Below are 70,103 nucleotides of genomic sequence, written 5' to 3' on the forward strand. Positions count from 1 at the left end.
GGTTTTAGAAATTTGATTTTTCGCTTTGTTAAGATGGTATTAACAGTAAAAAAAAAAACGGTTGACGTCACAGGTTATGACGTAACAAAACTAATTTTAACGCAATAACACTGGAGGGATAATTTTTTATTCCGATGTTCTTCTTTATTCTTGCTAGTCATCTGGCACATCACATGTGCAACATAGCTGCATTTGCTGGAACAAAATTTCGGCTCCAATTTGGGGATATTTCTCAAGGGGGGGACCCCATATTTTGCAGAGTTATTTTTCATGATTAAAAGTGCCATATTTCATTTAATGTTTGTGATATGGACAAAATATTTTAAGGTTTCAACTCCCCTTGATGTGCTCTTTCAAACACATTGTAAAAAATATGCATATTAAAAACCTCAAAAGTAGCAAAAAACATGACGTCATTACTGTGACGTCACAACTTTGACATTTACTGACATTTTTCACATAAATATAATTGGCAATAGATTTCCTGCTCATCTGCCAAGTTTGGTGCAGAAAGAGTCAATACTTTTTAAGTAATGCGAAATAATGTGAAATACCCAAGGACTGATGAAACATTTGGGGGGTGGTTTGGCCCCTACGTGTCACAGCCTGCAAGTCTTAATTTATCTTTATATGTGTACAAATTTTAATGACCGGAACAGGAGGCTACATTCGATTTTACAGGCGGTACGCCGTTCTAATAAGAACTCTGTGACTGATGTTAGTTGACATACCAGCAGCTAACCATCCCAAGTGTTTGGAAACTACAAAGTTACTTTTTAGAGTGCCCAAATAGCCGTCCACCAGATCTGTATGGGCATATGAAATTTGGTGACACCCCCCCCCCCCTCTTTGGGCTCTCAGTTATGACTGATCCCCCTTCTGTCATCCTAAAAATCCAATGATCCCCACCCAAAATCCTCCGCCCCCCAGCGATAAATAATGACCGGTCCCTAATGTACAATATGACAGAAAAATTTATGAACCTGGAGTCTGATCATTTATGAATCACTAGTGAGGTCCCAGTCGATAGTTAATGTAAAGGGAATAACATTTTGATTTCACTAGAACAACATTTTTTTTGTTAACTCGCGTGTAAGGAGACACCAAAAACGAACTCCACATTCGTAAGGGTAGAGATCATTCGCGCTGAAATTAACGCAACTACAGTACTGCGCAGACTCCTGTTTTATTTGAAAGAACACCAGAATTTATTTGGGCATTTAAAGAAGGCTACTGAATTTTCTCAATTAATAGCCTTTTAAACCCCGTTAGCTTTTCTCTCAAATTTGGCCTGGCTGGGCCAGGCATATTTTATTTGTTTATTCCTTATATTCTATGGTAATTTTTGTTGCCATTTCTTGAGGTCCTACTTACAAGTAACCGGCTTTTAGTCGAGCAAATACGGCAACTGTCGCTCTTTAAGGTTAAAGATACTAGCCAAAACAATCTTTCTTATTTCAATATTGCTTTTATAAAGGTAAAAAAAATCCCTGCAAGTTCTGCTTGACGGAATCGAATTCATCCTCGGTTGTTTATATTAAACAACCGAGGATGAATTCCGTCAAGCGACAGGGCGTTAAAAAAATAAATGAACGTGAACGACTAAACTTGTTTAGTGCTAACATTGTGGCAGTGAGTCTAGTGTTCTAAAAAGTTCAATAGTTTCAAATTATATGACGCCTATAAGGTCCATTCAAAAGTTCAAGGAGCAGTACTCATCACGGCAGGTTGCGTGACACGTGCATTGCGTATGAACGTTCATAAATTGACTTGTCTCGGTACAAAATATCTGAATCAACAAGGTTACATTTGCATGCTTTTCCCAGTAAAAGCGTAGCAACGCACTTGGTTAAGTGTTTTAAAGCCACATATCACATTGTATGTACTCGTTAAAATGCACACATAACAACAAAACCCGAAATGTACAGACATCAGATCTTAGGAGGGACCCTCAATTTGCACTTCGAGCACGATCAGTTTCGAATTTCAAAGCAGTGACGTTTCCAGAGCCCTCGCTTTGGTAGAGAAAGTAGCTCAGTGGGATATAATGATTTGAAGACAGTAAACTAGACTGGAAAAGTCTTACTCGAAATGGATCTGGTACTTCTACTCAAATTGTAAGTCCCCTAACGTCAACATACCTAACGTAACATCCTTTTTCCCAGCCGCGTTGCTTAGACACAAAATAGGGACCATTGCAAAGCTTATTTGCGAGTTCATCTCCGACGAAGTCCAAATGGGATTGCTCCTCAGAGATCTGACTGAAAAGCTGTACAAGTTTTGCTTGAGAAAGGGAATAATCGAGGTAAATTCTGGATCGTATTTTGCATTATCCACACGACCCGGAAATCGAAAACACGTATCGTATGACTCACGAGGCAGACAAGTGACATCATTCTTGCTCCCAGATCCTTCTCAGATCATCATTCTCGTCCATCTTAGCCCGCAAGCCCCAGTGCCTTGGCACGAGCAAAGAGGTCGCTCTGGAGACACATGATTTGATTGGGTCGTCTTGGACCAAGACTTCAACTATTTTGAATCCTTACCAAAAAACATCCTTAACTATAACTATTCGATTAAAGCAGCTACAGATCTGATCAAAACGGGATTAAAACAGAATTCACTGAAATTTCTTGCTGCAAGCTAAATTGATAATTAGCCTTCTAAGGTCTACAGGTGCAATGAGAGATTTGCTTTAGGCAGCGATCAAACGGGGACCAGATGGTGGCGGACGGCGGACGGCAGATGGCAGATGGAATGCGCATGACGAAATGTGGATAGAAAAATGCGGATAGAAAAACGCGAATAACTATATGCGCATGATGAAATCCTTATGAGGGGAAATTTACTTACGATGCTCTCTGACAGTACTAATTGGAAATAAACCAGACCATCTTATTTGGGCCGGGAGAAGTCCAATATTTTTTTTAATTCCATCACAAAACAGTGAAAACATTTTTACGCCGGCCGGATGGAAAAAAAAAACAAAAAAAAAACGGAAAAGCCTTGATGGAATGATGACAGACTAGTTCTGTACTTTTATCATCAGACGCCGTTCTTCTTTCACTACATCGAAGGACTTTCTCTGTCTACTCCTATCTGATGAAAATTTCCTCTGCAGAAAACAGGTCATATTAAATGGAACAACAGTACGGTAACGGATGGCGCCCCACTCTACCCCAGTTGGAAAATTTGCAGGGCACATGGAGCGTTTGCGCAACGCTCTGCACAAAACGTCTTCAAGGAAAAGCATGGACGTTTCAGACGGATAACTCAACTCAGACGGATAATTCGTGTCGAACGGATAATTCGTCTACAACGGATCGCGGGTAATTCGACTAAGACGGATAATTCTTCTAAGGACTTATAATTCGTCACAGACGGATAATTATATCTAGGTCAGTTTATGGTTTCGTTTAAGAACAATATTCTCCCTAGAAAATTGGAGTACATATTCACAATAAACAACCAAACACATGGTTACAATACATAGAAACTCCTTTCGTCTACCATTATGTACAACAAATATCCGGCAATTCTCCGTATTCTATCGAGGTCCTAAATTTTTAAATTCTCCTTCACCTGAAATTTCTGGCTATTCATCACTGGCATCTTTTAGGAAAACACTTAAAGCATATATTATCGATAACTATTAACTCTGTCATTAAATAAGGCTTGTCATTAATTACTTTATCTAAATTAGTCATCTGGTGTTTTTTTTGACAGGGAACCTAAGCTTACAAGCCCCGTGGTTTTTATTAGGTTCCCTCGCCATTTTGTTTTCTATCCCTTAATATATAAATTGTAGTTTTGTATCTTCATTGTAATCTTTTATATTAATTTTTGTTATTTATTAATCGTTGTACTCTAATTCTATTTTAAAAAAATAAAAATAAATAATTCGTTTCAGACGGATAAGTCGTCTTTTCGGATAAAAACGTCTCTGGTATAACTTCGATCAATTTATTCTGTTTGTTGGCTTTTTAGACTTTTTAGCGCAGCAAAAAGAGCATTAATCAATCTCACAAACATCTTCACCGCTAGCCATCAGAGGAAACAACCTACCTAAAATACTTAAAATAGACTAACGCCAAGAGAACTTTGTAGTTAATTTCCCCTCGTACGGATTTTGTCACCCTCAATTTTCCATCCGCATTTTTTGTCATCCTCATTTTTCCATCCGCCATCCGCCATCTGCCATTCGGTCCTCGTTTTAGAGAGACCCGGTTTTAACGGAAAGGAAACCAGCGTAGAATAAGTCAAAATCCGAGTCTAAGAATCCAGCCAATCAGAACATGTCTTCAGAGCCAACTTTCCTCATGCCAAGGCCCGCCAGCGAAGACAAAGAAAGAAGGGTCTGGGGACGATAATGATGTACTCGCAATTTCTACTCGGATATCTCGTTAGGAAGTTTGAACTACCCTTTAACTGAGGGCGCTTCGTTTATTTGGACAATGCTCCACTCGTGCGAACCAGACGTGCATGCAAATATAGTCCACTTACTCTAGGTAATACATGAGTACTCCTATGACCAAAGCAATTTCAAAACAGCCAATCAGTAGTCTATGACACCAGGATTCCTTCCTTGATCCAGTTAATCTTATTCGGCAGAAGTGTGAAAGTTAGGGCCATGTTCTTTGAGAGCTTCACACGATAGAATCATACGAGGGAAAAATGTGAAGGGTGTGAGAGTTAATGGGCCTGATCCCTCATGTAATGTCTCCTGCTAATGCTACAGATGGAATCCAGTTCTCCAGCAGGCGGGAAAACTCGTCTCTCGGGATTGGCTATTTCGAGACCCCCTGAAACCTCCGAAACCGGTGGTGATCTTTGAATAGCTTGACAAGGATCTCTTTACCAATAAGATTCTTACGAGGAATTACTTCTCTTGCCCATCATCCTTTCGAGGGAAAAAAATTATGAAGCCAGGCAAACTTCACGCCACAAGGTTGAATTACGCAACAGTGCCGTTTATATTGGTTAGTTGCTCAGACACGCCTCTTCCTCTTTCTACCGTGTTCAGTGCACGGTCACGGCAGAACAAGCGAGAAAACAATTTGTGGACGGTAACCAACATATTCACTGGGCTTCATATTTCTCCCTTATCAACTTTGATAGTCATAGCATGTAGCAAAATTGTGTCACCAGTAAGTTCATTTTTGTTGTACGAAGAATGTAATTTCCAAACTTTCAGAGAAACGAAGACAGTTTTTCTTATTTATTTCAAACACTTCCGAAATACAACTTACTAACCTTTGATAACTTTTAGTGCCGGGTAAAAAAAAAAACAAAAACAAAAACAAACAACCAAACTGCAGGGCGTGCATTGCGGGAGTATTGCTATATTCTACCTTCCCGACACCACCCTCCTGGACGGCATGATGTAGGCCGTAGTGCATGGCAGGTTACACTGATTGCAGCAATTTCACAAGGTTGTGTCAAGAATGTTCCATGGCCACCAAGCGTAGATTTAGTCATCATTGTTCAAAGAAACCTGAAAGTGTCTTACCCAAAGACGCCTGGGTCACCAATAATTTCAAGGCACGATCACCTATGTACATGTACAAGCTAGCATCATTTTTTTTTCCAAAACAGCCTCGCAACTAAGAAACTCTTTATCCTTGGAAACATTTGTTTGGTACTGATTTTAACCGATTATTTACTTTTTTTTCTCTTGATAATTTCTTTCTTATCACATAAACAGCAATTCTAATAAACGTATGTTGAGTTTGAACTTTTCAGTGACGGCATGGCTTCTTCCACGTTCGTCTCCAGTTTCCTAAAGCCGCGTCTTCTGCCATTGCCATCACTTCTGCCTTCGATAACGATTGCGATGATCTACGGGAGGAACCAAGATATAACTGTGAGAAAAACTACACATCTCTTATTCCCAGCATCCTATGCAGATATCTTCTTGGCTCGTCACGGACTTCTCCTCTTGACGAGCCAGAAGAATGGGTACGTAAGTGGCTATTTTATTCCAGATTGCGTAGAATGAAAAGCTCAGTTTAGCTGCGTTCAGCATCATAATTTGGTGCCAAAGAGAGCGGCTCTTGACAAGAGAAAACGTCCAACGCAACAACCAAGGGGAAAGGAAAGTCCCTAAACTAAAGGCTCTAAAAGGATAACAATAAGACCGTACATTAGACAGCTTTAATTTGTAACTAGCATCAATAGGTTTATATGTGAAAATGAGGAAGAAGAATAATGACACTGCGTTAGGTACCTTTTGTCTGTTGTGGTACACCACATAAGCAGCGAACACCATAACAATAGAAGTCAGGAAGAAAGCTGCAAAGTGGCTGGAGGTATGTTCGTACGGATAGGCGACACTAAAAAAAAAAAATTATTAGTGAAACAACAAACTCATTACATCATCAAAAGGTTCAGGATGATGAAATCCAACAGTGTACCAAGTTATTAGAAGTTCATGTGGCAAGGTTAATAGTTATGGACGTTATGCTGTACATGCATATATAATATATATATAATAATCAAATGAATGCGCGCGCTCTGATTGGTCAATCAGCTATGGTTTATTGTGCCCGCAAACTCATGGAAATTTCGCGTGTCTTCTGAATTATTATATAAAAGCAATAGGCCTCAAGCTTTTATGGTTTATAGGCTGATAAACCACTTGGGATGTTGGAAGAACACGAGAAGAATTCGTAAATCACTCGCCTGCGGCTCGTGATTTACGAATTCTTCTCGTGTTCTTCCAACATCCCGCCTGGTTTATCAGCCTATAAACCATAAAAACTTGTGGTCTATTGCTTAAGTAAACGGTAACAACTTCATTTTGACTCTGCAGTTGAGATCTTAGTTTGTTATCGTTCGAATGAAGGTTATCGATCAACATGGCCTGCGTGTTTATTGTGCCGGATTTAATCTTAGTCTGTACCTTTAAAATGAAATATATTTAGTAGTACTTCTAAATGATAGCATTTACTGTGTACAGGTAAGATGGTTCTAAAATAAAAGTTTGAAGATGAAACCTTGGTGTATGGCATGAAAGCAAGAGGTACCGGTACAAGTACAGTATCGAGTAGCCTATGCCTTCATGTGGTACTGTTGATGTTTGTTACACTATAATTACAACAACTTTAGAGCGCTCAAACGTTTATGGATAAAACCAAGTGTATGATGACCACTCATGTACACGTTATCGACAGCATTTCCATTTTTGGGATTAGAATGGTTTATTAAGCTGCACTTCCCCTTCAACTCTTAAGTCTTTGGCAGCGAGTGTTTGGTACTGTTTATTAAACAACAGGATTTTGACCGATTTTCCTACTTCTTTGAAAAGCTTAAGGTATGGTTAAAATATGTGGGTTGTTGAAGAAGGAGGAGGGGAAGGAATGGTCGAGATTGTACTACTAGTTCTCGGGTCCTTCTTCAAGAAAGATGAAGGCAATGACCTCGTCTCACTCGGAACACTGAAGTCACTTTCAATTCGGCCAAAAAGTCCGCTTTGAATTCCTGGAATGGAACAATGTTTCTAGAATTTCCAGAAAAGAGGAAAACCCCGCAAAGTATACCCCAATTTTCGAAAATTCTGTTCCCTTAGATTTTCCTCTCAGAATTTTCGGTTAATTAACTGAATGGTTCGTATATCGGAGGTTCAACAACTTTCTACTTTCTGGAAACTTTCGCTAGATTACGTCGATGGACGTAAGTGTAATATTGTTTTTAAACGGAGTTTTGCTCGTTGTTGCCACCTTTTTAGATAAGACTAAGAGTTTCTGTTTTATCGAGAAAAAAACTTCTTAATGAGTTTTTAAAACATGTAGCGCCGTCCCCAAACAAGCGCCGAGGCGCTTTTTGAAGTAAATACGAGGGTAACAATACCTGTCCTTTCTATAGTTCTGGAAAGGAGAACCATCCAGGATATCCTCATTGTCATCCTGCATTTGAATAAAAGATATCTTACAAACAAAATCATGTGACAAAAATTGTACCTGTACACTTCAACTGCCACTTTTAAGTGTAACAATCCAAAAACACAGACAGACTCTTAAAAATGTTCAACCAATAGTACAATGTCATATCAAAAATGTCTAACAAGATCTCTATAAAATTCCAAAACAAGCACATATTTATATAAGCTCCCTTACATTGGTTCCATCTTCAGGTTGAGATAGCAATCCACCCATGTTTTCATTGCTTCCACCTTCCGGTTGAGATGGTGATCCACCCGTTTTCCCACTTCTTCCACCTTCAGGTTGTGATGGTGATTTATCCCTTTTTTCATTGCTTCCACCTTCAGGTTGAGATGCTGATTTATCCGTTTTTTCATTGCTCCCACCTTCAGGTTGAGATGCTGATTTATTCGTTTTTTCATTGCTTCCACCTTCAGGTTGTGATGGTGATTTATCCGTTTTTTCATTGCTTCCACCTTCAGGTTGAGATGCTGATTTATCCGTTTTCTCATTGCTTCCACCTTCAGGTTGAGATGCTGATTTATCCGTTTTTTCATTGCTTTCACCTTCAGGTTGAGATGCTGATGTATCCGTTTTTTCAATGCTTCCACCTTCAGGTTGAGATGCTGATTTATCCGTTTTTTCATTGCTTCCACCTTCAGGTTGAGATGCTGATTTATCCGTTTCTCCACTGCTTCCACCTTCAGGTTGAGATGCTGATTTATCCGTTTTTTCATTGCTCCCACCTTCAGGTTGAGATGCTGATTTTTCCGTTTTTTCATTGCTTCCACCTTCAGGTTGAGATGCTGATTTATCCCTTTTTTCATTGCTTCCACCTTCAGGTTGAGATGCTGATTTATCCGTTTTTTCATTGCTTCCACCTTCAGGTTGTGATGGTGATTTATCCCTTTTTTCATTGCTTCCACCTTCCGGTTGAGATGCTGATTTATCCGTTGTTTCATTGCTTCCACCTTCAGGTTGAGATGCTGATTTATCCGTTTTTTCATTGCTTCCACCTTCAGGTTGAGATGCTGATTTATCCGTTTTTTCATTGCTTCCACCTTCCGGTTGAGATGCTGATTTATTCGTTTTTTCATTGCTTCCACCTTCAGGTTGAGATGCTGATTTATCCCTTTTTTCATTGCTTCCACCTTCAGGTTGAGATGCTGATTTATCCGTTGTTTCATTGCTTCCACCTTCAGGTTGAGATGCTGATTTATACGTTTTTTCATTGCTCCCACCTTCAGGTTGAGATGCTGATTTATTCGTTTTTTCATTGCTTCCACCTTCAGGTTGAGATGCTGATTTATCCGTTTTTTCACTGCTTCCACCTTCAGGTTGAGATGCTGATTTATCCGTTTTTTCATTGCTTCCACCTTCAGGTTGAGATGCTGATTTATCCGTTTTTTCATTGCTTCCACCTTCAGGTTGAGATGCTGATTTATCCGTTTTTTCATTGCTTCCACCTTCAGGTTGAGATGCTGATTTATCCGCTTTTCCACTACTCCCACCTTCAGGTTGAGATGCTGATGTATCCGTTTTTTTATTGCTTCCACCTTCAGGTTGAGATGGTGATTTATCCGTTTTTTCATTGCTTCCACCTTCAGGTTGAGAAGCTGCTTTATCCGTTTTTTCATTGCTTCCACCTTCAGGTTGAGAAGCTGATTTATCTCTTTTTTGATTGGTTCCACCTTCAGGTTGAGATGCTGATTTATCCGTTTTTTCATTGCTTCCACCTTCAGGTTGAGATGGTGATTTATCCCTTTTTTCTCTGCTTTCACCTTCAGGTTGAGATGGTGATTTATCCCGTTTTTCCCTGCTTTCACCTTCAGGTTGAGATGGTGAGTTATCCATTTTTCCACTGCTTACACTGGTTTTGTCTGCAACCTTTGCACTTTTTCCATGAAAAAGTTTGAGCAATTGAGAATTGCCTGCAAGTTTCAGTATAAAAGTAGCATTATATAGACTTGCACAGGCTACTCTGCTAGCATTACTGTTCAAGTTCCACCATGCATTATATCAATCATTTACTAATTGATCATTAATTTTACCAGCATGGTTTACATGAAAATTCCTAACTTCATATCACTGCTCTCTGCGCCAGTTGGTGCATAAGGAACTTCATATTTAGAAAGATACAAGGTTTAGGTATAATTGTTATACCTAAACACTGTAATGCCTTTTGCTTCACTAAGAGCCTAAAGGGTTAAGTCAGTAAGTTATTGTAAATCAACCAACCATATGGTCTAGAAACAGAGAAATGACAAAGGGACACCAACATGAATTGCATTACAAAAAAATCTTGATTTGCACCAGAATGTTCTGTTCACACAAAGATATACTGGTACAAGCACATGTAGTACAATACAAGGTCCGTACATTCATGTTAGAGATAGGAAAGGGAGAACTATTAAGAAATGTTACATGATTATTTCAACTCTATGACTAATGCGAAGAAAGTAACATACGTTATGAGGAATTTTCAGAAAATTACCCAAGCCCTCAGCAAACAATTCTTTACAAATTTCTTTCACTGCTTTGAGGATGTTTTTGTCTTATGTGTACAGGTAAATGTATATCTAGACTGCAATTTTCATCTTGAAGTGATAAATCTATTTTTCCATAGTTAGCAAAGTGGGTGCAGATGAAGGTTTGAGGATGCTCGGCTTAAAGACAGAGTAATCAACAAGGCATAGAAAGAGACTAGCAGAAGTTTAGTCTAGTTTTCTCACTTAGTGAGTTCGTATATTACGAACTCACCAAGTGACCAGCTCCTAGTAGCTCAGTTGGTAGAGCACTGCACCGGTATCGCAGAGGTCATATGTTTAAGTCCCATTCAGGCCTGAATTTTTTTCAGGCGTTAATTTCACTACTGCTTATGTTGTGTGTATAACTGCGATGATCAACCATGTCTTCATATCTTACCCCGCAGATCAAATAATTGTATGATCTTTCATATATTCACTTGCATTCTTCACCATCTATAGGTATATTACAAACTCACTAAGTGACCAGCTCCCAGTGGCTTGATAGCTCAGTTGGCAGAGCACTGCACCGGTATCGCAGAGGTCATGGGTTCGAATCCTGTTCAGGCCTGAATTTTTTTCAGGCTTTAATTTCACTACTGCTTATGTTGTGTGTATAACTGTGATGATCAATCATGTCTTCATATCTTTCTCTGCAGTTCAAATATATGATCTTTCAAATATTCACTTGTGTTCTTCACCATCTACAGGTATATTACAAACTCACTAAGCGACCAGGTCCCAGTGGTTTGATAGCTCAGTTGGTAGAGCACTGCACCGGTATCGCAGAGGTCATGGGTTCGAATCCTGTTCAGGCCTGAATTTTTTTTCAGGCTTTTATTTCACTACTGCCTAAGTTGTGCGTATAACTGCAATGATCAATCATGTCTTAATATCAAGGTTATCATGAAATGTTTAGATCTCAATCATTCATCAGTTATTGTTGAGGTGTCTGTCCATCCCCAGTTTGGAAAGTTCTATCAACTTTATTGGTCTCATAAATTAAATATATACATATAATGGTAAATCAATAGTAGAAATGAAAAGACCAAAAAGGACTGCGCAAAGAGGAAAAGTATCCCATGTGAGGCGTAACCCAAATCTAATAATAAAAATCTAATAAAATCTGATAAGAAATCTAAAACTTAATAAAATTACAATAAATCTTATTAATTACTAATAGTGCACAGTAAGGTGCAAATAAAATCAGTCAGATAAAATTAAGAGCGGTGGCAAGTGCAGTTACGGGAGAGGAGCCAGGTGCAGGGCATGTCAATATTATGAGTAGTGTCCAGTAAAGTAAAATATGTGGCATGCAGAACTACATAATTATTTGAACTACATATAGCTTGCAGTTTATACTTTATTATGTCACCAAGAAAATTCATTCATTGAGATTAGCTGAGAGCAGGCCAATTTATGGTTAATTCTTAATTTGCACTGCAGTGCAAATTAATGCATGCACATTTGCAATTTTCTCAGTCATATAATAAATGAGTAATCATATGATAGCTCGAGCAATTAACAATAATTAACACTACTCCTGATATTTGAAAATTCTTTCAAATTGCACTCGCCTAAAGGCTCGATGTGCAATTTTGAGAGAATTTTCAAATATCACTCATAATTATTGCACTTGCATTCATACGATTACCTATACCAATTTTTAGTGTGCTAACAGACCACAGATCTATGTTTAATCTCCAGTTTTAGATAATATACATGTATGATGGACAATTGTTTTTTTATCTTGAATATACAGAAAGGGTAACTGTAATCAAAATGCTACTACATTCAGGAACACGTGGATATATAACAATAATTAGATTTATTTACAAGATTTCTACCATATGATAGTGATGAGGGCACAGCCAGAGCCAACTATCACGCATAGAAATAGCTACAGTACCCACTATCTACAACAAAATAGATAATGAGCAGTGTAGCCAAGGAGAGAATGGAATTCCTGAAAGAAGGCTAGTTTATTTATACTAAAATGTGACAGAAACAATTCTCCAAAACAAAGGTTACCAAAAATCACCCATTCTTAGTGCCACAAAAAAATGGTCAGAATATCAACCAAAAAGTCAGGGTTTTCTTCTCATACATCCCTTTTACTTATAAAAAGTGTGTAGTACATGTACAAACCTTGTTTGCCAGTATTTGTGGTACAGTTTCCTTCACACTCATCCTTTGTATCAAAGTTATTCTCATTACCACCACATCCTCCATAAGTAAACAGTTCACATTGATCAGAATTGATGTTGTAATACCATTTGGGAAAGGCAGCACGACATGGACCAGTTTCTGGCAAAGAATGCAAAATAGAATGATGCTTTATTCCATGTTACTTTACGTCACCAAAGATGATAAAATTTTAAACAACAGGTTACTTATTGGGTAATTGTACATTGTCTGCCTAAGTCATAATTTTATTACAACTAACTTATTTACTACACATTTTAATTAAACATTACATGTACATGTAGTGAACATGTTTTGCCAGGATCATTGTAAATAAATAGTTGAAAGTTGGATTATTTAAAACTAAAGAACATCTGCAGTAAGTAGTTCAGTGGTGCATTAAATTTGGGAATGCTTTGTCAGAGCACAAAGCAAAGATAATAGACCATTCTATGTACATGGGCTATACAAAGTTTTAAGATAAACCATTAATTTGCTAGTGAAATAAAAGCCATGAAACTAATTTTCAGTATGTCACAAGTGTGGGGCATAAAAAAAAAATCCTATCCGCAGATGGAATTCTAACCCATGACCTCTCAGATTGAAACAAAATCTCCTAGTAAGACAAATTCTCAAATTATGCAGTCCATGTTAGAATATGAAAGTAAGATGTAAAAGAGGAAGACTTTTGGATGTTTGCCACATTTTTTTATCATTAAATTGGTTCTTTCATTAAATCAGCTGGTTTGGGTGGGCCAAGACAAGGAACTTTCATAAAATATTGGTAATCTGAATCTGCCTCTGTATGGGCAATTGAGCCATGAGTACGCAGCCCTGTATTTGAGAAAGATACAGTCGAGTCTCTCCACTATGGCCACCTTGGGCAACAAAGGAAAGTGGCCGTTGTAGAGGGGTGGCCGTTATGTAGGGGCTGAAATATGACAGCTGAATCTTTTCTGGGTACAACAGTTTTATTGCTAAAAAAGGCTTACTATAGCATAGAAATACATAACACAATCAAAACATAACAATAACACGGAAACAGGGACCAACGATGCATGGTCTTGATCAATTTTCGTCACTTCTTACAATAAAAATGGGGCTTTGTTAGCATCATTCTTGTCGAGAGCTTACTTCAGACGTCCATGTAGGTAGCCGTTAGACATAGTGGAGGTTCGACTGAAATTTTCAATTTTTCTATTACAAAAGAAACATCCAATTGCACATTCCCCCTCCTTCATGCACTTGGGTGTCTGGAAAACCCGAATAGCGAATAGCGAACAGTCGCAAATAACGAACAGCGAATAGTCCCGAATAGCGAATAGTGAATTGCTGGTTTTCAGTGTCACGCAATTCAAAATAGATCAAAATAAAAATCAAAACCGGTCAATAGATAAAGTCCAGAATCTGGGAAATGAAAGAAGGTAAATATGCAAAGACTCTCGCCAAAATTCTGGTCACAGCAATTTTTCTTATGCGAGATATGCGGAGAAATTTTTTACCCAAATTTATAGAGATTTGTATGGAGACGCCATGTTGGTCCCCGTCCATTTGGACACAAACATGGCGGCCAGAAACCAACAGAAACATCTGTCACTGAGTTTTGCTACAAAAGCGTGAATTTATCCCCCGAGGAACTCTAAAACATTAAAATAAGACTTTTTCTAAGACATGAACTGTTCAGATAGTCAAGTTCCCCGAAATAAGCCACTTTTTTAACCATCATGACAGCTCTCTAGGCCGTCATGTAAATTCCTTGTCACGCAAAAGCTTAGAAATTCAAGCGTAGTGTATCACGAAACTAAGAACCAATTCGGAGCAAAAATTTGTATGAATATTAGTTTTCAGCTGATCTTATACATCATTTAAGTAAAATCTCAGGAAAATCAATAGTTTTGTAGTTCGAATTTTGGTGACGTCATGTGAAAACCAGCTATAGGACGAATAGTCTCGAATACTGCGAATAGTGGCGCACAGTCTCGAATAGTGGTGAATAGTGGCAAATTAGTGGCAAATCGTAGCAAATAAGGTACCCAGTATCTCGCAGTGAGCCTCACAGCAATGTAGGATGGGATTTTCCCGTTAAAAAGCACAGACGCTTATCAGGACAAAAGGTGTTTCTAAATGTAATTTCTTCTGTTTTAACCACTCCAAAAGCGTAAATACGTCTTTATTAGGTTATCCTTGTGTTTTCTGTTTTCTTAATGTCAGCAATGGACAGCCAGAGCTTGAGTCTGGAGAAGAAAAGGTAATAAATTCACTGAAATTCTGTTGCTTATTTGGATAATTAATTAACACAAGGATATTAGACCTAACGCGGTGACTATTGACGACTATTTGTCACTATTCCCCACTTTTCGCGACTGTTCGCCACTATTCGCACTATTCGAGACTATTCGCACTATTCGGAACTATTCGCTATTCGCTGTTTGTGACTATTTGCTATTCGCTATTCTGGTTTTCCAGACACCCCATGTACTTCACTAAATGAAACTCGGAATTATGCCACAAAGACCCAAAGTAGTGTACATAAAAATTTAATACCACTTACCTCATAGTTACCATTCTTTATTCTAATAATACCGTAACTTATTCTGGTAAATAGACCATTTTACAGTTGTCTGCTCAGTGACTTGGCCTTTGTATGGCAGTGAGGCTAGCGTTGACCTTGTTTTGATACAGACCTCACTGCTTTTGTCATGTAAATGCACCTAGTTAGCATCAGAACAACTTGTTTTACACAACAAAAGCAGTGAGGTCTGTATCAAAACAAGGTCAACTCTAGCCTCGCTGCCATACAAAGGCCAGGTCACTGAGCAGACAACCGTAAAATGGTCTATTACAACGATCCAGGGTTTCCAGGCTCTTTCATACCATAGAATCGCAAGATGCAGAAGCCTAGCTAAGCATTTTTTTGTGGTACGACAAGATTAAGTTTAACTACTGCCTACTTCATGCACCACTAACGTACAGGGGAAATATGCAACATTATTGTTCATCGGAAATGAACTAAATAGGCAAACGAGGAGTCCATCATACCTTTAGGTAGCGAACAAAATGAAGGACGATTTCCACCTGTCAGCAGAACACGTCCAAAACAGAGAGATATCCAGACAAAAAGAAAAGCCAATTCGGTCACAATAGTTTTCATTTCCAGTTGAAATTAACCTCGCTTTGCAAATTCCAGTCCGTGAAACGGCTCTTCCAGCAGGCAAGGCTGCCTCCAAATAACACCAAGGTGCGTCCTTTGAATATTTAATGACGAAAATCAAGCGAAAAATAGTTTAACTTGACTACGCTAATGAAATCCTTGAATGTTGAAATTAGCGACATGTACGTTGCATGCGTTTCGTTCATTGAGATGACATCATCGACGCAAAGTCCTGGTCTCTAGTTGTACCGCTCATATGACTTTTTGTGTTGCTGCTGACCGATTGCCGACTCAAATATATAAACTGGACATGGCGACAATCATGGCTTCCGTGTTGAACGGAGAGAGTGATGCCTACGTTGATATTGAAGGCCATAAAGTACGAAATTACGACTTGAAACTTGCAAAGATTCCAAGACTCGACTACAGAGATCCACAAGTAGAGTCACTGATCGCAAATGAGGTGAGTTTGGCTCAGCAATGAATTGAACCAGGCTAAAACAAGACGGAGAAATAACACTTGAAGGAGTGTTAGGTTATATTCATGTAAAAGATTAATTAGGTGCTTTTTTTGTTATTTACTGTAATGCTTCTCAGATGGATAAATACCTCCAGTACTATTTGGGTATATGATGTTTTTTCAGCCTCATTGAAATCTGTATCATCCATTTTTTATGGCCGCTCCCCCCCCCCCCCCCTTCAGATTAAAGAAAGCCCTTAGATTTTAGCTAAAGGTGGGTGGGAACATTTTCCAGCACTTTCCAGCAGTTGCTCTATTACCAAGTGACGTTACAATATTGGTATCACACAAATACCCAGGTTGTGGCCATCTTCATGCCATAATAGGTTACCATAGCAACTATAAATATGTTAAATATGCTCTTGGTTTTAGTTTTAACTAATTATAACTAAAATCAGCACAATGGAACCCATTTCTTTGATTTGTGAATTGTGATAACATATTAAGATAGAACAGGTGGTTTAGAGCTAACTTAAATTTTAGAAAATTAAAAGTGGCTCTGAACCCCCCCCCCCCCTCACAGAATGTATGTTGTAATAAGTATGTTGTAAGAATAACAAGAATGGGTTCCACCAAGCTCTTTTTGAATTATAAAATTAAGGTTGACATGTATCTTTGTTCAGGCACACTGTAGCTTATTGTGCCACAAAGATGACCACAAGTTGTTTAGTAATGAGTAGGCATTTGTCTGATACCAATGTTAATTACTAATTTTGTATCATCAGTTGATAAGATGTGGCAGTATTGATTTGCCAACCTCTAACTGTTGGAAAGTGCTGAAAAAAATTTTTCTTTATACAGTACAATGTAATTTTATTACACATCATACATGTAATTTCAATATACAAGTGTGATTTGCTGAGAGATCTGGCTAGACTGCATTACATTTCAGATTTTTATTTCTGGCTGTCTGATGTAACCTTGCTGACTACACACAAGTTATTATACTACTGGCTGTACGATGATGTACATGTGAACTCTTGCCAAATTGCACCACAAATTACACCTGTGTCTTGGACAAACTTGTTGCAGAACTTTCCTTCTGAGTCACACAGAGTCTAAAAGTACTACTCAGTGTGTAAGTTTCAGACATCACTTCACATGTCCTAATTTCCCCTTCCCACCCCGTCCTTCATTGATTTTAGTGGACTGCAATGTGTCTGCACAAAGCCATCAGTGCAAAAACTGTGAAGCTTGTGGCAATGTCTTGACAGCAATATCTCAGATTGAAGCTTCAATTTATTAAATTATATTTATTATTTAATTTAAGATACTTTTTTTGCAGCAACCTGTACTACTAAAAAATTCTGACATAATTGGAACAGCCCTTAAATGGGACTTGAACTATCTCAAAGACAACCTTGGTCAAGGATCTTTTTCAGTCTACTCTTCCAGGACTCACAAGTTCATGTACTGTGATGACAAACGAGCCAAAGATTGGCCCAACTTTGTTCCACCAACGCAGAGGCTTGACATGAAATTTGAAGAGTTTTTTACAAGGATTACCAACTTTAAGCCCATGGATACACGATTATACTTGCAACAGATGCTGAATGACTCTGTAGGAAAAAATATAGTGAAAGACTTTCTTGGTTTTAAGTGGAGCTGGCTTACAAATATGCAGAAGAAAATGAACTGGGGCACGTTGACATCCAATCTCCTTCTTATTGGCTTACCTGGGAATATTACACCCGTTCATTATGATGAGCAACAGAACTTCTTCTGTCAAGTGACAGGGCACAAGAGAGTAATTCTGTTCCACCCTGACCAGTTTGAGTGTCTCTATCCATTTCCTTTGTATCATCCTTGTGATAGACAAAGTCAGGTAGGTCAAGATATTCTAGAAGAGAATTAATTAAAAGTGATTTACACCTGCATGTACCAACTGCAGTTTAAATTTGAAAGATGAAATGTTCAGCATGTCCTGAGCATGGGACAAGGAAATATCTCAGTCCTGACGGAATTAAATCCCAGGACCATACCCCCAGATACGTGTAACAGTCAGGCATACATCCAGTGAGCTACAGAAAGACTCACGGTGCGTTATCAGGGGCGTAGCTAGCCTTTAAGCCATTAAGCCCGGGCTTAACAAGAATTTCTGTAAATAATTTTTTTAGTAGCCAAAAGGCCATATTTTCTTTTTCTTACTATTCAATAGCAAATCACTACTATATCAACGTTTTATTTTAACAAACAAAGTAATGACTTTCAATCTTATACATGAAAAAAATGCTGAAAGGTTATTAACAAAGCAGAACTTTGAAATAGTTTTGCACACAAAAATTTAGTTGACTGTTGTTGTTGTTTTGGACATTGGCAAAATTTGATAAACAACTTATGCTGTACAATTTGGGCTTAAATGAAAAAAATGGCTGGCTACGCCCCTGGTTAGGCCCAGTGTGCACAGAAAATACTCTCAAGTAGCCTGGAGGCAGTGCATTTTCCTGTTGGACTAGTGAACTCTGTTTGGCATTGGCCTTTCTTGGGGGAAAATGTTTTGATGAACCCTTTTTTGGGCTAGGGAGAATGATTTTTGGGCTTACCTAGTGACATCATAGTTAAAGCATGCCCAAAGGACAAGCCCCAAAAAGGTGTTCTTTGCACCCTGCTTAATGCCATTTGCAAGGTTCACAATAATTTACATGACACACAACCAACATACAGCCAGGATTAACAACTGTCAAAATAGCCACCATGTGGAGAAATAAGGAAATTATAAACATTTACAAATACATGCATTTGGAACCAGTACCAGTATAGACAAATTTGATTATAAAATGCAAATGGATACTGATGAAATCATACACTTTGTAAAATAGGTTGACTTTGATAACCCAGATTATGTGAGATTTCCAAAGCTCAGGGAGGCAAAAGGTTTTGAAGTAATAGTGAGCCCTGGAGATGTTCTCTACATACCAATGTACTGGTAAGGCAACTATTTCATTTGGTGCAAGTTCTGTGAAACTCGGCCTTCACCTTATTCAGACTAGGTTTTCAAGTCTGTTTCTCTGTTCCATAATATTACAGTGTGATGTTGACCAGCTGATGATATCATACAGAAATGTTAAATTTAGTCATGCCTGACTAACTACAACCACAGAACTACAATTTACATGCATGCAAAATTTATGCACCATCATCAATGTCAATTTATTTTAGAAATTGAACTGAGCAGTCTGTCATTTTAATTTGTAAAGAAAAAAATCCTTGGGTTTGCTAAATTTCTGTGTAAGATTCTGTCACTTGACTGTATTTATTCTAGATTCTTCAGCTTCTACTCCTTAAGATTACAGAGCTCTGTCTGAGACTCAATACCCTGAGGATTACAAAGATTCACTTAATTCAAAATTTAAAGATGGCTTCTCACAAAAAAACAACAAAAACAACATAATTATTTCATTGCATACAATAGTCACAGTAAACTTGGGATATCACATTTTTAGTATATGGTATTTGTACTCTTTCACTGTTATTTTCAGTCAGTGAAGACAGATCACATGGTGCTGGGAGTATTTTTGATTAAAATTTTGCCAGAATATATAGGGTAATTAAAAATAGATTAAATATTAAATAATAATAATAATAACAATAATAAATGAAATAAATAACTGTAGTAGAATGGTTTTCTATTGAGTGTCAGAAAACCAGAACCAAAGTAATCACTCTAACCAATCACAAAGTACCCAGATAATCTACTACACCAATCAAAGCTCCAAGTAATTACACGTAGCTGACACAAAGCACAGGAAAATGCGTGTGAGTAAATCCCGATTGGTTTTGGTTTTACTCCTGATTGGATGAAAAAGTGGCGTGAGGTTTTTAAACCAATCCGGTGGCGTAGTAAGTGCAATACCAATTACCTTTTCTATACTCTAAGAAAAAAAAATGCTCTAAAACTAAAACCAAAACCGAAGTAATTGCATGATTACTTTTGACACTCAATGGCACACTGCTCTAGCTTATACATTAGTACAGATGCCATAATATTAATAACGACATGGATTGTTTCAGGTGGCATCATGTGGAATCAACAATGAATGGTGGAATCACAACGTCTGTCAACTTCTGGTACAAGGTGAGTATGTCATTTAGACCCAAGGGGTGGTGGGGGAAGGGGTGGGACTCCGATTTGAAAAGGTTGGGGATGCTTGTTGCCTCGCTCAGGGGTGTAATTCATGGGGAGGGGGTACTCCCACAAAGATTGGATGGGGGTGTGTGGCCTGCTTCCCAAAACCCTTACCTTATTTATGACCAAAGTCTTTGATTTTCCCTATCTTATTTATCACTTGACTAAAACTTCGATACTCTATTTACGACCTGACCCTAATATTATACCCTGTTTCAGACCTGCCTTTAATAATTATATTAGTTACCTTGTTTAGACCGATGTTAAAGGCACTATGAAGGGCTTTTGTTGATGGTCTTATTGATAATGATGAAAAACTAGCTACTTCTAAAAAAATACCCAATTCAAGACTAGAGTGCAAAAACCGTACCCTATTTATGACCATTCATGACCAACATGGCCAAAATTGATACCCCATTTATGGCCAAAACAGCTGAAGAACCATAGCATTTGGGGCTGCACATACCTCTACAATAGCCCCCATAAGAGATTACCTCCCCTTCCCCCCCCCCCCTCCCCCGAGTTTTGGTCTCACTTACATTGTAATGTGTTCAGGGTGAAACGCCACCATTTTTTAACCGTCAAGATATCTTTGAGTGTTGCTTTTGAAGAAATAATAAACAAAGCTGTCATATCCATTTTTTAAAGTGGTATCTTTTACGGGTCAAATAAAGCTCAAGTCATTGTGGTGAATGTGCTGTCCCCATTTCCAGGCTGGTCCAACACCAAGCCATATCAACTACCCGCTGACCGCTCAACAGAAAGTTGCAGTCATGAGGAACATTGAGAGGATGCTGGGAGAAGCATTAGGTGATCACCGCCAGGTAAATCTACTCTCCACCATGTGCGTGTGGTGTCACTCTCTAGCATTGTGGCCTGTTTCTAACTTGTCTGATGGTATTACATGAATCTTGTATCGTCACTCTGCTGAGAACAGGAGGGTTTTTTATGCACTGCCAGGATGCTATCAGAGGCTTTTAAAATTAGTTGAACCAAGATGTTCAAATGAACAATAAAGGTTAATCAGTGCATACAATGGATAATGAAGGCTCTATAACAAGCTATATTGAGCGCGCACTGTATCATAGTATGGGCTGCCAGATGCACGGGGCTGGGGTTTTGACCTTCTCTAGAGGAATAGTCTCAGTTTCATCTTTAAAGTCTGAGTTGCAGTATTGCTGCAGTGGTGTCACTTGATTCAATAGACATGCAGTGTAAAAGGGAAGAAAAGCCATTTCATTCAAGTATGGGAAACCAAATTTGACTGATAAATTAATTGACCGATGAAATACGGACATGTTACTGTCGGTCGGGGAAGTCAGTGTGTTGCCAAGTTGTCAACGGGCATTTTTCTGTCTTTCAAAATGGTTGTACGAACTTGAAAGTGAAATACACATCCCTCAACTGAGCATTCCATTGGACACTGTATTTAACAAACAAATATAACCTGGGTGAGTCTCAGGTTTAGCTGATCGTTGAGTTTTTCGTGATAGCAATTAAGCATTAGAGCACTTTTTCTCTGTTTACATACACTCATCTAAACACGACGGGGGTTCCGATAATTCAAGATAACTTTGTCTCGGTTTTGCATAACTTTCTAGAATTTCCCTGACCCCCCAAGTGTTTAGAAGAGGCCATGTGAACAAGGAAAAAGTCCTCTATTGCTTAATTTCTATACAACATTTCTCAAAAATACGCGCGAATCTAAACCGCCACACCCGTGTTTACATCTCTCATCTAAACACACTTATCGACCAATGGGAGCGCGTGTAGTATCTCAGTTATTTTATAATTCCAAATCGAGACGTGTTATAAATTAGCTCACCAGTGATCACGCACTTTCACTTTATATACCATAGCTTGCGCAGTTCACGGCTTTGTTGGTATCTAAGTTTGCGTTCTCTGCTGTTGCAGATTGGTCCACTTTTGAATTGCATCGTAAATGGACGATATACAGAAACAAATCAGGAATTAAAAGAAAGCTACGTGGAAGTCGATAAATGAGATATCCGTTAACAGTATTTTCCCAAGCCGTATTTGAATTTCCAGCGTAACAGTTACATTTAGATGTGCAGGTTCCAGCGAACTTGAGCGGTGGCTTCATGGACAGACCTGCAAATTCGTTAAAAAAAACTAGCAAACTTTGCCAGTTGTCTCTCCAATGTTAAAATGTGACTTGTTTGATTGGCCAGGCGATTTCATATGCTTCAATTCACGTGCCAACAGAATGTAAAAGTTCAAAGACAAATATTATGACAGTGAAAAACACAACAGATGGACTTTTGGATTAGGATGAAATTTTTACTCGAGTTCTCTTTAAGGTTGACACACACTAGGGAAACATGTTGCGGGAACAAGCCCCTTTCGTGTGTACGCTTAGGGACACTCACAGTATGCCAGCTGGTTTACGCCAAGCAGATTGAGGAATAAAAATGTGTTATAGCTGGAACAGTTTGCAGGAACAGTGAACATCGGATGCCACTTTCAAAATTGAGGTCAATTTTTCAAACCAGCCGGATTTTATGCACCTGTTGCTGTGACAAAATTTTTTTATCCCTGCACAGCGCCTTTTCGCAAAAACGGGCATGCCACACGAGGAAAACTGTCGCTGCAACATGTCTTCTGGAGTCCGCCGACCATATAGGTTGCTCTACCGTAAAAAAATAAAAGAAAGAAAGAAAAAAAGAAAACAAAAAAACGCTGAAAAGAAATTTTACGTGGTGCTATCTAGATAAAGGATTAGGTTGCATCCGAGAAACTGTATTGTGCCTATCATGTAGACGAGAAGATACAAGAAACTTTCTGCTTTTGTATTTCGGCATTATTCTATACCATTGATCTTGAGACTAAAATTAAGTACATGGAACACGGATTTTAAATGCTAACAGTGGAACGTTTCTTGTATCTTCTGGTTGTTGTCCATATCGTAGGCACAAAGCAATTACTCGTTAGAGCGGTTTTTAATTGAGTGTGGTAAAACCAAAATCAAAGTAATCACTCAAGCCAATCATAAAGGACGCAGACAATGCAGAGAACTTATCAAAACTGGAAGTAGTTACACGAAGCTGATAAGAAGCGCGGGAAAACGTGAGCGAACGAGTCACGTTTGATTTTGGTTTTTCTTCTGATTGGATGAAAAAGTGGCGCGATTTTTTTTTAAGCCAATCGTGTAGCGTAGTAAGTGCAAATCCAATAACGTTTCAAGTAAACACCGTTCTATGTACTGAAATAGGTTTAATACCAGTTAGAGGAACTTGTGCGTTGATCTTTTGTTATTTCTTAAAGGAGTTAGCTACATTCTGTAGTTACAGTAATGAACTGAAAACATTTGGCACAAGAATTCAAAAGTTCGGTAAGTAGTTCGGTAAGTCAGAGAATAGACAACATGCACAATTGAGTTTCATTACGTTATTCGCAGATCGAGTTACATGCCGAGAGCGATTTTCACGAAGAAAAAAGAGCGATCCCTGAAGATCCATTTTTAGGTTAGCCACGTGATTTGGATAAAAATATTTTCATAGAAATATCACATTAAGTGGCTGTCGATTATTTGAGGCTGGTTTTCTCTAGCGTGTAAGCAAAAGGACAAGCCGACATACGCAGACGCCGTAAGATGCTGATAATTTTAACAAATCGAATGTGGTTTAGCGTTGTCTGGACAGCGGCAAATTAGCCAATCAGATTGCGAGATTGGTAGCAATTGTGGTAAAAAGTGCCTTTTCCTAACAAAAGGTGTTAATTATCAGCATTTTACTGCGTCGGCGTATCAGCGGGTATGTCGACTTGTGCTTGTACTTATGCGCAAGTGAAAACCAGCCTTAAGAACTTTAACAATGGATTTTACCAGACGAAAATGTCAGCCAGTGATAAGAAAGCAAATTATTGAAAACAGAAATAGAGTTTAGTCCTGCGTTACGATTCTTAATTAAAAACAGAGTAACAAATTGTAGCACCATGAAATGGAATTTTAAAGAGAGAGCATTTTTACGTTGTAAATATTTTCATGTTCTCCAGATATTACCTCGTAACATAAGGAATAATGATACATGTAATATCTGCAATTTTACGCTAATAAATTTTTTATTTTGTGTTCACTAAGCAGTTTGTAACAAGTACATTTTTAATTTGACTGAGTGAAGAAAATCAGGGGCGACTCGTTGCCTTTTTCGAAGCATTCAAAAGCCTAAACCAATCTTGAGTTGGCTTACGCGCGTTCCAGTATCGCGCCACAGAAACCGGTTACACCTGTTTGCTTCGACTTGTGATTGGCCCAAGGTGTTGCCTGTGTACGTGCACGTGTATCTGTGACGGAACAAGCGTAATTTTGGTAGGGAACCTGTCCTTTGAGCCCTGTCTTTGTAGAAATTAAGAGCTATGACTTGTCAAAATGTATCCATTTAAACTACTATCACCTGTATATAACGTGTATGGAACAAACCATGGAGAAGAAGGCTGAAGTTTTGTTCATAAATCCCTCAGGCACTTTACTGTAGGTTTCTCTTCAGCTCACTCGGCAGTGAAGCCCAATCGAAAATTGCTTCATAATATGTTTTGTTTCTGCCTCATTCCGTTTTTGGCCTGATATCTTTGAGCATGTAACCATTTAGTATGTGTTCGTTCTGTTGCGGTTGCGTTTCGTAGTGTTGTCTGTCCTTTTCTTTGGTCAAAAATAGCTCTTTGTTTTGTGCTATAGCATCGGTGTCATAAATTAAATGCATCCGCAATCAATCAAATGTTGTCATTCATGGATAGTTACACAGTATCCACGAGTTTGATAATTCCCCGATTTGCAGGTAAATTGTAACTAGAGCGTTTATTTGCCATACCGCCTCTTTTCAACGATCACTGATTGCTTCGAGTTATAGACAAAACTTGATAACAATGCTGACAATGTAGAAAGCTCAAGTCAATTAGAGGTGAGGGTCAGTTTGGATAATAGTTTACACTCGTCTTGGCACTGATTTCCTGTCCAACTGTCAATCTTGACTTTGATTACGTGAATTTCTCATTTACATAACAACTGGTTGGAATTCATTGGAGCAGAAGAACGAAAAAGCTGTAAAATGTAGTCGGGAAGTAACCTCAAACGTGCCGACTTTTCGGCAGAGCATGCCTCGCGTACGTTCATCGAAACTAGAGGAGCTAGATTGATTTCACTGAGAATGGGGAGTGCGGCGAGCGTGAATAATGCTTATAGCAACGGAGAGCAGAATGGTAAATTACAGCGCAGTCCCACGGCCAGCACGACTCAACTCAAACGAGAACTGAAGGAGAAAGATGACTTTTTGCAGCGTAAGGACGCGGAGTTACAGCATCGCCAACGAATCATCGAAGAAAAAGATGCCGAGTTGGGTAAATTGCGAAAGGAAATTCACGAGCTCAAATGCGTCGTTCAACAAACAGCCTCGAAAACCAGCATTTTGTCTACCATTCACGAGGACGGCGACATGGCTGTGAACTCCAAACCACGAAAAGCTTTGAGATCAAGCCGAAAGGAGAAACGAATGGCAGTGAGCGGAGAGAGCAGTTCAAAGGCCGAAGAAGAGACGAAGAAGGAACTGCAGCGCCATCCTAAAGACTTCAGGTAAAGTACTCATTTCATTAATCATCCGGAGTATTTTATTTGATTTAAATGTTTGTTTTTCTCACATCCTTAGACCAGAATTGAATAGGAAATTCAGCGAGGTAGCAGTCAATGGTTAAAAGATGCAAATTATTGAAGAATGGGTGAAAATTAAACTTCAAGAACAGCAAACAGCAGACATGAAATTCTCAAGCTGTCTTGTCAAATTCGATTAACGTTATTGTGCTTTGGTTAAATCATCCCGTTTTGCTTGAATCAATAGTTTTCTGAACAGTCTATTTTACTTTAATATCCGCCGGGATATCCTGGCTTATATCGTATTTATTTATCTGTGTAGTTTTACCTCCCGTTTCGTTTTCCTTTTTTTTTTTCTTTTTCTTTTTGTAATTCAACTAAAGCGGTTACTGTAACTTAGGTCAATGTAAAATTGTGACGACTCTTATTGTGATTAGTACATGTATTGATTTGCCTTAGTGATCGAGCTATGCACCTAATGTTGTCAGGACCTTTCTGAAACATCTTTAGACGTATCTGAAAAACAAAGAAAATTGAAATTTCATTTAATGTTGGTATCGCATGTTAAGTCTAGGAGCATCGTATTTTGTTTCGCTGTTTTTCCGTCAATAGCCTGTACACAGATTATTTTAGCATTACTTGCCCAGTTCATGTCTCACTTTGTTTTGATTCGTTGTCAAGTGGCGACAAGTTGACTTAGATTTTGACATGTCTCTTCGAACAATGAAACGTTTGACCCCAAAGTGAATAATCAACGAATAGCACCGTAATTTAATAAACTTAATTTCCGACATTTCATTTCGGACCAGAACATTTTCAGACAAATTTCTTTTAATTTTCAAAATTGGTCAATATTTTCGGACCCAATGTCATGCAAAAAAAATAAATGAATGCGAAATAAATACAATGATGACAGAAGTACATCTCCAAAGTTAACATACGAATTGTGACAACAAAAGATGCCCACGGCAGATTTACGTTGTATGTGATGATCTTCAGACTCAATCTCCATATTTTTAGATCATTGCCCATTAAATTCCGGCCAGCGCACCCAGCCCTTTCCTATCAGCTGCCCGACTTGTGTTTGTTGTCAGAACGTTTCACATTGATAGTGCGAGTTATTTTTGTTTCAAGGTGCCATTTCTTTGTCTTGCCACGAATTCAAACAAACTATTCTCACAATGGGGCTCTATAGAATTTTCATTCCCTCAACTATTTCCTAACCTCTCAAAATTTAGGACGGCTTGTTGATTTTGAGAATGAGCATTGCTCCGAAAGAAAACGCGTCCGAAATTCTAGGGTTATTATATGTAGTAGGTGTTTGTCCGAAAAAGGAAAAAAAAAAGCTGTACAGCAAGTTCTTTGTTTCAGATTTGCTAGATGTGAACAGAGTACCTTAATTGCAAAAAATTTCGTATGTTTAATTTTCGGACCCTTTTTATCTCATTTTGGGCAAATGTCGGACAGCAATTTCAGACCCTCTTTTGAAACATGGCTAAAATACAAAACTCGAATTAGACTGAACAAAATTTGTGAAAATGATAGTTTTACTGCAGCCTCAAGGTTTAACGAATACTCTGACGAGAAAATGACACAAATTCTATCGAGCCTAGACTTTGCTCCATAAAGCTCGGCATAGACAAAAATAGGAGTTTTGGAGTTGATTCAAAGCTTTATACTGTACTGTAAATATTTCTGACTCTTGAAATTTCGGTCGCTGATAGATTTCGGATGGTTTTATTTTCGGACACTTTGCTAACATAGATGTCGTGGGGCTTATTGCTGTTGAGACAGAGCAGGTGAATGGTGAACGGTCTGCGACAATTAACTTGTCTTTTATGTCAACTCGTATTTGATAATAGACCATTACTCGCTGATGAAGCACAGCAATTTTATTATTGATATAGTGCCGGGTTTTTTTTATTTACATGCACCTGTTCCGTGTTGTCCTAAAGGAAACGCAATCTTTGTTTATACATGAGACGGCGCAACCCATATCTTTGGATTTCAGAAGATTCTTTCGTAACGAAATATTTCGCTAATCAGTTTTGTGGAGTTTTTATATTTGCGTACAGTCGAGATCTTAATTAAAGACTGAAGCAAAATCAACCAAGTTCATGGAGGCTTGAAACTACTGGAAAAATTTCGTAGAAATCAACGCTCCATGAAATTAAGTTATCGCATTAATTTCCTATAGTAAAGTAGTCAAATCATTTTCGTCACGTCTTGAATTCTGACATTTTTTAAACAGACACAAGCAAAAATTCATTAACTGGGCCCACATCATAGTTAAGGATCATAACTCCTAAAACCTCAACGAATGCCAATCTATTTACAGACGATGACACTATGCTTCTATTTCTGGTGATATTTTATGGTAAACAAAATAATTTTCACTCGATTTGCCATTTTGTTACCCGGGGTAGTTAGCCAAGGTTTTGCCTTTAATAGTACTAGTCATCGATAGACATCTCGAAGTTTGCAAAATACTTGTTTAGGGAAAGTTTTTCGAAAGTCCAAGAAGAACCGTGGTATCGCCCCCAAAAACTTATGAAATCGCAAACAATTATTCGCAAAGTGGAATCGTTGCAAACTGAATAACTATATTTCTTATAAGACTGATGACATTCATTGTGATTGGCTGAGAGCAGGCTAATTTATCCGCGCGCGCGTTCGCAGTTTTCTCAGTCATATAATAAATGAGTAATCGCATAAAAGCTCGAGCAATTAAGAATTTACACTACTCTTGACATTTGATAATTCTTTCAAATTGCATTCACCTAAAGACTCGTGTAATTTCGAGAGAATTTTCAAATATCACTCGTACTGTAAATTTCACTAGCATTCATAGGACTACCTCTACATATTTTTTCGAATCATATTCATTGGTTTTATTTTTGTCGTGTTTCCAGATCGAAACAGCTGATCAAGGATGCCATCAATGAAAACGATTTTCTGAAGAACTTGGAAGCAGCCCAAGTGCGTGAGATAGTGGACTGTATGTACCCCAAGAATTACAACAAGAACGATATGATTGTAAAGGAAGGAGACATTGGACAGGCGCTGTATGTTATCGCTGGTAAGAAACTTTGCGCATTTAGGCTGCGTAGTAAGTTAGTTTGTTGAAAACAAGCTTTTTCAACATCTCAATCCAAAAAAAAGTTCTGATTGCGGACAGCCTTAGAGTTTTCGTATTTGAAAACTGTTGAAATGTCCCCAATGCGAACCATCTAACTGAAAAATTCCTGAAATTCAAACCGGAATGTTTGGTCGAATGGAAATATTGGAAGCGCCCCCAGTTTCAAAGTGAGAGTCGCTCTAACCCTAAGTCATTTGGTGACCTTAAACAAGAACATGATTTTTACCTCGTGCTTGGACGAACTTGGAGCGAAATAAATTTGGTGTGTTCATGTCACTCGGTCAGCTTGGAATCAGTCATTCACTAGCAACCCTGTGTAAACATACAAAACGCAGTCTATATGCGTGTAACAACTAAATGATTTTTTTTCTCAGAGGGCCGCCTTGAAGTGACAAAAGATGGTGAAGTATTGGGTGAAATGAACGGCGGAACTGTTTTCGGCGAGTTGGCCATCTTATACAACTGCAAACGGACAGCATCTGTGAAAGGTATGTTCTGGGCATGGCAAGAGTGAGAATTGTCGTGGAACTTTGCTTTGGGTCATTGATGTTTTGATCGTTTTTGTTTCCTTTTGGTGCCACAGCTATAAACAGTGCCAAGCTATGGATTATCGATCGCCTTGTGTTTCAAACCATCATGATGCGAACTGGTATGATGAGACAGGCTGAACATATTGCATTTCTCAAAAGGTGCGCGCGAAATCCTATGGCCTCTTCACCTGGTTACACTCGGTGCTGTTATCTGTACCCTAACCAATAATAGTCTCAACCTTGACAGCAAATTACTTTGTTTAACGTACTAAGACCTCAACATTTTTGTTGCCTTGTGCTCCTTGCTGTGCTCCAACTAAGGTCAGTCTTCTTCTTTGCCCAAATATACAATGTTGGCCATAGAGTTGACGTACTTGTCCTCTCGGTTAAGGCATGCAGATATTACATCATGTACTTCCGACAGCAATAAGACATCGTGTCCAATTTCTTAGCATTATTCCAGGCCTTTGAATTGCTTGAATACATTCCCTATATGAACACCGGATTTGCACTTCCCTTCAGCTTGGTTCGCTTAGTCATTAAATCAGAGGTGTTCTTCGCTTGTTCATTTAATGTATCAAATACGAAAGACCGTGTTTGACCACATTTCAAAAAACACCGAGAAGAGTGTCGAAAATACGACGCGCAGTGGAGTGTTTTTGACGAACTTCGATATGTTTGGAACTGTGGTCAAACACTGTATTGAGTGTTTGATATATCTTCTCAATCGAAACTAAAACTATGGAGAAAACGGAGAAATAAAATCGTAAAAATCTATGCTAATTAGGATCGGATATCCAAACACCGTCACGGTCATGACTTCCTTTGTTTAAACTTCATAAATTATTGAGTCTAAGAAGGAGTCATCTGAGTAAGAACAATGGACAACACCTGGACAATATAATGACCTCGGCCAGAGCTCCCTTAAAGTAAAGAAAGTAACCACAAAAAAAAGTCGTTAAATGTTAATCTTAGTATTTTTTTCTCAGTGTTCCTCTTTTGAAGAACTTGTCGGATCAAGAATTTGCCAAACTTGGAGATGTTTTAGAAGAGGTAAGACTGTTTTTATAGTTCCGTTACTTTTCTTTACACGGCATCTTTCCATAAAGATCTATAAACTCGTCAGCAAATAAGCAGTTTCAATTTTCCCTTCTTTCAAAACAATGTCCACTTTATTCAAAGTAATCGTTGGTTCGTTTGTTTAAAAAAACTTGGGGAAAAAACGTAAAGTGTTGTTTTGTTTTTTTTTTTAATTTCTCCCATCCTTCCTTTTCTGTCTTTCTTTCAATAGGATTATTACCATGGAGACGACTTTATAATCCGCGAGGGTGAAAGAGGCGACACATTTTATATCATAAATAAGGGCTCGGTAAGTCCACAACAGCTAAAATGAAATGATAGTGTCACACAATATCAACAATTTTTCTTATTTTTTCACATAAACAAAAAACCACCTCTATACATCGAGTTATCATGCCGAATTGTTTAAATATGCAAAGTTTCAAAAGAATCCGTCACAGCATCATGAAAATATAGGATCCCAAACTTGCCAATTTTTACAAAGAAATATTTTCCAGAGGGCAAACGTTGATTGATTTAAAAAATCAGGAATGCGAGACATCGTCAAAAAGTTCCATTCCAGCTGGTTCTTTTCTGCTCTTTTTAGTATTTTCACCGTTTTTTCTAAAGCTTTTCCGGATCCTTTCGCGTGGATTCTTTTTTTTAGCAAACACTGTAAGAAAGCGCTGTGGAAAAATCCCTGTAACCCTCACCTTATATGAAAAAGCTGTGAAAACATTCGCTTGCGTCTCGTGAGCATTTCTCCTCCCAAACTTCTACCTGTATTGCTATTTAACTTTTCGATTACGAGCTCGAGATTTCTATGGTGTAATGGTGGACGAGGGGGCAGAATCACGGAGCGGTCATTTCCAATAGTTTCAAGTTTCCTTAAGCTTGCCTGGTTTTGATTCAGTCTTTAATTCAGCTTTTCACTTCACGCAGATATACAAGTGTAATAATGAAATGTTGCGTTATCGTAGGTGATCGTTACTCAAAGGGTTGCGGGACATGACGAGCCTCAGGAAGTCAGAAGGCTCGCAAGGGGAGACTACTTTGGCGAGAAAGCTCTTCTAAGGTAAATGGACACAAGGCTGCGGCCTCATCTCCTAACAAAAAAGAGATATTTTCGTTATAATCAAATTATATTATACATTTCATTTGTTTAAATTTCTTCTATGAAAAACAGGACTTCCTGGTAAATGCCTAGTCGTAACGGCTTCAAACGCCGAACACTTATGCGTCTAAATTATTATATATAAGCTCGTAATACATTTATCATTGCCTTTTTATTTTATTTTCAGTGAAGATCGCAGAACTGCCAACGTAATCGCTGAACCACCTGGAGTGGAATGCCTGGTTGTTGAGCGAACGTAAGCGATCAAAAACTTTATTGCTGATAACTTTTATATGGTGCTAACTTCTCATGTTGTGATATTTTTAGTGCATTTAAGGCTTTGATTGGTAACCATGACGAACTAAGACAGAAAGATTACGGAGATGAAGAGCGAGGTGCAAGGAGGTAAGGCCATTAAGGATGTTTTTCTTTTGCTTTCTGTTTTTCCTGTGATTTTAACAAGCTACAATCTTGGACAGAATAAAATGGAACAATTATCCCCCATCCCCCCCAAAGCAATGATGAAGGCGCGAAGGAGCAAAAGCGCGCCATTTTGGCATCATTGAAATGGGGGGAGGGGTGGTCCAGATGTTCCATTTATTTTGTCCAAGATTGTAGGTCAATTTGATCGCGCCAGCGCCATCTATAACTCCAAAAACACGGGAGGCTTGGGGAGAGGTTAAAAGCTTCCGAGGGAGTAGGAGTGAGTGACGTCAAGATGGCCAAAACCTAGCCTCTTCAGGCGTTCAGTTAATTGGGGGACAGTGCGGAAAATGGTGCATGAGAAAATAGGGGAGAAGTGCGGTGCTTGAAGGCGAGAGAGAGCGCCTGTAAACACTGTGAACGAAAGGTCCTTACGCCTGCGTATGGACCGCCTACAGGGGCCTGTAACAAGACCGCCAAAGCTAATTAGAAGGTACACCAGATCCTAGTGTACCGGAACGACCTTTTGTTAGGTTTGCCTACAGGCGCTCGGTCGCTCCACGCACCAAGTTTCTCTCCCCTTTATTTCGCCTCGCCGTTTTTTTCTTTTGCACCTCGAACAGGCTAGCCAAAACTCTATTTCTCATTTTCAAATGCCATATGCATTGCTTCTTTACTTTCTTTTTCCTAACAGGTGTCATTCTTCCTCTAAACTTGATTCAAGTTCTTACGAAGAAAGGAAAATTTCAAAGCAGTTTGAGGACTTGACCCTCGATGAATTGGAAGTTATCGCTACCCTCGGAATGGGTGGATTTGGACGCGTGGAACTGGTAATAACCTTCCCTTATGCCTTCACGGCCAAAGCTAGAAACAAACTGTGACTGAGGCAATGTCGGTCCGTTGTTATAATTAAATTATCTTCCTAGGTATTTAGGGTGTTTGTGATGACTACATTTATATGCAATACTGGAATCGCGCTGAAAGAATGACTGAAGCAAGTGCCTCGGTTCGCCTGGCCTTTTCATTTTTCCGTTGACAAGGTTTAAACGTCTCGCAAAGCTTGTAAAATCGACTGATTTCGCTGAGTTAAAGTTGTCCGTCTTGCGTTGAATCAAACTAGTAGTAATGACAGTTTCTTTCATCAGGATAAATATAATTTGGCACATTTAGAAGTAGAACTATCGCGAAGGAAGCTATTGGAGATGTTTATTTGGTAATGTGAAACTCCGAGTAAGTTAGAAAATTCGCATCACAAAAGGCAGACACTTTCTGCGTCATTTCATGCATCAAGAGTCCCACTTGTCATGTTATTTGTAAATGGATTGAGAATATACACTTGTTGTAAACTACTCTTGTAAACTACTCTTTTCAGGTTTCTCCTTCAATGAAGAGGTAATTTTGTACGCGGCCAAAATAGACATAAAATGTCATAAAATGTCATGACTGAACTCCCTAAGTCCCCTGAATTTGTTTGCTTGTTACTTTTTTGCCGTCATGTTATTGGGACTGATGATTTGCGTAGTTCATTTGAACGTCTATGCTCTTTATGTGGACTGTACGATACGTACTACTTTCAGGTCCAAAATGTTAAGGATAAGCAGACGTACGCTCTGAAGTGTCTGAAGAAAAAACACATCTTGGACACACGACAACAAGAACACATCTACTCCGAGAAGAAAATCATGTCTCAAGCACACTCTCCCTTCATTTGCAGGTAAGAGGGCGAGTTATATCACATAAAATGTCGCGTAGAACAAAAATCTCCCCTAGTTTGTTGTTCTGTCATAGAATTCAAAGACCCCGGCGCTTGACTCCATTTTTCGGAGCATGTAGGGCCTACAATGGACGGGTGAAGTGTCGAGACACCGAAAATTCTAATTTTGAATTTTTTGGAACAAATTTTGCTAGCTCTAATGCTACAAAGACGACAGCACCTACACAACGTTGAATTGCATGGGGGCCTGGAGTATCAGAGAATTATCTCTAGACGCATTTGAAATAAAATAAGTGGTTAAATATCGTACGGTATCATTTTCTAAGAGTGTCTCGACTACTTTTGCAGCCTATCGTAAGAGTGCTGTTACTCGCCCGGATGTTGGTTCATCGCAGATTGCCTCCCAACATTTTGTTAGATTGTTTCAATAATTCACTGATACCCATTGCTTTCCTATCTCTGTCTTTAACAGGTTATATCGAACCTTCAAGGATCGCAAGTACGTCTATATGCTGCTGGAAGTTTGTCTGGGTGGAGAGCTGTGGACTATACTGAGGGACAGGTAGATATGAGAAGTGCTCTGATCATGTAAAATGTTTCATATGCAGTATAGCAGGTTTTTGCGGACGATATCGCGCCTGTCTTGTGGCCGTCTCGGGCTCTCTCGGGTCCGCCTCGCGCCTACCTCTCGCCCACGTCACACGCACCCTTCGTGCGCCCGCCTCGCGCCCACCTCACGTCCACGTCGCTGACGCCCTTTGTGCTCCTACCTCGCGCCCACCTCACGCCCACGTCGCACGCGCCTCGCGCCCTGCCTGCGCGTGCCTCGCGACCTCCTCACTCCCTACTGGGAATGCTACAAAACCAGAGTGACGTCTTTCCCATATTATTTTCCTGCACAGGGGCTTTTTTGATGATTCTACCGCTCGTTTCCTCGTTGCCTGTGTAGTGGAAGCATTTGAATACCTCCATTCCAGAGGCATCGTCTATCGAGACTTAAAGGTAACTGGAGTCATATTACGACATAATAGCTGAGAGCGTAAAGTGAGTGTAATTATGAAAAAATTATCTCATCACTGTTAAAACATTTTTTTATTACTATCATGTAAGAGATTCCATTTTAATGACAAACTCTTGAGATTATCAGGTCGTCCCTTCTTAGGGGCAGACCATTACTTTTTGAGAGGGGTTGCAGGTTGTGCAATTGTTATTTTCGGTGGGCAATAGCTTGTGCAAGAATTTTCTTAACATCAAAAGAAAAACAGTACCTGGATAGAAGAAAGCACTTGCTCGATTTTTCCCCCATGGCTGCCCTTGCACGCTTTTTTTTTCCAGCAGTTTTTGCTGTGCAGGAATCTTTTTTTGGAAATTGCCCAACCTCCCCTCAAGAAAATAATGGTCCGCCCCTAGTGACTATCACTCATATTCCCAGGCTCTATCTTCTTCCCGGAGCGAGAGGGGCCGGGAAGAAGAGATGTCTTGGGAACGATGTTGAACCTGCCTGGTCTTTGTTGTAACATAGTAAAGAAAAGCTAGTGTGCTGGTTACTACTGTTACAGGTGACAAGTTTAATATGTAGCATAGTGAGAAGAGTGCACGTGCATGATTTACAGTTCGGCATCTTTTTTACGTTATTTGCTTTAGCCGGAAAATTTACTTTTGGACAAAGATGGCTACGTGAAGCTGGTATGTAATTGTATATTTCCCTGTTTACTTTTGTGTAGTTAGGGATTTGTTTTTAGTTCGACCTTGAAATTTAAACCGAAAATGACTTAGCTATTCTAGGCTGCAAGTTTTTAACCGGCTGTTGACATACAACTTGACCGCCTAACCTCTCTTTGAGTGCATTTTTGCCCTGGAATATTTTTCGTTTGTGACTTGTTTTACCATTGTATGGCTTCACAATAGCGTTTGGTACTGTGTCTTTGGGCGAGCTAATTCCAGGCTAACTTTGTCTCCATCGTTCTCAATTCAACTGCATTATGTTTGTTAGCTATAGACATAGTTACTACATTGACTATAAAAAATTGTCGAAAATAAAATCAACAAATTTAGTCGTTGTAGCACTTAAATATAAACGACCCAAAAGGGTTAAGAGTTCTCTTACGACGAACAGAGTTGACGCAATTTCTGGGAATTTGTAGGTGGACTTTGGTTTTGCCAAAAGGATTGGGTTCGGAAGAAAGACATGGACATTTTGTGGAACGCCAGAGTATGTTGCGCCAGAAATTATCCTCAATAAGGTGAGATTGACGATACTCTACAGCCATCTATCAACTTACAGAGAGGGGACTACATTGTAAATAGGGGTGGAGATGGAGTGGCGACGGGGAAGGAATGGGAAAGGAGCGGAAGCCGGGAGGTTTAGGGAGGACTAGGAAGTAGAAGCTTGGGAAAAGGCAGTTTCAGATCCAGACATGTGTTGTTAAACTACCCAGGACGAAAAGCGAGTAGTGTGTGAGAGACGGAGCGGGAGAATTAGTATGAAAAATGAAAGACTGTCAGCTTTATCGTTTTGCTATACATGTACAGGCTCTTTCTCAGTATACTATATTGTGTTATTTTTGCATTTCCTTGTCTGTTTGTTTCTGTCTTTTTAACTGCTTTGAATTCGTTAGGGCCATGACTTGTCTGCAGATTGCTGGTCCTTGGGAATATTGATCTTTGAGCTCCTTACTGGAAGGTCAGTTGCCGAGCTTGTTATATTCACCTATTAATTAATCAAGTATTACTTTTCGGTATCTTGACAACTTACAAGACTGTACTTTGAAAGGTAACTTTCACCCAAACGACCAGCTTGCAATACTTCTTTCGTGAGGTTTTTTTTTTTTTCGTCTTAATCGATATTTTAAGGGTTTGTTTAACAGTCTGTGTGTAGTTGAACCTTTAAGTTGGCTTTAAGAATTGCTTGAGTGTGCAAAACTTTGTGAAACTCACATAGTGGACTTTGACCGGCAATTTATTTGTGTCAAGTTGAAGTATGTTCGGCAGTGAGTTCCGAGACCACTCAAGACCAAAAACAAATACCGAAGTTAACTGTTCAGTTCCATACTGTGAATTAATAGGCAGTGTTAAAGGGTGCGTTGAGCCAATTAAAACTCGGATTAAAAAGGAACCGTAATCCTCCTGAGCCTGCTAGATAGTTCTCCAATAAGCCACTTTCGATATATTAAAATTAAGCTTGATAGTGAGGCCTAGAGGACACAAACATAAGAAATGAATAAACATGATCATTCAATTTCCTTTGTTTGTTTCCTCTAAGCCTCGCTGCCAAGCTGAATTTTAATATATCGAAAGTGGTCTACTCGAATCAGATCTTTTGTGACACACTTAGTTAATAGACCTTATTCGTATTCCCGGTATTGTGTACTGTAACTAGCTTGCAACTGAGGAGTCTTTTAAAATTCAAATAACATTTTTCTCTTTTCAATGATATTCCCCCGCGTGAGCCTCTATTGCAATGTTATGACGAAATTCATCATCAATAACAGGACAGACGCTTGAAAAACTGACGTCAATTTGTTAAATAGGCCATATCCGTATTCCCGGTGTTGGACTGGATCTAGCTTGCAACTGAGGCTAATGCGACGACTCTTTTTAAATGCAAATGACATTAATCTCTTTTCAATGATATTCCCCGGCCACGTGAGCCTCCAGTGCAAGCTTGTTCCTACGGTCCAATACCGAGAACACGAACATGGGCTGTTGTAGCTGTTATTTTCTAAATCTGTTTGGTTTTACCCTTGGCAGTCCGCCATTTTATGGTTCTGACCCCATGAAGACATACAACATTATTCTCCGAGGTATGGACGTGATAGAGTTTCCCAAAAAGATCGGACGCAATCCTCAGAATCTTATAAGAAGGCTTTGTAAGGAAAGCCCCACCGAGAGACTGGGATATCAAAAGGATGGTCTCACGGACGTCAAAAAACACAAGTACGAGTTTGCCTTGTTATTCCGATCTCTCCTCTGGTTTGGTCAATATTTAATGCAGATGTTCTAGCAAAACGCAAATGTTTTTGAAAGACTTACTGTTTTTGTGCAGATGGTTCCAAGGTTTTCACTGGCAAGGGTTACTAGAGCGGACTCTTGAACCTCCCATAAAGCCAAAGGTATTGAGAATGTTGAATTATTTATTTAAACACAATTTATATATCTTGTCGTTTGATTGACGCAGTTGTCGGGTTACTTTAAGGAGCTACTTCACGCGGATGGCGCTTGAAAAATTTAATCCAATTATTCAAGGACATTAGGCTACGAGCAGTCGGTTTTCGTTCCTGAAATCCTCTCCTCGATTGGAAAAGTTAAAACTGCAAATTATCCGTCTTCTTTAATTTTGCCTCGCATTTGTGTATTCGCGTCGCTCGCTAGGAAAAAAGACTGCTCGCCGTCTACAAGGACATCGCCTCAATCAGTTCCTTCCTGTTTCTTTTAGTTCATTATCACCTTTTTGCTGTTTTTCTACCCTTGTAAACTATCTTGTCTTCACTAGTAGCATAAGAATCGCGTTTACCGGGCTGCTTTCATGTTTTATTCACCCAGAAAATTTCATTTTGTTAATTTCTCAGGTGAAAAACGCAACGGATTACGGTAATTTCGACCATTATGCGAAAGACATGGATGTACCCCCTGATGACCTGTCAGGCTGGGACGAGAACTTTTAATACACCTTGGAAACTACAAAAGAAACAGCAATATAGCTTATAAAAACCGGGGATATTCAATATCAAATAATTGTACGTGGAAGGGAAATATTTAAAACAAAGAATGTTATTCAACTCTTGAAACCCAGTTTCAAGAGTACAGAAACTTATATTTGTAAATTATTTATTTATGAAAACCTGAAAAAAAATAGCTGGTATTTGGTCATAAAATCATGGTTGCCACAGGTCAGGAAATGGTCAGGGGAAACCAAATTCATTAAGGTCAGGGAAAAGTCAGGGAATCAGGGAAAATTGACATTTTGAAGAAAAGTCAGGGAAAATTGAAATAATTTTTAACATGAATGATTTAATACCATCGAGAGCTGCATGGACGAAACATTTGGGGTTGTCGTGATCTCAATAATATTCTTCTTTCATGAAGAAGGAAAATTTGTTGGAAACTTATTAGTCTTCATGAATAGGCGGAAAGGAAGGCTGTAAGTTGAGGCCAGAAGCCGCAACTAGATCTGACATTTCGTATTTATTTGGTTTGGGAAATTTGATTTTTATCAGGGAAAGGTCAAAAAAAAGTCAGGGAATTTTGAAAAGTGAGGTCTGTGGCAACCATGAAAATATACTTATTCATTTTAATAACGATCGAGTAATGTCGTCTCGATCAAAAATATCGGCCTAACCGCGGCTGCGGTCGGGGTATAGCAGATAATTTTGTACATGGTACAAATTTCATTCGTACTGCTTTTTTTAAATGTGTAAATAGTGTAATCGTGGTCAGTCTAGTCTTTGTTAAATAGTTTTGCAACTTAACTTACATTGCTATGCCAAATGTAACATACGTTACGAAAACATGTATCTCGATTATATTCCTCATTTTTGTGAAGAAAATCCTTTTTAATAGAGCGTTTTCACTCACCTGACTACCAGCCATGCAAATGTATTAGAACTTATAATCCATCAAAAATTTTCGCTCGCGCGCGATAGGTCTAAACGCGTCACGTGACCGAATATTCCCCACCTAAAACGGGGGAATTATCCAAGGATATTCCTCAATTTTCAAAACTGCGCGTGTTGCAAAAATATTTGAATGATAATAAACACAATAGCCTCCATTTTGCGCAAAAATATGCTCGGATATCTGTCCTTGGACATTATCTGTTCCTTAAAGCGCACATTTTCCTCGAGCTACGCTCTCGGAAACTGTTCGCTTCTCGGAATAGATAATGTCCAAGGACAAATATCCGCGCATATTTTCGCGCCAAATGGAGGTTATTGTTTATCTAAGAAAAGAGTTGAACTTCCACAGACTGTCTCCACAGGATTGGTTTGGTAACCAACATGACCGCCATTTCATTGTTTTGGAATCCAAATATGGCTGCCGTGACGTCACGCGAAAACGCTCTTTATTTAAGTCACATTTTCACAAGAAAAACAGCAATTCGTGGATATGTTATAAATTTTCATACGTCGAACAAGTATGGTAATATCTTTATGCCGTCCCATCAAGTCAAGAACAAAATACATATTTATTGAAAGTTCACCTGGTTTAATTCTTTACTGACTTAAAAATGACAAACTTCATTACAGTAACCACTCAAAACTATCTTTTAATTTTCTCTGCGACTCCGTGTCATCATCCGATCTTTTTGTTGTTGCCTGTGTATAAATAGCCTGCAGTACAGGCGTATTAGCGGGCTCTAACGCGAAACACGAGCGCGCGCGAAGCGCGAGGCGAGAAAAATCGAGAAAAATTTCTCGCCTCGCGCTCCTGTATCGCGCTAGGGCCCGCTAATACGCCTGTACTGCAGGCTAGTGTATAAAGCGCATGCTGTAAACTTGCTCCTTAACAAAATGTTTGAATATTCATTGGTCAGTGCTAATGTGTTATTACCTTAAAGTGTACCTAACACCAAAATCTTTTTTTGGCTAAAATAATGAAGCTTATTTTTTGGAGTAATATGCCGCAAAAATTTTTTAATTTGGTTAAATCCTCGATTTTCCATGGCTCGTCAAAGTACGTCAAAATGCCGCCAACTTGGTTCGCGACCGAGGGTCAACGGGGCACGATGATTCTGTATTTCGCACAATTACTTGTGTTTGCGGGAAAGGCTGCGAATGTAGTTCGAAAACAAACCAACTAGGTGCGTTGTAGGGGGATGTAGCAACACAAGAAACATACAGGAAGGTATTGCACTTCATACCATACCGTTTTATGGCGATGATCGTCCTGAAGCGAAGAAACGGAGAATGCCATAGGTCGATTTCGTGAAGGCGAAACGTGCAAAATGGGAGCCGTCTAAGAGTTCGGTGATTTGCTCTAAGCATTTCAAACCAGACGATTTCGCTCGACGTCTGGATGTTCAGGAAGAGAATGGGATTTTGCTGACTTCATGGCTTAAGCGAGACGAGTTTGGTATAACCGCTCTTCCATCGATTCATGCAGCCGTTGTTGCATCTGAGAAACAGCAGTCAGTCAGTGTAGCCGAGAGAGACAGAAGAATGGTGAGATATTTTACTGAGCAAATGTTCTCTGCCTTGATATATCAGTTTCCTTTCTTGTTCAATTTTATAAAAATGAAGTATTTTTCGCAGACTGTGAAAGCGGCAGTTAAGCGAAATGTTGGATCAGCAGCGACATCAGATGAACCGCAGTCGAAAATGGCAAAGGTTTTTCTGACACATTCAAATTTTTTGGCCTGCCCTTTCATTTCTGCTCACAGACTTGATGTCGGCTGGCGCATTGCAAGTGTAAGCTAGCCCGCGTGTCGCGCCCACTTTTCAGACGTTTAAGGAGAAGGAAGTTATTTCCCATTCTGTTTTCTATTATCTGTTACCTTGACCTAATAAAAAATATATATATGATGATGTTTCCTGGTGTAGCCGGGAGCGCGCATTTGCTCACTTACAAATGAAAAAAAAAAAAAAAAAAAAAAATGCCGCCATAATGAGCGATGTCTCCACTTCCGTGAGATAACTGAAGAAATTAGAACGAGGAGAATCCTGAACGTTCGGTTCGAACTTTCCGGCATTCAATACATGATAAGCTGGTAACATCGGCAGTTATCGATAATTTGTTTAATTATCCAATCTTCAAAGTTAGAAAGAACACGGAAATATTGAACTGAAGGTGTTCAAACCGAGAAAGCAATTGTAATATTATATGTTTCGGGATCTCTGAACGTGTTTCGATCAATCATATCATTTTAAGCTCTGCTTGTATTAAGTGAAGGAAACTGTGACCAGCATGATTAATTCCCACCCTTTGCAAGAAATGACTGATTGACAAAAGTTTAAGTTAAGTTAAACAAAACAAAGCACAGTTGCCTCAAGCATCTGGGCGTTTTGCTTAAAAGCATCCAAAATAAATTTCAAGCTTTTGTTAAATTATGTATTGTGTCCAATAAGTGTAGAAGGAAATCGTGTAAGACAACACAGTTACTCCTCTCGTTACTTGATTGGACACTGCTATGATTTTATGCCATTAACGACGGAACTCAAAATTTGATATTTACTTTTAAACAGCGTCGAATAAAAGGATCGCGCGTCTAAAAGCTGAAGCCGTAATGGATATCTGTACTTGCCTCCGCTAAGTATTTATCTAATTGATCTTTTCCGTTTTGATTGAATACTGGCGAAAAATTTCCATTTGCTATGAATCACCTGCAAGTACATGTATTGATTTGAATGCATGGTACTTTATCATGATTCAGAACAAAGAAATGAGGAATCTAATCGCACTTTGAAAGATATCCATGAACAGAACAATGAGTTGCTCCTCGCCTAATTTACTCCGCTATTCCTACTTACAAGAATTCTCGAAAGCTATTTTTATTCTGATTTGCGTCGTTGATGCTGCAATCTTCTTGTCTGCTTCACTTGGTAACATTCTCATCTTGATTTCATTTCATAAGAGTCAGGCCATTCATTCTCCATCCAAAGCTCTCTTCAGCAGTCTAGCCCTATCTGATCTTGCCGTTGGTGTAATTGTCGCGCCTTTGCACTTTGGTTTAACTCTGGGTATCGTCCAAGACAATCCGTTACTTTACTGTACATTCTTTGCACCGACTACTGCAGCAGGTTACACATTGGCCTCGGTTTCAACTTTAACTGCTGTTGCCATCGCCTTGGACAGATATCTGGCCTTTCGGCTTAGAATACGCTATCGTCAGTTGGTCACAGTGAATCGAGTTGTTTTGTTACTCTCTTTAGTTTGGATCATAGGGATTTTGTTTGCCCTGTCATGGACCTTTGACAGAAATATCAGTCACATTGTGGGAGCTTGTGCGACATTTCTTTGCACGACAACAACTTTCTATTGCTATCTGAAGATATTCGTAGGTTTGCGTCACCAAGCAGCTCAAATTCAAGAACAGAACCAGGTCGCCAGAGCCAGTCACCGTCAGTTCTTCAACATCCCTGTTTATAAAAAGTCAGTCAAAAATATGTTTTTGATTTACTGCGTTATTTTGATCTGCTATGTCCCGTATTTCTTGGCGTTGATGCTGCTTTTCTCCGTAGGACTCGGCAGCTCAACATTTCTGGTTTTAAGTTTGTCGTATGTTATTATAAGTCTCAACTCATCGCTGAATCCTTTTGTTTACTGTTGGAGAATACGAGAGATCAGGAGGCAAGTTCTAAGCATTCTGAGTGGCATATATTCCATGTGGGCAAGTTAAGCTCAACAAAGAAACCTGGTACTGAACTTGGTTCACTGTTTTGAACGACTAGTAGATTTATACTAAAACAATTAGATTATTCGCTCTCGATTTCAGTTGACTCGGGCTACGCCCTCGTCAACTATCACGCGATAGAAATCTCGAAATCATAATCCAATTGTTTAATAGCAACACTCGTAAACGTTTCGAAGAACTGCTGTTTTACAGCTACAAAGATCTTTTTGCAGATCCCAATCTCCTGTAAGCAAACACATTTCAGCTCCGCCGGAAATTTGGAATCTTCGGCAAGTTTTAAAACAGAAGAAGAAGTTGACAGAGCACCCTGACACTGCCCTGACGCCTAAACGGGAGCCATGCTTTAAAGTCAGTCAAATTTACTAGGTCTCGTTAACTGTCAATATCACCTCATAGAAATCTTGCGCTCATAATCTAATTGTTAAATAGAAATCTCGAGCTCATAATCTAACTGTTCAATAGAAGTGCGGCTTTTAATATGCGTTAATAATGTAAACCGTCTTTGAGTTACTTCCTGAATATTATAAACACGTCGACCGGCGGGCGGATAGAAACTGAAATAGCAACACTAAAGAACTTTTCAAGTTAAGGTTTCGGAACAAGTAAAAACGTTTAAAGACGTTTTTTTTTGTGTGTGTGTGTTTTCTTAGTGTCCTACTAACATAAAGTTTCAAAAATTACGCTAGCCTCGAGTACCCTTTTGTTAAACTTGAGGAAGGTGGGACGACCCTTGGGGTTGACTGTGTCACGCATATGGGCCATTCTCTCCACGTAATTCCCATCGGTCTTTGGGCCTTTGAATGGACAGCCGTTCTTGAACGTGGGACACTCAACAGTGGTACCTATAAACTCCGCAATGGGCTCTTTATAAGGGCACTTACCTTTACCTTACACTGGGCACTTGTTCGTGATCTTTCCCGCGGTCAAATTAGGAGTAGGGATGCTGTAGTTCAAAAAGAAAAAGCACATTTAAACTGAGTAATTAAAGTTGACATTTATTCCTACGCAGGAAAATTTCTCTTAACTTCAGCATACCATGTAACAGGCAGCTTTGAGACATCAAGCGAGGGAATAAAGAATTTATTTTACTAAGAGGCAAGAGAATATGATCTAGATCTCTTGTAAGAGATTATTGACCTGATGAAGCACCATATTCTCAGAGCTGACATTATAAGAAGGGTATGGGAATCGGTAATGAGAATGTATATCCGTCCATATTCGCAAAAACATAGCCACAGAATTTGACATGTCACTGATGTCTGATAATCTTGATACAATTATGTAACAGAGCTAGCTTTCGACAATGCTTATCGTAGCTCAAATAAAAGGAAATAACTTTCCTGTATGCCTTTTCTGGCCAGAAAGACTAAATTGAGGGTCCCCAATAGGTTTGGCGGGATGCGAGATTTGGCTTTTTTTCGCCGTGATATTTGGGATTTGAGCTAAAAACAGGGGTGGGAAGCGGGAATTACAATTATGAGCAGGAACGGGATTTCGTGTTTTTATAGGGCTGGGATGCGGGATTTGTAAGGGGAACAGAGTGGGACAGGGGATTTCAATTCTTACATGACCTCATAAATTGTTATTGACCAGCGCAAAAACCACAAGCTGGCAGAAACGAGCCTTTTGTGCTAGAACTAGGTCAGGTTTCAAGTAATGAATAACAACGGCTCTGTACCCTGTCAGGTTCTGTCAAACATAATCATTATCGCTTGACTACGTTAGCACCATGAGCTGTATGAGGTCTATGTGTCCTATTCCTACTATTATGAAAAGGATGCGCGAACAGGAATGCCTTCATTCGGAGACAAAAGTTCTGAGCCCAATCTTTTTCTTTCACTGATACGTGGACAAAAGTAAACCGTTTACGGAGAGAAACGCTATAATCATTTGTGCTTACTTATCTGCGACCCATTGCATTCTTTTGTGATCTTTTATACGATATCTATTTTTAAAAAGTGCCTGTGTTAATAATTAATAATTAATTTAATTATCAATTTAACAAATTGATACTTAACGCAGAAACGTCTTTGAAAAGTGGGCGGGACCGCGATTTACAGGCAAAAAAGGGCGGGATGGCGGGATTAACAGGAAAAAGTGGGCGGGAAAGCGGGATCTGAGAACCCTATTGTGGACCCTCTAAATTCACGGTCGTTTCATTGAATCATGATTTGTACAATTCAGTTAAGAGTGTTTTCAACATGAAATACATGTTTAATCAGTACAAACCTACGCATATCAAAACCCCAGCGGAGAGCTGATCTATAGCTTTCTAAAGCTTTGACTCTGTTTGTGGTCATGTTTTCCTCGCAAGCAACAATGTCCCGGATGTACTTGAATTTCATCGAGCGGGAAAGTACCTTTCCCAACTACAGCAGCTTTTTTACCCACATCAAAGTCCAGGCCAAATATCGCCAACAGTAGCTAGAACTGTCCGTTTAACTGCACTTCTAAACCCTAATTGATGTGGCTAGAACTCTTTGCAGTCCAAATCAAGTGACAACATTATCGTCACAATGCAAACGGCCTCATTACGGGGCTAAATGGCGACCCATTACTTCTCAGGGCCGTTTCATGTACGATAATGGACGGGGCTTAATAGGAAATCGTTAGACTTGCACCTTCTTTGGACTTGATGATGTCCTCTGGCAGACTTCCTTTAGACAGCAGTTATAGAAAGCTAATCAATCAGCTCCTTCTCCGAGTCACCGCGTGAACTCAAATTCAGACGAGTGGGCTAAACTTAACACCAATTGAAAAAGGGAGGGGAGGAGGGGGTGGCCACAAATAAAAAAACACAAAGAAATGAATGAAACATGCAGCAAGCAGTTCTCAAAATTTCAGGCTAAATAAGCTTTCCAAGCTGCTGCTGCGTTTAGCAAGGAAAAAAAAATACAGGTTACATACACATTATACCTGTAAAATATTCCAAAATTTATGAAATAATAATAATAATGATAATAATAATGATGATAATAATAATAATAATAATAATAAAGTTAAAATTTATCCTTATTGGACTTCAGCTCTGTGATATATAATTCAGGACAATTCAAAATCGATATGCCTTTTAAGGCATTGAAAAACAAATATTAGTCTAGTATCTCCCATAATTTAACCAATTTAGCCAAAATGAAGGTCTTATTAAGACAGAGAAGGAAGTAGTAAGACAGATGAACCAACAGCAGTATTTTGGAAGACGCTAATGTCGCAAGTAGCTACAAGTATTGAGTTCATCATTATCAGGAACCAAGTGGGCTGGTCCCCGTGGATGACATTTGAAAAGGTCGGCGATGCTCGTCGGGCGTCTCGCTTAGGGATGTAAATCATGGGCTATTTATGGCTATCGAGGTATTTTTCAGGGCTGCATTCGAAGAAAAAATAAACATGTGTTAGGTCAATTTTCAAGTGGTTTGTTTTAGGGTCAAATAACACTCGAGCCGCACCCAGATAGTTTCTTTGAACAAAGGCAAAGAATAACTGATATCTTATACTTAGCTCAAGTTAAACATTGCCAAGATAATGACGTCATGAGGACGTGACCACTTAAAGTCCTAAATCCTATTGCTGTTTACCTCTGGTCTTGCTAGGGCAAAAAGACAATGTTTCTATGGGAAAAAAGTTTAAACTTCGCGGAGGGTCTTAACCAAGGGACGAGACTCGCTTGGTCATGCCTCATGCTTGAGTTCCAAAAAGATCTTGTACGGCGAACTGACTGGCGGGAGGCGAGATCAGGGTGGTGGTGGAGGGCGGCACAATCCCGGATGGGGACCTCCCATATAATAAAGATGGGGTGCTCGTCGTACCTTTTAGGGGTTAAAAAAAGCAGTTTTGGTATCTCTTAGGGTGTTCAGCCTCAGAGGATCCACAGCGGCAGCTTTTGCGGTGCCTTGTAGCCGTACTGAGGCGAAAAAACTATGACAGGAAATAATGTGCTGTGTTAGAATTGGTACCCCTTAGGGGCTAAAAAAACTTCAAGCCACGCCCACAAAACAGGACCTTGGTACCTCTTAGGGGTTCTTTTCAAAATTTCCGAGGAGTACCCCCGTCCTTTTTATATGGGAGTAACCCTCGGGGGCAATTCCGTGTTAATACCGAGAATTTGAAGCAGCAAGTCAACCGCAGTCTTAGCTGGAGATATGCCATCCATAAGAAAGGAAAAGAAAGACATGCGGATTCAAGTTTTACTTCGAGTTCGGTTGCTCCGTCCTCTCCGTCAATAACGAATTTATAAACTGAACGGAACAATACCAAGTCGACATCGCCCGTTGCTCGAGTTGTTTGCTAGGAGCGGCCTGGGGAACTGGGCTAAATATTCTAGAAATAGGCAGTGATTACATCTATCCGGTATTTACAGCTGTATAATCATTCTAGTTCGGCGCGAAAGAAGCAGCAATTTTAGAGGGGTTTCTTTTGTCACGAGCGCTACAAAATACGCCATGCAAAACGCGGCTGACGCACCAGACAACCGGAAGTGGTCCGTTCTTTCACCGACGTCTTCCTACTTCTGGTTGTTTTACGTGGAAATAAAAACGTGCTTGCAGTTGTAATTTGCTATATTTCTGAAACATGGAAAATTAGTACAGGCTATAAGATTTGTAAAAGATAGTTAAAGAGATTATTCTTAGTAATAGATTTTAAAGACGGTAAAACTGGAAAGAAATCAAAATCAGTAACATGCTAAAGGTCAGGTTTTGTGATCATTTGGGAAAGAAGACACGTGATTCATAATAACAGGATGACGCAATTAGAACATTGAACATGCGCAAGAAGATCTCGTGACTTGCTGGAGGGTTTGGAAAGGACGGGCAAAGTTATTTTGCGGGAGAGTGCTTTAGATCGAAGGGAATTTACACTATTTGCAGCCAAAACAACACAGAATGGAGCCGGCAGAAACTGACGTATTATCCACTGAGTCAAGGGCGATTCCTTCCAGACGAATTATAGTCAACGACCCTGGCCAAATGCCGATTGATTATTCCACCACTCCTGGAGGGACCATATTTTCCACAACTCCAGGCGGTGAGTTTTCTGGTTATTTTCGGTGCTTTTCTTCTAGCATAGCAAGATCATCAATCAAGCACTTCGTGTTGAAATTGTTTATCTACTTTTTGGCTTCTGGTGAGAGTGTGGCGTTTAGATAAAGTCGTTTTTTTTTCTCGTACATTCGTTGCGGGACTGGTTGTACTCGATCCCTAAATAATGACTACGTTGCAGAAAGTGTACATTCGTACATGCAACGAAACACGAGGCGTTTTATGAAAGCTGCCTTGTCGAGCGTAAGACAAGTGTGTCGATGTTAAAATGCTGATCGAGTGAATTCTTTTGGCGAGTGAATTCTTCACTGATCGAAGACGAAGGAAGCTCAGCATAGTTGAAGCCTTGGTTTGTTTTTATGCACGTAGTTTTGGGTTGAAGCAAACTTTCGTTTCGTCGGTCACGTAAGATTAAGTTTACATGTTTGCACACCAACTCGACTCAATATTGCACTTGTAAGGACGTTTGTAAAGCGTTTGGTCAGGGAAACCTACGAAAAACGAGTTTTTTAAACTCTTCTAACGCCCGCAAAGTGCAGGGCTTTCGATTTTCAAAACAAAGGCAAAGCGCTATTTTAATGTCGTCATAACCTTTCTACGTTGCGTGGAATCGGATTGCTTAGATTATTGCAGAGCTGGCGAGCTTGTCGATGGAAAGCCCGACTTCTTGAAGTTATTTTTTCGTCTTTTAACGTGCTCTCTTTATGGAACGTGTTGTTGCAGGGCCTAGTGTTTATGTTTGGTCTTTTTTTACTTTGGCTTCGCAATACGCGGCACGTATTGTTTCGGCGATGTAAACAATTCCCACGTGTTCTGCCGGGGCTAATGTATTCAACTCATTTGAAATTTAAAACCTATCTTTGATTGAACGATTCGTTCCCGGATGAACCTAAGCCTTTTGTCTTCAAGCAAAAACGACTGCAAGGCAGCTACAAACACATACGTAGGTGCTGCGTTTTTTTTTTTTCTTTTCGGAAAAAAAAACGCCTTCATGTTGCAACTGTCTTTGACAATTCTAGCAGCTTTTGTAATTTTCATTTGGCAGCTTGATCATCTGCCTCTGTGATTGCTTATCATGGACCTTTCTGATCCTCTCTGCAGCTTGATATTTTGGAAAATTGCAACAAGATTGTTTTGGTGAAACACCACGAATGCTGTTCAGATGTATATGCTAAATTGGTCGCAAGGGTGTGGAACACTCAATTTTCTAGCTTGCAAAATAGCTGGTTTTTGTTCTCATATTTCTGGGAATAATTTTTAACTTAATTTAGAACATGTTAGAATGAACATAGGTGCAAATTACTTTATCTTGACTGACTGAAGCTATCATAGGTGTTGTTTATAAGCTGGAAGGCAGCATTCTTCTAAAGGGTTTAGTGGACCATTCCAGAAATTATCCACACCCAACCACAGACGGCTTCCATACTTAAACCCTCCTTGCCTTCAGAAATTTCCACAATCTCATACCCCCACGCCTTCTGAATTCCGAAATCATTAAATCCCTCCCTCTCCCTTCCAGCTTTAACACTCTAGAATTCCTTGTTTGACGCCCTACAACTTCCAAAGGTAGAGATTGCATGCTTCAATAACAACCTTCCAGACATTTTTGCTGATAATAATTATATTTTCAAATTGAAAAAACTCTCTACAGGGCTTCAAAATTGTGACAGATACGATCACGTGCATCCATGGCTAAATGTTTGGACTCTAAATATTCCTCCACTTCAGCTGCAAGTTTGCAACTAGTTTGCACCAAAACTGATAAAGAAATAAAAAATTCTTGTGTTTTGTGTCTTAGTTACTGTGGAAATTTGAACATGTGTGGGCAAATCCTGCCTAATTAAGGTTACTTCCCACCTTCACAGGTTTCCTTCGGGGAAAAAATCGTACACGCGCCAGTTTCAATAAAACCCCAACAAACTATATATCATAAGAAAGCTTAATAAATGTACTTTAAGAAAAAAATACAATTTCAGCAATGTTTTCTTTCAGGAAGTGTCAGGAGGCGGTAAGGCGTGAAACGACCGAGGCTTCTTCTATTGAATTTATCGGGTATCGGATTCCGCAGTACGAGCAAAATGGCTGCACAGTCTTATTCACAAGGCATCAATCAACGAAAGTGTGTCGGGCTTTTTCGATATTCTGATTGGTAGTTTAGATATCCACTTCTAAAGTTGGAGTAGCTAAAAATATGCGAGACGTGTTGTGCAAATGGACGCCACAGGAAAAATGTGTTAAATATCAAAATTTCCCGACACACTTTGGTTTGTCATTATCTCTGGAATGTTCTGGCAAAATTTCATGAAAATCCGTCAAATCTGCATACCCTATAAATTCGCTCAAAGTGGATGTATTCCTCCAAAAATCAAATGCAAGATTTTAGCTTGTAAAGGTTCGTAAACAACTCGCGTCATGCCCAGAGATTATCACGCGTAATAAAACCGCAAACCAATGGAACAACAGGACCTCCTAGTGCCTATGACAATAGATCAAGATTTCCGGGGAAAAGCATCGCATTGCAACCTGTTTTTTTTATCTCACTCAGTGGAGTTCAATTCAGGACGGCGATGTAATATAATGGGCAAAGACGTCAAAGGCAAAGGCAAAACCCGTGCCAAAAAGGTTAAAGGTGGAAAATGTGCCGCCGAAAAACAAGACGTTAAGGAATCGACGGACAGCTTAAGAAATACCCTTATTGCTGAAAGGAGTTCCCTTGGGTAGGTTTCATTTTCTTCATCACTTCCGCCAGATTCCAACGAAGAATCTTGTTCGCAGCCTGCACTGACGTTAACTTTGATTTTTAAGCTACTTGCTCCAAGGATATGCGAACGCTCCGGATCTTCAGCAGACGCCGAGATTGTCGAAGGCGTTTGGCCAAACCAAGGGCCTTTGTCGCTTTCAGCAAGGTTTTTTTTTTCTTTCCTTGACAATATGGAGCTTTTTCTTTCTTCTTAGGGCCGGTTTTTTTCGTTTTCTTTACCCAAGGCCTTTTTTCTGCTTTTGATTTTTCCATAGGAGTTAGCGTAAAGAGCTTCCACGTGGGAGTTTTTGTCAAGTGCGTGATGTAAATAAAAATATGCAAATGACGTGAAATACAAGCGATGAGCGTTTGCCGCGAAAATTTCCCCAGGGTTCTCGCCCGTTGACAAGATTGTGACACCTTCCTAGTTTATTAACTTTATTTGAAAATACGTTTTTTCTAAATAACTTGGCCGCTTTTTGAGATTTTTAATGTTTTTCTTTTGGAAACACTAGATAAAATGACGAACTTAAATTTTGTCAAATAAAAGAAAAAACGACTGTTTTGGCCTCTGAAGGTGGGAAGTAACCTTAAATTTACCTTTGACACTACTAAGTTATTACAGTGGTTTTCTATTATGAATATATGCATTGTTGGCGAAAATAACCATGGCGGGTCCCTGTCTTATGGACGTGTGTTCAATGCAAATGATAATAATCTGAAAGGAAATTCATCAACTTTTGGGCATCTGGAGTTTGATGTGCAAGGTTCCATGTGTTATTGGTTTTCTTCTGTAAATAAATGCACACACATGCCTAATCAATCAATGCTTGTCATGTGTCCTGCTTTCTGAAGTCATCAATAGTCTCATCAGTTTGTTCATGCTTTTGCACTCGTGTCTGTCCCCTCTGGAAATCCCAGACCTGAAACCCCCGCACCTTCAGAATTCCAATCGTAAGTACCCCCCATGCCTTTGGATTTCCAGTTCTAAGACCCCCCCTCACCCTTGCCCTTGGAATTCCAAAAAGCTGTTTGTGGTATAGGTGTCCCCACATGGTAGAACAGTCAAATTCATGACAAGTCAATTACTTAGAGTTGAAGATTCCACAAGATTTATGTAAACCAGGAGGTCAATGCTCAATACAAAATGGCTGGCCGAGTCCCTCTATTTGGTCACAAGACCGCGCGCCCGCGATCAATCAGATAAATCACCATGACAACTGCTGAAATGGTTAAACATTAACCTGTTAAATATTCGTTCCTTAGCAATAGGTGTGGTTATTTTCTGAAATTTCCCATTTCAAGTCCCTTTTCTCTTCAACTGCCATCTAAGTTATTCACAACAATAATAGCATTTGACTTTTTTTGTTATTTAAAATGACTCATCTTCTATATCATACAGTCATGTACTTGTTGTTTTCTTTGTCATGCAAGACAACTTTGTCTCAGTAGTGACATCTTTTCTACAACTAGCAGGAAACTTTGTACCTGTGACAATGAAAAGAGATTTGTTTTGTAGAACACGACAATGCCCCTACTTCCACAGTAATATAACTCGCTTGCAGCCTCTAACAGTGCATTATGTTTAAAACCTAATTTGTGAAATCATGAAGCAAATAATCAAATATTGTGGACTGTACAAAAGCAGCCACCAATTGAGTGAAAAAAAACAAACTATTTACTGGCCCTGAGGGTACTCCCTACTATGTAAGTTGTATATCAAAAGGCAATATATGTGTGGCATCAAAGGGTATAATGGGTTTTGAACTTTTTTAGTCTTAAAGAGGGTTGGTTCTGCATTCTTGCCAGGAATGTGGTGAAACACGTTTCTCTGCCTCAAATGTTCATGCAAGTGGAAGCTATTCCATGGCAGTTAGCAGAGAAGAGGTCTGTCATAGGGAATTGATTTTAAGGGCAAAACTAAAATAGGGTATTAAAAATTGCATATTTTGGTCTGGAATGGGAAAAGAAAGAATTACACTTGCACACCTCCAAACATTTTTCAATGATCTCATTAAGCACATCTGTAACAGTCATGGTCACTTCCAAGTCTACACTTCTGACTAAACCATGAAGTTTAATACTGCTTACAATGCATAGAAATAGTTGGAAACCATTATTTGAAGGAAAATTAGTGGAATTCTCAGGGCTGGGCTCTAGAAGTTCCCAGGTGCCACAGGCGAGTAACTTTTGCCTTTGAGTGACTGGAAAAACTCACTCTTTTGATATATGTCTAACTGCTTAGCACTCAGGATTTCATGGCTAGGAAGCTTTGAGCGATTGCAATTTTTCTTAGACCACAGCCTTGATTCTACTTAAACAATGAGATTGTTCAGTCTTGATGTCTATGAGTTGATTCAACCTTCAACCTTCAGCCTTCTGCCTCAACAACTATCAAATCAGGGAAATGTTGAGCTCATATTCTATAAATATCTGTGTTTATTCCTCAGGGACACGCATCATATATGAGCGCAAGTTTTTACTTGAACTGCGCAACTCTCCATTGTCGCGCACTCCTCCACGGAACCTTCCACTGATTCCTGGTGTGACTTGCAATAACAAGGTAAAGCCTGAGAGTCGTAAGGACAATGGTGTTGTTGCTGCCACAGAAACAGAGAATGACAAGAATGATCATGGTAAGCAAAAGCACTGAAGTGGCTAAAGGATTTGTTATGTTACTTATTATAAGTGCCTTTGTTGTTAAATGGAATCTCAAAATTATAAACAACAGAAGATAGAGTTTTCAAGATTGGGCAAGGTTGAGAGGAATATCAAGTCATCTATATGAAGGTGAAAAATGTCAGTCAAACATAATGACTTCTGTTCTATCGACAATGAATCCCTTAGAAAACAAAGTGTTGAAACAGAACTTGGTAACATGTTCAGGTAATTTTGAGAACTCGGTAACTTGTTCAGGCAATTTTGATTTAAATCCAAGTGGCTCCAATGCAAATGGTTGCAATGATGGAGTTGCACTGCCAGAGAAGAACATCCATTTTTACTGGAAGTATCTCGTAAAACTTTATTGATCTGGCTTCTTCAGTTCCCAGACTATTTGTCTTCCACATGCCTAATCCCTCTTTTAGTCTTTAAAAATATGAACGCTTCCCAACAAACAATGCCTGGTAGCAGGTCAGCATGTTAAAAAGTTAGCTAAAGAATATTGATTTTCTGTTTTTAATTCTGTCTTCAGCAGAACATGAAGAACCGCAATTTCAGATGGACATATAATGGCAGCTGGACAGATGCTTACCACCCCATGTTTATTCCAATGACCATTGTTTTTAGATTACCCAGTTGCACATTGTTGAACACCACTATAAATGTCAACATTGAGTGGGTGTAAATAGTTATGTTAGGTGTGAAGCTATTGAATGGTTGACAGGAAAATCAGTTGTGGTGTCAAACTTTAAAACTGGTTGTCTCTTGTCAAAACAAAGAATGTCAAAAAAGGAATGACTGATGTCACCTCATATTGTACATAGAATTCCTTTCTCTTGACTCTGTCAGAGCAATGCCCAAATAAAATGTTTGGACTCAAATATGCAGATCAGAAGTGTCTTCATTGTTTCTGAACTGTGTGCTTCCTTGTACATTATTTTTTCCTTGCAGAAGCAGTAGATCCCACATAGACCAAAATGGCTCATTTTTGCTTGTTTTCAGGTGAAAGAAAACAAAAACCATCATATCAGTGGTCACCTTTAGTGAGGTGGCTTCTGTCCATGTATACACCCTCTGGCTGATTCATGGTACGAGAAGTGCCTTTCTTAAGAGAGACTCTAAGCTTATTTCTATTTTTACTGAAACCATAGCCTTTCTGCCAGGGAATACTGAACAGGAAATCCTTTATGTGATGTTTTATATCCTTTTCATACAACAAATTAATGCACTGGCTTCCCCAAATAACCACCTCTTTTGAACCGGATGATTGACAGAAGTTTTTCTCTCCCCTAAATTTAAGAAATTTTCATCTATAAATTAAAGATGTATTTTAATGTGACTAAAACTGCAATATTTGTTTAAATGTTGTTTTGCAGCTATTGGTACAATATGGGAAACATGATTGTCACATGTTTGTAGCATATCCAATACTGTGAGAATATCTAATATTTTCTGTTTCCTCTTGGTACTCTTTTGCCAATGAATTGTTATTTTTTGGTTTAAAACAATCTCTTTCCAATTGGAACAATCACTCTTTCTCACCTCCAAAAACATATTTCCTCAGTGCAATTATTGGATGTAATATGATATATAAATTAAATTGCAACAAGCAATCTTTGTATAAGGGCGTGGCATGTGATCAAAAAGTGTCATTATGCAAGTGAATATATGAAAGATCATATATTTGAACTGCAGAGAAAAATATGAAGACATGATTGATCATAAGCAGTTGTGAAATTGAAGCCTGAAAAAAAAAAAAATATTGCCTTCCCTGGGTGTTAGCAAGGTATCTGACTGATTTTTATTATTTTTTATTTTTTTTATTTATTTTTTAATTTTATTTATTTGCGCCCACACAAAAAAATAGAATTAAAAACTAAATATAAATTAAAACAAATTTTGGGGGAAAGTGGCGAGGAGACTGAGGAGGAACTTTTAAGCTTATGTGTGATAATTTTGGTCTCCTGGTTAATAGTAACTAAGTCTATTACAAGCTTTAAAATTATAACTATTTTCCATAATGTTAAATGAGTAACAGTTATTTCCCATAAGCAATGGTTATTTTTTTTACATATTAGTTTCCGTGAGAGAACGGCAACAGAGTTGGTGATTTCATTGACAAGGGAGTTATTGAATTTGTGTCCTTTGAAAAAATAAGACCTTAAAAATTCTAAAGTTTTTCTGACAATGAGGTACATGAAAAGCGTAAGAGGTTCTGATACTGTGATTGTGGATTGGTTGTTTGGAAGGAAATGGGACCAGTGCTCCCTGTGTACTCCTTGTAATTTTTCACCAACAGCATCGAATGGCCAGCTGCTCTTTTCACTACGAAATGTCATTGTTTCTTTCTCGGGGATATAATTCATGGTAGGCCACCCATATAGTCTCCCTGCAGTTTGCTTCTATTTACTGCCGTTTGCTTGCGGTTAGCATTTAAATATTGTGTTTACTTGCAGTTGGCATTTATTTACTACTGTTTGCTTGCGGTTAACATTTAATTACTACTGTTTGCTTGCGGTTAGCATTTAAGGAGTAAAGGGGAAGGCAATTATATGTGGCCTACCATGAATTATCTGCCCTTTCTCGGGGGTGGAAGGGGTCGCCATAGTACATCTTTATTTGTGATTATCATTGTATATAATTAACAGCAGTTATTCATATAGAATTCTTACACCGCCTGGTAAACTATCCTGATCAAGAAATTCCCACGGAAACTTGTCAGAGCCAGGCAATGTAAACCTAATATTTGTATAAAATTCAAATTGGTGAGCTAAGGACTTCCTCTGCCAGGCGGTCCAAAGTTTGTCGATGAAACCGTGAAGAAGCCAAAATTCGGGAGTGAATGACGCCGTTGCATGATGGGCCATGTTGCCTCCTACACAGTCGTGAAATTTGGTGTGGTATTGTTCACGAATTGCTTTTTCAAACATAGTGAAATTCTCAAGCATGAGTAAATTCCAGGTGTCCTCGAGGTTTGGTAGACTGCACGAGTAATTGAAGTCCCTTTTCAAACAGCCACCGCCCACGCACCAAGGTAAACGAAATTCGTTCTTTCTAAACGGACCGTCTATCACGCATCTTGCAGGCAAGACACCGTTGCCGCCTAGACCGTAAGGAGCTGGACTCCATACAGAGCCTTGTGTCCAGTGTACAGAGATGCTGCTCCAATTCCAGTAAGGAATTGTTACTCGACAGTCAATTTGACGAAGGAAATTTTCAAATTCCAGCAAATACCATCTGTGCCAAGGAAGAAATATTTGAGGCATGTGATGAAGGAATTTGCTGGGCACTCTTGAATGCAGGGTTGTTAGTATTTCGTAATCGCTCCGGTATCGAGGGCTAGCAGCAGCTAGTTTGAGAACGTCTATGAAACGCCGTCGCTCTGTTAGGCTCATTGCGGTAAATTCTTTTCGTACTCTGTAGCAAGTAACTAGATCACCATCTTTGCACCGGCATTTCCTCTCGCATTGGTCGGTAATGGATTCCCTGTCTTTGCACGGTACATTGATACCTGCGAGAAAAGTAGAGATGAGATACACTTTCATTGGGCAATTTCATATATTGTTTGTACTGATTTTCACCAGGAGAGAGAGCTGCAATGAGACAAAAGATTGTTGAGTATTTCGATTTCAACTTGAGTTACGCTTTTCAAGTTACTCGGGTCTCCTCGCGCCATGTAGCGCATAAGGCCCCCTCGAGGTCCCTCCAGGGGCGAGGCTCAATCTTTCCCTCAACGCTTTTTCACTAAGACGTCTTATAAATTTGTCTGTCATCATTGTCAGTTGGGTTTTATTTTACCCACTTGGAGAACGACATTAAATGCACTCAGCTAAACATGGTCAAGCGAGGATGAAGAGTAAGAGAGTTAAGTTGATCTCCCATATTCTCAGAGTAATACCTAGTTAATACCTAGTTAATACCAAGTTATTTTTAGAACCTAACCCTAACCCCTTTTCAGAAATCCTAGAAGTAGTCAATCTTTATACGCAAAGTTTTCTCACGTGAGTCTACCGTTGGACAGCCAAAACGGCTTATACCAGTAGTTACACGTATTTTGGACGAAAATATCTAAGCAATGCGCTGGTAAGACAACAATTTGCGTGAGGACCGCATACTACATCGAAAAATTGCTCGAAAGAGATTGTCATAGTAATGAGCCGATATGAGGGATATAAACTATCTTACCATCATCTTCTCTTGACATGACGCGCAATGTCTTGGTTTAAAAGGTACCGGTGAAGGGGTACTGTCGACTAGGCTAAGGGACGGACCATTATTTTTTTGAGGGAGGAGGGGGGCTTGGGCAATTTCCAAAAAAGAAAACATCCTGTTCAGCAAATACGGCGGAAAAAAATCGTGCAAGGGGAGCCATGAAGAGAAAAAATCGAGCGAGTGCTTTCTGCTAACTACTATCCAGGTCCTGCGTGTTTGACCTTTTAAAGAAAATCTTGCACAAGTTATTACTCACCAAAAATAATCATGCACAGCCCAACGGTGAGAAAAAAAAGGTTCATTCCCCAGAATGAAATGGCCCACCACCCCCTCCTCCACCTTGTCAATAAAAGAATGGTCCGTCCATAACAGCCAAGAACCCAGCAGCACCTCCGCTTACCTCTCTTTTTCATTCCCTCTTTTGTAATTTATTCATTTATTTCTTTGTCATCATATTTTGTTGCGGAGAATGTTCCAGCAGTTACCAATGATGAGTTTGCAAGTGAATATATCAAAGATCATGTATTTGAACTGCGGAAATCAGTGATCGCCGCAAATGATGAATTTAGTTCAAATGTGCAAGTACCTACTACATAGGCTTGTAAGGTTTCGACATCAAGATGAGGGCAGGTGTCAAATGCTTTAGAAAGGCTTAATGCTGTCAGCAGGACATAGTAGCGAAATGTCGTCAAGAGATTACCAGGGCAACGAGGTACAGAAAGGCAATCAATTGTGACCTGAAAGATATTTTGTAAAAAGAAACTGATTATGAATAATCTGATGGTGATAAATTTCTGTTAAAGGTTATACCGAGTCCATTGAAACTTTCTCTTGAAAGCTAAGTCACTATATATGAATTGATTTTGTTATATAACAAAAAACCAATTTATATATTCATATAATTATATGCGTAATATTCTTGAAATAAGGGAAGGTTACATGTAAAATAATGGTTTATTGAAGCGATGAAAACACCAAATGTTTACTAAGCCTTATATTTGAACAGTAACCGGCCGTCAAACAGGACCATTTCACCGGGATGAAAAGGCTTTGGAGATGCTTCCATCTGTACGCGTTCTTCATCATTAGCGGGTGTAATGGGTGTGACTGGAAAGCGAACGATTCGCGAAGACAGAGCTTGCTCGAAAACGTTTGTGGCCTACCTGGAAAGCATCGCAGTCTTTGTTAGAGAGGTTTTTGTCCCCATTTTCAAGAACTTTCAACAGCCCTCGTGAGTAACCTGAGCATTCGTGAATCACGAGTGCTTCACAAACTTCGTTTTTCTCAGATAAAACAGCAGTTCTCCCAAAGAAAACGAAGAGTGAAAGAAGTAAAGTCTGCATGATTGTCAGTCGAGCGGGGGATACTTTGAATACGGCGCCGGTATATCAGTCGATTGATGTGTGAAAGGGAATTGAGCGTTGTTTAAATTTTCGTTGTTTTCAACTCAAGAGAAAGTAATTTCCGCTCCGAGAGGAAAAAGCGTAGCAAACAATTAATTTTTGCAACATCGTTTATAAAATAATTAATAACAAAGGACTCAAGGCCGACTAATTTCTACTCATTCTGTGGAATTAAACTGATCCAGTGCATTTCGCGCTAAGCTTCGTAGTCATTTGTAACAGTTGCCTGGGTTCTTCGTTTATTCGTCACGCAGAATGTCATATTTTGATTAAATCTGCACCAGGAAACCAGAGACTACCTCATGATGTGGAGTGCAAAAACTGCTGGGCGGGACGGAACCGTTAAATTAAAATCTGCATGACTGTGACAAAATATGATTGAAAAGTTATCCGGAGGCGAAGGAAAGACAGGCAAGCAAGGCTACACAAGGTTACGTATCTCTTGATTGCTGAGTTTTTGATTGGCCCTCAACAGAACTATTCGGCGCTAGTGTAGCAGCTCTCGTAAGTTTGCAATTCTATTTGTCGTCATTGCAGCGGCTGTTATTGTTTTGGGCCTAGTATGTTGTTTGTTCTGTTGTCCTCTCAAAGGGTTTCAGGCCATTCATGTCAGACCTTACGAGAGCTGCAACATGACCCAAACTATTTCATTTCGACTATTGTTTTAATTTAGTTAAATCCTTTCATTAAGAAATGGTTTTCAGCATATCGCGGCTTTATTACTGCTAATAAATTAATTTGAACTTTCTGGTAAATTACGGCTAGCTATCGTAACAACACGTAATGTCTGACTTATTCCTATTAAATATAGCATTTAATGGTAGGAAATCAGATAAACAAGGAAGGTGGAAAAAAATTATCCTGGCCAGTTTATGTGTAAATCAAAAAAAATATACGGTATCAAACACAGACTAACAAAGCTGGGTTTGTTTTTATGGTATGAGCCTATATTATAATCAAAAGCCAGCAGGGACTTTCTATTGATTTTTCGTCAGCCGGGTTCCTTCAAGAGGTGATTACACTAGCATATTAATATTCGGTTCCGCCTTTATCGACAAGTTTTATCGTCACAGTGCCTTTTATTCGGTCTTCTTTCATGATTTAGTTCTGTAAGCCTGCCTTTGCTTTCGGATTAAACACACGCTAGTTCAAGATTTATATATTTTTACAATTTTCTTCGGTTGCCATTGGTGTAAAATTTTATAGAGTTCTAATATTGCCATGCAATTTTAAAGGATTTAGTCAATCTCTGCTATACTTTGTTCGTCACCTAGATTTGCTAAAATATTTTAACAAACTTATTATCACTGTTTGAATATCAACCGATCCTCACGGTGCCTGAAGTGCTATGTTCCTCTTTGATTTTCTCAATTCATCTACTCAAGTTGTGTCTCCAACTTGCTTACGTCACAGGAATAGAAGGGAATAGTCTATTTTTATTGACCGGAAGATTATAAAATTCCATCATACTTTGGCTATCATGAGCTTTGAATGCTGCACGGAAAGCTACTTTGATCACCTTTCGGAAACGTTTTAAATTAGAGATGGAAGCTTGTGCTTTAGAAATGTACTATTTTCTCCAAACTCTGCATGCTGTTTTGAAAAAGGTGAATAATTTCTTGCGGTGTCCTTCGGTCACCTTACTTTGCAGGAAAAAAGAAACAAAAAAAAAAAACTAACCATTGAATAGGAAGCAAACACTGAACTATTCAAAGAATCGAACGTACAGAACGTCACATTAAAATTCTTGTTTGCCCCACATTTTATCGGCTTTATGTATACTATAAACAAACTAATGTACAGTTCAGTCAGATGGAGGTATTGTTCGATGCACAGGTTAACTGCAGTGGCCATGTTAACGAATTTTCTGCCTATTTTATACATTCTGAGAAAATCGTTTCCAAGTTTTGTCCAACGGTTTCATTTGCTGTTGCAATTTTTCTCTGCCGGAGCACCAAATAGAAGAGGTTACCTGTAATGTGTTCCTGTTTTGATTCGCCTGATTTGTCTCTATAAAGTTGTTTAAAACTAGTGGAGTGTATCAACCTTGCTATACAGAAAGATCCATGGATTGAGTTCGATTGAGTTCGGCAATCGAACGAAATGGAACCCACACACGCACAAAAAAATTGGACAATCGAACTCAATCGAACGCTTGACTTTTGAACTCTTGATTTTTGTAAAACTAGGGTCTCGAGTCACTTCAGCACAAGAAGGCAATGTGTTTTTCAGACCATTTAACAAGACCTTTGTTCGATTGAGTTAGGTTGTCGAACTTAATCGAACGCAATTTCATGCATTGAGTTCGATTGGGTTCAAAACTTAAAACTTAAAAAAGAGAACACTCAAGAAGTCGGCTTTCTTTCGCATGTTTACAACCATGAGTTTACAACCATGCGAGTTTTGAACGGAAACGGACATCTCTTTGAAAATCACTGAACCCAACCAACCATCGATAACTACCCCCGTATCAAGAAATGGTCTATTGTAGTGGGTCCGTTTTGGTGATTTAACATAAACAATAGCCCTTTTGTTAAACCTGAACAATAGCCCTTTTGTTATTAGAAGCGCCGAGTTCTTTTCCGAAGCTTAGCGAGAAAACTTGTGCTCATCGGAAAAATTGTCGACATGACAAATTAACTACCTTAGAGGAGTGAGAAGTGTAATTTTTGTTATCACAAGATCAATTTCCACCGGGGGAGCCCAAAGGGACACTTGACCGGCTGTATGAGTATCGGCCAGACTCTCATCCCTGAATAAAGTAAGAGCTTTAGGCCTATTCCAAACGTCGTACCACTGCCCTGCCGAACTAAATTCAAGAACTTAATTTGACTTAAGCACGACAGTTGCACAACGTATATTTTTGTAATCCGCTATTAAAGCATGGTCCGCCTAGATTAGCCTTTGCTAGTTGCGGGCATGCCCTTTTTTTGTAAAATATAAATTGAAAATAATAAAGTGTGTGTGTGACGTTTGAAACCATTCAGTTCGGCAAGCTGAATTACTTAGCACAGCAGGCCTTGCCGTGTCGCGACTTGGCTTCAAACGACGTGCTCTTGCAGGGCCGAACTGAATTCGTAGCCTGTACCAGCTGCCGTTGCTTTCTATCATTTAAAATGGTCTTAAGCAAGGCAAACTTCGTCCCATCCTCGGCGACTGAATTAAATTCGACGTTTGAAACCACTGCCGTTCTTAAGTTGTCATACCACTACAGGGCCAAATTCATTTGAGTTCGTCACTGCAGTAGCACGACGTTTGGAATAAGCATTAGCTTACAAGTTTGATTGGCAATGTTCGCTTTTATATCGCTTTAACTTGGCAAAAGATAAAATGATTTATTTACTTGTACTAGCATGACAAAAGTATTATTAAACTTAAACTTAAACTTAAACTTAAACTTAAACGGCCGGGACAAGAACGGAAGTTGAGGAGGAGTGATTGATGTAATATATTTCTATGTGTTAATAAATTTGGCCTTCATAAATTTTTTGACTTAGTTTATCGTTGTGATAATATCAGGCAAGAGAAAAAGCGGTCACTGTGCACGACGCTTCGTTTCTTTGTTTGTCGCGTCCAAAGCAGGCGGCGTAAGTCAAAAGAAAAGAAACAGGGGCGATTTCTAAAAGTCGATTAATCGTTTTGTTTTTACCTAATTAAAAAGTGAAAAAAACAGCGGCCTCTGAAAGAGCAAAAGTTTACGCAACTCAGTTATTATTAGTGCAAGCAAAATATTACCAAGTGATCGTAGAGTTTCTTGGGATTTTTTTTCGTTGCCTGTGGAAAGCGGACATGATCGTTCACAACAAGTTCAACATTAAGCTTACTTTGCACACTTCTGTAAACACGCATCCAGTTTCTTTGTGCCTCCTATTTTTCAAGCTCCTATGCCTTTCTGTTTGCCTCACTACTGAAAAAGCGTGAACAGTGCTAAGAGTTGTTTTTCGCTCGGTAGTTTTCACTGCGTGAAATGAGTAATTTCGTTGAATTTACGTGGCCGTGAAATTCCTCGACACTCGGCGAGTCCGAGATCAGAACGTGATGTGTCAAGAAACGTGACGTGTCGGAGAGTGCCATGTTCCTGATACGTACGTTGCGGCGTGTCAGGAAAAACCATGGCCTGGGTACGTCATGTGCGGCGTATCAAGGGAAGCCAGGACTCTGATACTTAACGGCACGCGGTTTTAGTTTAATCAGCCAAATTAAGTGACGGAGCTTATTTCTCGTTACGCGGAAAGTAAAATTTTCGGACGTGCGTTTCGCCGGTTTGTTCGTTTCAGAATGTTCAAATACATACAAACAACAAAGAACAAATAAGTTGTACTTAAGTTCTTCAGTTCCATCATTAGTGTATATCATAACGCTAAATTTTCGCCTCAACATATATACAGGCAGGTTGGTTTCTATGGCCCCTATAAACGAATTTTCTGGCCATTTTTTGCGTTCTGAGAACTACACGTTTCCATGTTTTGTCCAACGTTTCATTTGAGAGATATTTGGTTAGCTCTACTGACGCGTTCCTGTTTTGATTCGCTTGATTTGCCTTCATAAAGTTGTTAATGGAGTGTATCCACCTCGCTAGGTCACAGAAAAGGTACAAGTGTATAATGGTACCGGAAGATCATTCCTTGCACTTGACGAGAGAGAACCCGCCAGTGTAGCCTAAATCCTGTTTTCCGGTGTCAAGTCATTCTTTTTGTTCTAGTTGAGATGCTTTTACCGCATTCGCGGTGACCGGATGAACATTCCAGTGTAATTACCTTTGGACTGCATGAGGTTTATATACCTCCTGCATATCTCGAGTTTCTCAGTCATCTTGAGCCATCGAACAGGCAGTGACTAAATCGCGATTTGGAGACGCGTTTGAGTTGAGTTTCAGTTTGACTCCGACGACACTATCCGGATTCCGTAAGTTTTGTTTAGTTATTTTTCAATATATATATGCAGTAGTTCGTATTGGGCGACAAGTTTTGGTCGTCAATTCGGCTATGACTAGACTAGCCTGAAATGCCAGTCATCTCCCGCCCTCAGAGGGCGCCTAATTTCACGACTGATGGGATTTTATTCCATTTTATGTCGACAGCCCAAGACTGAGGGCAGTTAAGATGGACAAAAGAAATTTGAGAAGGTTTTGAGCATAAAGTTGTTTCTTTTGAGGTGTGCACAGCTACCACAGTAATCAACAAAGTTTCCATACGTATCAAACGTTCCAAAGACCTATATACTTCAGTTTCACCAGGCTTGATGGCAGCGATTAACAAGCATAAACTTGCATTGTCATTGTCTACTCGGTTGTAGGTAATATACCGTGGCACTCGGGTTTTGAGCTTTTCGAATTTGTTTTTCGTTTCCAGCTCAGCTTTCGCAGCTCCACTTGTAGGCAACTCTACGGCTGTTGAAATCGGCACAAAATGATATTGCCGGGTGTGTAGGAGTCACTGTTGATAATAGCTCTTTATTCTCGTTTTTCCCTCTAATACGGTAAACAGCAGTAAAGGCTGTAGAAATCGGCGCAAGATGATTTGTTGGGTATGTGGGGATCGCGGCTAATATTGCCCTCTTTATTCTCCTTTTTCCCTTTACTACGGTAAACAGAAGTAAAGCTTGTAGATATTAGATAGTGCTGCAGTGATATGATCATAGTGATGGCGAAGTGACTATCTACTTTAATAACGAATTTTGAGAAAGACAAATAGTCTTGAGACTTCTTTGAGGAAGAGAAATGACCTTTTACCAAAGACTTCAGTTTAGTTCTCAAGTAAACAATGTAAAACACTTCATTTCTTTGTAGAAATTGTTCCTTACCAAGCACAGTTACTTACCAGTTACATTGATGGAAGTCAAAGCGGTTCTGTTCCTGGTGTTCTGGCTGTTAAAATCAACTCTGGGAGCTAACGAGACTTGCACTGATCAGTGTAAGCTCCTGCTTGATGGAAACGACCTTACTGCTGAATTTCAATCAAAGTCTTCTGAAGATGGCGTTAGAATGGTCTATCTTCATTTAAATGTCGGCAATGAAAGTTACAACCCACTACAGTCAAGCGACAGGTTCCTTCCCAACAGATGGATCTGGGCACGAGGCGTTGAAGAACCGATGCTGTATTTTTCGTACCAGTACCAGGTCTTATCACTCGGTCTTTTAAAGAATCAAGTCAGGAATATTAAAGTGACGTTGAGTGATGAACCACGAGGCTGTGCTGCAAACCTGACCTCTTCTTGCAAAGACATTATGGTTGCTACAACACTCCTGGAGAACATAACAGATGCTTCAACTGATCCCTCACTCTCGGAAGATGTCGTGTGCTTTTCAGTTGTTAAAAGGGATATCAACTGGCTAGCCTCTTGGTTCGGAGGAAATCTCCAATACCATTGCTGCAAGCAAGAACAAAGCGGAAATAAAACTGTTGTGCAGTGTGATCTTCCAGTGCAATACAACAGATGGTACATGTTATTTTATCACGTGCTCACTTTTGGAATTATAGTTTTGTTTTTCTTTTGGCCGGCTGTTATATCTTGGCTTGAAAAACAATCTGCGGACGATACGGAAAATCATAAGAACGAAATTCCAGTTGACGACTTAAGTCCGATTAGTTGCAATGCGCTTTTCAGAAAGCTTCTTAAACATTTTCGTGTCCGTAAAGAGGATCGGAAGCAAAACATTGTCGAGCACATGGTTAGGTCCTATTATTTTCGTATTCTTTTCTACGCTTACATCGTTCTCGTCTTAAATTACGCCTTCTTTTTGGACTATCTCAAAGAAGCAGACGCGAAAAATGCTTTTCCAGAGAATTCCTTGTTTTATTATGTTTTTGATATTAGAAGTAGTAAGCTTTATTGTTTAATACCTGTAATCATATTTTTCATTATATTGCCTGCTATTTTCATCTTTTTCACAGCGTACGCATCAGAAGAAATTGAACGGGAGATTTCCACGAAAGTTTTTAAAAACCTGAACGTCTTCCGTGAACTGCATCTCAATTACTGTTATAAAGGATTCATTCGCCTAACACAACCAAATCGTGAGAATCCTGAACCAGGCAAATCTGTCACTACAAGGTCTTACCGCGCCATAGAATATCTGAAAAAGAAGTCGCTAGAAAGCAGAAAAATTTTATTTCTAATGTTATTTTCTTTTTTGTCAACTGCTTTTGTTATTTTTCGTATTTTACTAACTGTGCTTGCCTTAATTGTTTTGATAGTTGTAGAAGTTCCCGTTTTACTGCTGAGTGTAATATTATTACTTGCAACTGATGTCATTCGTTGGTCACCTTTTACCACTCTCATACAGATTATTTACGCATCTCTTAAGAGAAACCTGACAAAATCAAGTTTTTGTTATTGTTTGCCATTGTTTTTAGCATGGTTGATTTATTTTAGTCTCGCGGTGACCGTATGCTGCAGTTTTTATATCAGAATGTTTGGTTTTGTCGTAGTGGGGTTGATTATAAACGCGAAAAAAACAACTCCCTATGTGGCTTTTGGTTTTGTCTTTGTTAGCAATATTTCTCTTTGCTACAATACGTTTCAAAAGAGATTCAAAGAAATGAAAAAGATAATTTTCAAGTATTGCAAAAAGAAAATCAATTCTCTACCAAATGCAGAAATTATCCGTAAAACTATTCCAGAAACGTTGTTCTGGTATATTTGCAAGGATGTTTTACCCATTGAACCAGAGATATTCGCTATGCTTGCCAATATGCTAATAATTTCAAGTATCTCAATGCTGGCTTTAGCAATCATTGTTTTCTTTGGTGAGGTGTTCAACTCTTCGACACTGGTAGAGGCTGGCGCTGTACTGCTGAGCGGAAAACTTACAGGAATACTATTTAATGGATTGATCAAAAGTGAGAAATTTAAGGGTTGGGATAAAATAAAGAAGTCAGAAAAAATCAAAGGATCCATTGATAAATACATAAAACAGTGTGAAAACGAAGAAGAAAAACTGGAAATCGAGGATTGAGCAAGAGAAAGTAAGACAAAATTATGATAACATCGACTCAGGAAAGAAACAATTTCGTTTTGTTATTTTTTCGTTACTGTATTTCTGGCTCGGTTCAATGATCATTTCTAGTATACAAATCAGGCAATCGAAAGGGTGAAGGCAACGCTTAGCAAAAGAAGGTGGAATAAGGCATAAGGTAGTTCTATCAATAAAATGAGCCAAAGAATTCTACTCTCGCCAAGACAAAAGGTTCAGATGAGAACTGTTTGTCAGAGTGTTTTCCATCTATCAAAAAACCAAAGAATTACGTTGTTAGGACTAGTAATGCTACTATTTAACAACATTTGCAGTTGTGTACGCGCGCTTATCGGTTTCTGTCAAAAATTTCGAGCTTTTTAATTCAAGAAACCGAAATTTCCCTCCTTTTAGTCTTCCGAGTCAGCTATTTGATTATCCATTTGTTTCTAAATGTCCTTTCAAAACTTCGGGGAAACGAGGAAACGTTGCAATTTTTTGGACCAAACCAAGCCACTGCACACTAATGGCCGATAATGTGCAATGGCTCAGCCAATCAGAGTACAGCATTTGCATTAGTATACTAGTAGAATTTTACTAAATAAAATTAGTGTATTTTCTTGATAGTGGGTCGATTTAAACCTGAATGTGAATGTGCATCGTTCAGGATTCTTGTTTTTCAGGTATAGAATATAGAAAAGATAAAACAGTTGTCTCTAGTATGAACTGGGTCATCATACTACTTTTAAATCTTTACTTCAGTTTAGTAAATGTGTGGACATTTAAAGCCAATGGTTTTTGATAGGTTTAGTAGAAGTTACTGAGTAGAGGCAGACTAGGTTTTGCCAAAAAATAAACTCAGCATTTTTGTATCTTTATTATTAAATTGAGCAACTCATATTGAGTTTTATTTTTCGACGTTTCAACGTTTGCCAGAAATATTGTACCAAGTTATTTCAAGTCTCCACATTAATTTTTTGTGTAGGTTAATTAATGAGTTTACCTGTATATACTGGCGTGGTCTAAAGAACGAGTGCAATGATAATAAACGTGTGTTTTTATCTTGTGTAGTACTTGTTGTCAGTTTAATAAATCTGACTTGGAAAGGCCGTAACCCATGTCAGTCAACTAATATAAAGCGCTTTTCACAGCATTTATCGCTTTTTCAGTTACTATGAATAATAAATGATGTTTCGGTATTCTGGGCTTGCAATGGGTATGAAGCATTATTCCCACAGTATACTTTTTATTTTCCTCGGCGCGAGTTAAGAGCATTTACGATATTCTGTAAGATGTGAGGCAAGCTGTTATTAGAAACGGTTTAAGCTAAACTATTGCACATATTTTTTGTTATTCGGAATATTGAATAGCGGTAGAACATTGGGCTATATTCTGCATCTCCAGAGAAGAAACCATAAAGAATCTATACCGAGCATCCGTACAATCAAATGTATCGAGATCATGAAATAGAAAAAGACAAAAATGGGTGTTGACGACAAAACTCAGGAGAGTATGGCCTGTTAAAGCAGATAAATGATAGAGAAAATCCAAAATAGGGTGCTTTTCCCAGGACGAAAAGGGGCAGCTTGTTTGCGTTGAATTGCAAAAAAAAAACAAAAAAAACTTGGAACTCTGTCATTTCTTTCCCTTTTAATCATGCCGTGTTTTTATGTCATATTTTCATTCATGATTTGAACACTTGATCGCATGCATGTAGTTTTCATACAAAATTGTTTAGCCGAAAGTCTTGAACGTGATTTCCTGGCTGTTCATAGGTAATTCTAATCCCGGCGGGTAAGTTGTGATTATCGAGCAGTTCCCATGGAAACAGACCACTTAGTGGCATCTCAAAGGCAACGTCAGTGAAATACTCAAAAGTGTGGTTGTCTCTCTTCATCTGCCAATCTGTCCAGAGTTTATCTATAAAGCTATGATGGATCCAAAACTCAGGAGTGAAAGAAGCAGTTTGGTGTTTTAGCATGTGGCCACCGACACAATCATGAAAAGTCGGATGAATTGTATTGCGAATAAAGATTTCAAAAGCGGTGAAATTTTCATCGTTTATCATCTTCTGTACCGTTGCTTTACTTGGAAGAGGGCATGAAAGATTGAAATTTCTTTGCAAACATCCTTCCCCATTCGTTTCAGGTATGACAAAAATTCTTTCCTTAAAAGGCCCATTTCTGACGCAGCCATTAGGCATATCTCCGTCGCCTCCTAGACCGTGAAGGCCTGGATTCCAAATATCGCCTATCTCAGTCGCTCTGGCCCAATGCTTTGCATCCTTGCTCCAGTCCCAGTAAGGAATTGTCACTCGACAGTCAATTTGACGAAGAAAATTTTCAAATTCCAGCAAATACCATCTGTGCCAAGGGAGAAATATCTGAGGCATGTGATGAAGAAGTTTGGTGGGCATCTTTGAATGAATTTTGCATATTCTTCTATATTCGTCTCTGTAAATAGGGTTTGTTGCACCAGTTCTCATCGCTTTCACAAATCGTCGTCGTTCTTCAAAATTCATGTGTGTGAATTCTTTTCTGACCCGATGGCAGAACAAAAGTTCTCCATCGTAGCACATACAATGTCGCTCACATTCATCGTAATAATCTTTGGTGCCATTGCAGTACATCGGGTCCCCTGCAAAGTTCATTTAAGTGATAAGAACAACTGACCTGATATCTAATGGCCATGTGTCCTGTATTTACTAGTTAAGGGGAGTGAAAGTTTCTGTAAAGAAAACTGGAT

At 39.1% G+C, this 70,103-nt stretch overlaps 7 protein-coding genes across 19 annotated transcripts in view; 4 read left to right on the top strand and 3 right to left on the bottom strand.

Moving 5' to 3' along the window:
- Positions 1-5,203: 5,203 nt before the first annotated feature.
- On the bottom strand, positions 5,204-15,981 carry LOC145478765 (uncharacterized). 12 transcript variants are annotated; one of them, XM_081456898.1, is made up of 8 exons: positions 15,668-15,981; positions 12,593-12,751; positions 9,611-9,850; positions 9,476-9,520; positions 8,115-9,385; positions 7,849-7,904; positions 6,227-6,332; positions 5,204-5,838 (listed from the first exon to the last, which is right to left on the bottom strand). In XM_081456898.1, exons 1-8 carry the CDS (start codon positions 15,777-15,779, stop codon positions 5,710-5,712), a joined length of 2,118 nt encoding a protein of 705 aa, XP_081313024.1. In that variant the 5' UTR covers positions 15,780-15,981; the 3' UTR covers positions 5,204-5,709. The 12 variants fall into 12 exon arrangements, with proteins under 12 accessions (XP_081313024.1, XP_081313019.1, XP_081313028.1 ...); XM_081456893.1 differs by having other exon boundaries at positions 9,476-9,565; XM_081456902.1 differs by having other exon boundaries at positions 8,115-8,980; positions 9,251-9,385; positions 9,476-9,850.
- A 108-nt stretch (positions 15,982-16,089) lies between these two features.
- Positions 16,090-24,517, top strand: LOC145478829 (hypoxia-inducible factor 1-alpha inhibitor-like). Its single transcript, XM_081457010.1, has 6 exons — positions 16,090-16,242; positions 17,585-18,124; positions 19,119-19,225; positions 20,311-20,374; positions 21,139-21,249; positions 22,340-24,517. Exons 1-6 carry the CDS (start codon positions 16,090-16,092, stop codon positions 22,427-22,429), a joined length of 1,065 nt encoding a protein of 354 aa, XP_081313136.1. The 3' UTR covers positions 22,430-24,517.
- A 91-nt stretch (positions 24,518-24,608) lies between these two features.
- On the top strand, positions 24,609-40,875 carry LOC145478811 (cGMP-dependent protein kinase 1-like). Its single transcript, XM_081456985.1, has 19 exons — positions 24,609-26,009; positions 28,937-29,103; positions 29,538-29,651; positions 29,747-29,852; positions 30,683-30,746; positions 30,985-31,062; positions 31,733-31,827; positions 32,054-32,122; positions 32,194-32,271; positions 32,984-33,119; positions 33,867-34,003; positions 34,476-34,565; positions 34,906-35,005; positions 35,648-35,689; positions 36,148-36,246; positions 36,622-36,686; positions 37,754-37,939; positions 38,049-38,115; positions 38,572-40,875. Exons 1-19 carry the CDS (start codon positions 25,588-25,590, stop codon positions 38,665-38,667), a joined length of 2,211 nt encoding a protein of 736 aa, XP_081313111.1. The 5' UTR covers positions 24,609-25,587; the 3' UTR covers positions 38,668-40,875.
- Positions 40,876-48,127: 7,252 nt separating this feature from the next.
- On the top strand, positions 48,128-54,682 carry LOC145478769 (eukaryotic translation initiation factor 4E-binding protein 1-like). Of its 2 annotated transcripts, none has more exons than XM_081456909.1 (3): positions 48,128-48,374; positions 53,579-53,764; positions 54,325-54,682. In XM_081456909.1, exons 1-3 carry the CDS (start codon positions 48,233-48,235, stop codon positions 54,357-54,359), a joined length of 363 nt encoding a protein of 120 aa, XP_081313035.1. In that variant the 5' UTR covers positions 48,128-48,232; the 3' UTR covers positions 54,360-54,682. The 2 variants fall into 2 exon arrangements, with proteins under 2 accessions (XP_081313035.1, XP_081313034.1); XM_081456908.1 differs by having other exon boundaries at positions 48,129-48,374; positions 54,322-54,677.
- A 1,715-nt stretch (positions 54,683-56,397) lies between these two features.
- Positions 56,398-58,626, bottom strand: LOC145478768 (tyrosinase-like). The gene has a single exon (XM_081456907.1). It carries the CDS (start codon positions 57,332-57,334, stop codon positions 56,441-56,443), a length of 894 nt encoding a protein of 297 aa, XP_081313033.1. The 5' UTR covers positions 57,335-58,626; the 3' UTR covers positions 56,398-56,440.
- Positions 58,627-64,110: 5,484 nt separating this feature from the next.
- Positions 64,111-67,361, top strand: LOC145478812 (uncharacterized). The gene is made up of 2 exons (XM_081456986.1): positions 64,111-64,309; positions 65,193-67,361. Exon 2 carries the CDS (start codon positions 65,235-65,237, stop codon positions 67,359-67,361), a length of 2,127 nt encoding a protein of 708 aa, XP_081313112.1. The 5' UTR covers positions 64,111-64,309; positions 65,193-65,234.
- Positions 67,362-67,376: 15 nt separating this feature from the next.
- The window catches only part of LOC145478826 (tyrosinase-like), a 10,178-nt gene continuing 7,451 nt past the window's right edge, over positions 67,377-70,103 (bottom strand). Inside the window, exon 4 of the mRNA XM_081457004.1 lies at positions 67,377-69,995. Coding sequence (XP_081313130.1) covers positions 69,079-69,995 — 917 coding nt within the window. The 3' untranslated portion in view covers positions 67,377-69,078. The remainder of the gene's footprint in view (positions 69,996-70,103) is intronic.

The sequence above is a fragment of the Orbicella franksi genome, chromosome 2 (genome assembly GCF_964199315.1).
Source record: "Orbicella franksi chromosome 2, jaOrbFran1.1, whole genome shotgun sequence".
Taxonomy (NCBI): Eukaryota; Metazoa; Cnidaria; class Anthozoa; order Scleractinia; family Merulinidae; genus Orbicella; species Orbicella franksi.

What these genes read in the sequence shown, in the direction of transcription:
- LOC145478765 (XM_081456890.1), bottom strand. Translation starts at nt 15,779, where the DNA reads ATGAAAACTATTGTGACCGAATTGGCTTTTCTTTTTGTCTGGATATCT. An exon ending in CAGAACTATAGAAAGGACAG is followed by an intron (nt 6,333 to 7,848) that starts GTATTGTTACCC and finishes TTTTTTTTTTAG; the next exon opens with TGTCGCCTATCCGTACGAAC. An exon ending in TGTACCACAACAGACAAAAG is followed by an intron (nt 5,839 to 6,226) that starts GTACCTAACGCA and finishes TTCCTCCCGTAG; the next exon opens with ATCATCGCAATCGTTATCGA.
- LOC145478829 (XM_081457010.1), top strand. Translation starts at nt 16,090, where the DNA reads ATGGCGACAATCATGGCTTCCGTGTTGAACGGAGAGAGTGATGCCTAC. An exon ending in CTTGTGATAGACAAAGTCAG is followed by an intron (nt 18,125 to 19,118) that starts GTAGGTCAAGAT and finishes TTTGTAAAATAG; the next exon opens with GTTGACTTTGATAACCCAGA. An exon ending in CTCTACATACCAATGTACTG is followed by an intron (nt 19,226 to 20,310) that starts GTAAGGCAACTA and finishes GGATTGTTTCAG; the next exon opens with GTGGCATCATGTGGAATCAA.
- LOC145478811 (XM_081456985.1), top strand. Translation starts at nt 25,588, where the DNA reads ATGGGGAGTGCGGCGAGCGTGAATAATGCTTATAGCAACGGAGAGCAG. An exon ending in GGCGCTGTATGTTATCGCTG is followed by an intron (nt 29,104 to 29,537) that starts GTAAGAAACTTT and finishes TTTTTTTCTCAG; the next exon opens with AGGGCCGCCTTGAAGTGACA. An exon ending in GGCGAGAAAGCTCTTCTAAG is followed by an intron (nt 31,828 to 32,053) that starts GTAAATGGACAC and finishes TTTTATTTTCAG; the next exon opens with TGAAGATCGCAGAACTGCCA.
- LOC145478769 (XM_081456908.1), top strand. Translation starts at nt 48,233, where the DNA reads ATGGAGCCGGCAGAAACTGACGTATTATCCACTGAGTCAAGGGCGATT. An exon ending in ATTTTCCACAACTCCAGGCG is followed by an intron (nt 48,375 to 53,578) that starts GTGAGTTTTCTG and finishes TTTATTCCTCAG; the next exon opens with GGACACGCATCATATATGAG. An exon ending in GAATGACAAGAATGATCATG is followed by an intron (nt 53,765 to 54,321) that starts GTAAGCAAAAGC and finishes TTCTGTCTTCAG; the next exon opens with CAGAACATGAAGAACCGCAA.
- LOC145478768 (XM_081456907.1), bottom strand. Translation starts at nt 57,334, where the DNA reads ATGAAAGTGTATCTCATCTCTACTTTTCTCGCAGGTATCAATGTACCG.
- LOC145478812 (XM_081456986.1), top strand. Translation starts at nt 65,235, where the DNA reads ATGGAAGTCAAAGCGGTTCTGTTCCTGGTGTTCTGGCTGTTAAAATCA.